The sequence below is a fragment of the Numenius arquata genome, chromosome Z (genome assembly GCF_964106895.1).
Source record: "Numenius arquata chromosome Z, bNumArq3.hap1.1, whole genome shotgun sequence".
NCBI lineage: Eukaryota > Metazoa > Chordata > Aves > Charadriiformes > Scolopacidae > Numenius > Numenius arquata.
Genome location: NC_133616.1, coordinates 39,936,536 through 40,008,624, shown reverse-complemented (window position 1 = coordinate 40,008,624; position 72,089 = coordinate 39,936,536). Strand labels below are relative to the sequence as shown.

At 39.8% G+C, this 72,089-nt stretch overlaps 2 protein-coding genes across 3 annotated transcripts in view; one reads left to right on the top strand and one right to left on the bottom strand.

The window, feature by feature from the left end:
* The first annotated feature begins 16,628 nt into the window (after window positions 1–16,628).
* On the top strand, window positions 16,629–44,536 carry GDA (guanine deaminase). Its single transcript, XM_074166135.1, has 14 exons — window positions 16,629–16,870; window positions 22,190–22,278; window positions 23,965–24,136; window positions 26,680–26,767; window positions 28,019–28,124; window positions 31,016–31,043; window positions 32,454–32,561; window positions 33,612–33,719; window positions 35,854–35,951; window positions 36,765–36,832; window positions 37,300–37,446; window positions 41,793–41,911; window positions 43,038–43,065; window positions 44,466–44,536. Exons 1-14 carry the CDS (start codon window positions 16,748–16,750, stop codon window positions 44,534–44,536), a joined length of 1,353 nt encoding a protein of 450 aa, XP_074022236.1. The 5' UTR covers window positions 16,629–16,747.
* Window positions 44,537–67,193: 22,657 nt separating this feature from the next.
* Window positions 67,194–72,089, bottom strand: part of ZFAND5 (zinc finger AN1-type containing 5) — a 17,552-nt gene continuing 12,656 nt past the window's right edge. The window contains exons 5-6 of one of the 2 annotated variants that reach the window (XM_074165958.1): window positions 69,429–69,554; window positions 67,194–69,171 (exon numbers count right to left, since the gene is read on the bottom strand). In XM_074165958.1, coding sequence (XP_074022059.1) covers window positions 69,023–69,171; window positions 69,429–69,554 — 275 coding nt within the window. In that variant the 3' untranslated portion in view covers window positions 67,194–69,022. The remainder of the gene's footprint in view (window positions 69,172–69,428; window positions 69,555–72,089) is intronic. The other variant, XM_074165957.1, reaches the window with a different exon arrangement.

The window sequence follows — 72,089 nt, the reverse complement described above, 5'->3', positions numbered from 1 at the left end:
AGCCGGCTTAACATGAGCCAGCAGTGTGCCCAGGTGGCCAAGAAGGCCAACGGCATCCTGCCCTGTATCAGGAATAGCGTGGCCAGCAGGAGTAGGGAAGTGATGGTGCCTCTGTACTCAGTGCTGGTGAGGCCTCACCTGGAGTGCTGTGTTCAGTTCTGGGCCCCTCACTACAGGAAGGACATTGAGCTGCTGGAGTGTGTCCAGAGGAGAGCCACCAAGCTGGTGAGAGGTCTAGAGAACAAGTCATATGAGGAGAGGCTGAGGGAACTGGGCATGTTTAGTTTGGAGAAGAGGAGGCTGAGGGGAGACCTCATTGGCCTCTACAACTACCTGACAGGAGGTTGTAGGGAGGTGGGTGTTGGCCTCTTCTCCAAAGTAAATAATGACAGGACCAGAGGAAATGGTCTAAAATTGTGGCAGGGGAGGTTTAGATTAGATATTAGGAAGAATTACTTTACTGAGAGAGTGGTCAGGCACTGGAACAGCCTGTCCAGGGAGGCGGTGGAGTCGCCATCCCTGGAGGTATTTAAGAAACGTGTAGACATTGCACTTCAGGGCATGTTTTAGTCCCTGAGATTGTTGGGTTGTGTCTGTTTGTGTGTGGGTGTGGGGTGTGGTGGGCTTGTTTTTTTTTTTTTTTTTTTTTTTTTTTTTTTGTGGTTGGACTCAGTGACCTCAAAGATCCCTTCCAACCATGAAGATTCTGTGATTCTGCAAATTTGACTAGTTAATGTCAGCTTTTGTTCAGTCATCATTGTCATGGAGACCCACACTGCTGGTCAAACAAAATGCCTTAATGTCCACTCTGATTCTATGTTTGTTTATTGTGTTAGCAGTTGTAACTATTTGTCCTTCTGGCTGTTAAACAAATAAAAGGAGGACCTGGTTATGTGCCTTCGGCCCCTGAACAAACCAGAACGACAAAACAGATGGAAAACCCATTGCACATCTGCAGCCACAGCACTGTGGGCAGCAGCATATTACAGCATATTACAGCACAATCTTTGAAAGCATGACCTGAAAGTATGCCTTTTTCATGCTTACAAGCCTTATCTGTTTTCATCTAGCCTCACTGCTTTAGTAAGTAAAGTAACAAACTTAGAAAAAAAATATTTTTTCTTCCAGAATGTCGAAGTCATTTACTTAATAAAAATTTGCGAAAAATAAATATTGCCTATGAACAAAAGCTAAGATGAATAAATGCACCATGCACATAGGCAGTGCTGAGCTACTACTGTTGTTTTACAATTCACAAATGTCTTTCTTGACCACAGGACCAGCAGCAATGAAAGTTCCCCTACTCTGCCCTTTACTGTAGCCTCCCAAGTGCTGACAGTATATGGCATCCATAATCATGGATGCTGGGGCCAAAAATCCCCTTCCTGCTCTACACTATGTTTCCTTTAAGGAATAATATATGCTATTAAAAGCCTAGAATTACAGAGACTTTGTATCCTGATACCATGTTTTGGAAGCATTCATCTCTCTATTACCATTCCTTTCGTAGAAATTAAAGCAAATAAAAAGTGTTTGAGTTTTTATAGAAATGTTTAAATTTGGAAACTGGTAGAAAGCAAGCAGTAATAATAGCAGGGACACTTAACTACAGTTTTAGTGTTGCATGAAGAGAAAGAAAAAAAAAGATAAATAATTTATAATTGATCTTTAACAAGAATCAATCTGATTTCAAAACTGCTGGTGCATGGAAAGAATATATCTGTATCTGAAGAATTTTACTTCATCCATAAAGTAAGAGACCTTGCTGATCTGATCTATGAGATGTCCATGAATACCTTTTGACTAGAAATCAGAATAAAAATCCTTCCCATTAGAGGAATGAGTATCCGGAATGGCTGCCAATTCACAAGAGTCAGGACAGAAATCTTACCTAGTTTTAAGATGGAAATTGATATTGCATGAATTTATGGGACTACATGAGATCGTATCCTTTGGCTGATCTCAGTGACTGAGGAGGTCCACTATATTACCATATATATAATAAGTCTTTAAATTATTATAGAATTCAGTCTAGGATGACATTAGCTGTAGATATATTAGGAAGAAGCTTAAGGTTCTTTAGGCTTCTCCTAAAGAAAGGAGCAGGTTCTGGAGCCATTTTTCCTGAAGTCATGTTCTTTGAAGCAAGCAATACTACTAAATATAAGAATGAGGAAAGAGTAAGCCATTGGTACTGGCTAGTCATGGCTCCATTGAAATGCCTACTGCCTCAGCACCAGTAAACACTGCACTGAGCTGATTTCATGCCAGCACCAAATGCTGTTATTGCCTTATTGTGTCTCTCCTGGATTGTATGTGTTGCTGCAGGAGAAAGAGTCTCAGTAAAACTCTTAATCCAAGGAATTTATGTTGTGCAGAAATAAATGAGGCATTCTGCTGAAGTAAACACATATTGAGTTATATAATATTTACTCCTGCAGTGAAATGCTTAGACTTTTATTATAGGTTCAATGGTTGAAAAGTCAGAGCCAATGACAACTTCTTGTAACACCCAAGACTAGCTGGAAGATAACCTGACTCCTTTTTTTTTTTTTTTTTTCCCAACAGGAATGTTTTTTTGCTTCTTTTATTCTTTTGTATGCAGGCTGTGCTATGTGGGCTGCTGAAATACTTGCATAATGTATGAATGCTTAAGGTTCATATTATGCAGAATGTCTCTTTTGCTACCTTCTACTGAGTTTCCGTGGATACAATGAATGATCATTCTATGAAATAGTCAATATGTACCAGCCTAGTAGCAGCAGTAGCCACACTCATTTCCATATAGTTACAGATAGTAAAAGGCAAAGTGCTTTCCCACTATTTCTTTATATTGAATAAGAGCTGCAAAGTCATGATTCAATAAAACACATTGGTTTGTTAAGGAAGAAAAACATCCTAAAGGAAAAAACCATAATGATACTTTAGACTCTTGAATATACACGCATCCTTTCAGTGAGCCTTCAGGATGATTGACTGGAAATACAAGGCCTCATTTTCAACTAGTTGTAATCAGCTCAGCTCCATTAAGCACCGATCTTTGAGACAAGGTGGCCTGTGAGTGTCACACAACACTGAGGGTCTTTGCAAGGAAGATTCAGTATAGCCATGAAAATTATCTTTTTATGAGCTGATATAGGACATAAAAGAAGGACTAACCTTTACCATTACTAAGAACTGGAATTAAAATGTAATCATACACTTCTTGAAGAAGTGTATATAACAAAAAACATACCTAAAATTAAGTTATTGTGAAGTAGAAGGATGGTAAGGAAGCACTCATGACGTACTCAGTAATTCTAGGAAGATTCCCTATTGCAAAAAGCAGTCCCTAATCTTTCAAGGACTGTCTTTCAAATACAAAATCAGTCAGTTGCTCAAACATCTACCTATGCATATATAGAAGGGAGATAGGAAAAAACAAAGAAGCAGTTTTATCCAGTGTCCCAAGAGATAAAGAAGGGAATCATATTAAGGAAAACTTCCCTTCCCTTTCCTCAAGGACACCAGGCTGATTTTTTTCCAGAAAAACACAGCCAACTTGTTTATTTGGTCCTTTTTCATTGTGCTATTCATTGTACTAGTCACAAAACTTATAAATGCAGTCTTAATCAAACAACCCTTATTATTGCAGCTGCAGAGATTTATGATTTGGGTGCATAGCAGGTGAGAGTTGCATTACAACTTTCGCTTGTGGAACTTCTAGTGGGAAATAAGGCATTTAGCTTGCATGTGAAAGAGGTGAATAGCTTTTTCTCTTCTCCATTATCTTCTTGTCCTAAAATTATTGAAAACCAAGAATCTTAATCTAAAGTTCATGTAACCACAGATTGTTGTAATTAGGGCCTTGAAATGACTTAGGGAACAGGCATATGATCTGAAGCCAGATCTTGACATGGCAGAAATTGCTGTAGCTTTTGAGTCCAAGGGAACAGTGATTACGAAAGAACAACTTATTAGCTCAAAGAACTAGCTGAAAGAACAACTAATTGTGGAGGACACTCTATTATAAGGGCCAGGGTGACCTCAGTTTTGTCTTCCTACATAGTCCTTGAACTCACTTCCAGAGGTAAACTAAACTTTCCAGTTCTTAAGTAGAAAACTTATAAGCCCTTTAACAAAATGCTTTAGTGGCAGGAGTCACAGGGCTAGAATAGTAAGCTGTTTCACATCCTCCATATTGAAACCACCTCTCTGTAACTTTTTATACCTCAGTTGGCAGTCTGTTAGGCAGAAAGCTATTAAAACTCTTTCTGTTTTTGGAGGTGAAAGCAAGCACCCAATAGAGATTGGACAGGGACAACGAAAAGAATTGCTGCAAATTAAAAAATGTAATTTCAGAAGTTTAAACCAGAAAATAGGAAAAAAAAAATCAGGCCAAAAAGCACCAGAATTGTACGTGCAATTTGAGTACCCCCTGTGAAATTACATATTTTGTTAGCAGACAGACTTTCACTGTGACAGCATATAAAGTGTTATCACTCTTAAAAAACCTCAAGACTGTATTTCATCTGGTGCATCTGAGCATGATTTAAAGGAATGAGTTATGCACAGAGTGGGTGGCTGCATGTGGGAAGTGAATGAAAGTGTTTGGCGGTGAGGAGTTAACGAATACTTGTGAGCGCTGCTATTTTTGTTTAAGGCACGTGAACTGAGGTTGCTGTTAGTGTTAGTACAATCTTCAACTGATCAGTTGTTTAATCTTTAACCACTACAGGTTATTTAAAAAGGTATCTGCTCAATCTCAAAACTAGGTAAACTAAGTTGCCTAGAAAGTGAAGTACAAGTCTGCTTTTCTGGTTAACTCTGTCACTGTACAAAGTTGTTTCACAATATAAACATTCCTTATGAATCTTCTGCCTGGAGAAATAAATGGGTCCCTATCAGTAATAAAAAAAAGATTTAATCACACAAAATCTTGTATTTCTACTTTACTTTACTGCCGAAAGCATAGACAAACATAGCCCCCAGTTTTGTTTTGTGATTAAAAACATCCTCAGCTGAGTACTTCTTCTTTTGTAGTTTGGCTATGGCAATGTAGCCTGGCTTTTTCAGTTCAAACTTCACTGTTCAGATGTACACTGAATGATACAAATTAGGCTCCCTGTGCCAGTCCGTTATAGTTTGCTACTTTTTTACAGATCATTTTTGCAGTACATAGCTGATATAAGATCAGGAGGTATGGTAGCAATCATTTCAAAATCACTACCCATTGTTTCAGTTTAGCCAGCTCCAGCATGCTTCAGGATTCCCAAATGTACAACAGGCATGCTTTGAGGTCAAAGTCTAAGGAGGATCACCACTCTCATCAAGTGATCAATAGGGGTAGCTGAGAGGTTCATGAAAATCTCCAGTCAGAAACTTGCTTGGGTATTTTACATTTCTGCATTATTTCTCTGGTGTGACACACCAAATCTGGCATCACTGCAGCATGGTAATTCCTGCTAGGGTTTGCTAGCACATGGCTCTGGAATAGCCCCAACACATATTCTCAGGGTCCCCTGACACACTGGCTGTGCTGTGCAAACACCTCTGAAATCTACTACGTGTTGCCTGGAAGACCATAATTTACCACACATCTCTTTATCACCGACCACCAACTAGGTGATCAGCAGCTGCTTGGTATTCTCCCTGGATGTTGGCAATCCACTTCTGCATGGTGAAGATAGCCCTCCTTCTCACGAACTGTTGCTGCAATACTGGAGTCCAGTTATATTACAGTTTCAAAATCTCTCCAACTTTATCCTGTAATACATCTACCCAGCACCTCCCCTGAAGAATGAGACACACACATGACCCCTGATCTAGCAGCCTTGGGAGGCATATATTGCTGCAAGAACAGCTATGAGCTCTTCGTGTCACTCTCCGGCTTTTTAGCAGGTGATGTTTTACCTAAATCTCTTGAAAAAAACAGCTGAAAGGCAAAAAGTAGAGAGAAACATTTTCTCTAACATCTATTTTGAGAAGAAAACTAGAAATTAGTGCTGATACTGTGGGAGTTACAGAACTTCTCCTGGGAATGTATGGGAGTTGCTTTTCTTCTCCGTCCGCCCAGCAGGTCTTTCTGCCAGTATCTGCCTTGGGAGCTGTAGGGTAGGAATACATCAAAACTAGCGTGGCTGTAGAGTCAAAGAGTAGAAGTCCTCTTTCTCAAATGACACAGCCAGGGCAGAAATAGTACTTTTGGCTGTTATTCCAGGCATCCATTTCTCTTGCACTGACTAGGCAGTAGAATAAAACTGCCCTTCCCCCAGAAGATGAAGCACTCACAAAGAATCTGTTGTAGGTGCTTTGGTTGTTTTTCTGCAACTCTGACTGTGTGGAAGACTGAGAAACAGGAACCTGTTCGATTTGCATAAACTAATTGCCTTTTACAAAGTCTTAGATATTTTCTTTTTATTATCTAATCCAAAAAACTACAAAAATACAGCAGTTTAACACTTAAACTGTGTGAATGAGTGACTTACCAGGTACCAAGGCTCTCAAAGGAGTCAAGCCACTTTGCCTGCCACAGTGTACTATTTAAGGCATCATACTTCCACAGCAAAAGGGCCTGTGAGTCACGATAGTACTTCTGAATCACAAAAACAATCTTGCTTGTGCCATGGATGAAAAAATAGCTTAGTTGTGAATGCTAGCAGGTGGCAAATAATTAGATGCATGTGTGTATGTGAGTAGACGTCCAAAACTGAACTTTCATACTCCCAAGTAGACGCCTGCTACTTGTTAGTTGCAACTGGCATGGCGACAGTTGCAAATATTGATAACATCTGGTCTAAGCACAGGTGGCAGGTCCTGAATCCTCCATTTGAGGAAGGGACATGAGACACCACTTAAGAGGCTGATCACACATCCTGCTTCTGCACATGGACTATTCAGGTTGGGAAAGCTGGGGCCTAGAAAGGAGCAGGTGAAGATCATGGACGAAGGAAACATCCTGGAAGAGTGGGAACATCCTAGAGATCAGAGAGCTGAGTGGAGATGAGTGTCAGGGGATGCCCAGCAGCCTTAGTCAGTAACACCCAAGAGAGGTAACTGCCAGCAGCATCACAGGAGGAACCTACATGACTTTCTCCCCAACCATACTGGATCAGCAGTGATCTCCATGCTGGGGACAGAGGTCAAGAGCTTGGGAACTTAATGCTAGGGGAAGTGAGGGACTCAGCATATAAAGAAGCCTTAATCTTGTTGGCTCTTAAACAAACCCCAGTACCCAGATTCTTGATGGCTGTCATTCAATCTGCCTCATCTGTGACAGCTTGACAGGTTGCCTCATACATTTTTCTCATTCTGAAAGCATTTCAGAGCTGACATTTACTAACGTGTGCCAGATGATGCACACAGATGCTTTGGAGTGGAGATCCCACTGTTCTTTTCCACTAGCATTGAAAGAAGTGATGAAAAAAAAAAAAAGCGCAGAAAGCAACTACCTTAGTGTTTTTGATTGGGTTTTTTTTGGTTGGAAATAAGAGTTTTCTGCTACAGTGAAGTGATAAAATGAAAAAAAAAAAAAAAGCAATTCTGTTTTCAAAATATTGAAAATTCAGAAAAAAATTGACACTGAATGTTTATTAGATATATTTTATCAGATAAAACACAAGACAGGGTACCATACATGGTCTGCTGTTGACCACCCCATCAACTCATATGAAGAAGCAGACAGATCTCTAGGCGTACTATAAATGTGGAATTATATTATGGTGTGTCTCTATGAGACCTGTGCAGATACCCCTGCTTGGCTCTACATGAGTCATTTGGAAGAAAATACAACATTGTCATTGTAAAGTTTGCAAAAGACGTGGAGGTAGGGAGAGCAGTAAATAATAGAGAGTCCAGTTCTGTGATCTGGACAGCTTAACCGCATTGATTCAAAGGCACCATCCCTGGAAGTGTTCAAAAGACAGGTTGACGTGGTGCTGGGAGACATGGTTTAGTGATGGTGTTGCATTTTGTTGTTTTGTGGGTGTTTATTTTTGTCAGTTAGGTTGATGGTTGGACAAGATGATCTTGAAGGTCCCTTCCAACCTAGAAGAATCTGTGATTCTGTGATTCTGTGAAATAGTACATGTTTCAGCAAAACAAAATATAAGGTGTATGCTTAGGAATAAAGAATATAGAATGTATTCATTCAGCAGCTAACTGTGCCATAGGATTGACTGTGATTGATAATCAAGAAAATGTGACTTCTCAGTGCAGCAGCACAAGCAAAATGGAAAATATGCTAGTTTCAGATGTATAAATAGGGACGTTACATAACCTCTGCATTTGGTATTAGCATGATTGCTTCTGGCATATCGTGTCCAGTTCTCAATGTCCATGAAAGACACTGAAATTAGACAGGATTGAGAAAAGAGCCACAAAGAACATTTAAGGTTGGGGAAATGAGCTACACATTGAAAGACAAAAAGCACAATCTATTTAGGTTGTCAAAGAGAGAGTGAAGGGATCTGCTTGATTGTAATGAAAGTGCAGCTTTCATAAGGGGTTTTTCTACTCAATATAAAAACATTTTGTGTCTAGAAATTCAAGGTAAACAAATTCAAATTACAAATAAGATTTGTAATCTTCCTTTTTTTTTTGCCAGGAAAGATAATTATCAATAAAAATAAATTGGGATATCTTATTAAAGGCCATAACGAATTCTCCATTACTGGCAAATTATGTATCAAGATCTTCTTAGAGATATACCCAAACATGCATAAACCCAGACATTGCCAATCGTGCGAATTACACAAATGATCAGGCTACAGGATCACAACTGCCCCTTCTTTTTAATAAAAATTTCACTGTGTGTATGGGTGAACAGCCATGGAACACATCATAGTTTAACACCTTCTACTATAGTGTTACAGCTTCAAATCTGAAAGAAAAAGGAAATATCTTACTATCATTAATGTGAAAAGTTGAAAAACACTTTTTTTTTTTTTAATGGTAATTTTACTTAAAGTTTTAAGGAAGACTGAAGAAAACAAACCACAGAAATCCTTGAATGCTGCAAGGCAACAAATACGTCTGAAAACAAACCTGCATCTGCAGCAGAAATAAATAGGAGTCACATAAAAACAGAACAGAAAAAGAGCTATTAGTTGTGATCCTAGTCAAAAAAAGGAGATGAAGAAAAAGAGAATGACTAACATGATGAAACAATGTTCTTGGGCAATATCTGGCTAAAAAGGAGAACTGATACAGTGCCTCCTACCACTAACATGTGGCCTCTACAACATGTCTCCATGTCATGGCATTCTGCTTTGTGGTGGTATGCTGTCTGTGCACGTGTTCATAATGCTCCAGTCAGTATTGTTTCTGCACAGCTTTTGCAGGTGCATTTCCAACAGGACAATTTGGTATTTGTTTTGGGAAAAGCTTTGTGATGCTTTGTGTGATGGTTTTTTCCTTCTGGAGGTGTCAACAACAGTACGGAGTGTGCGACTGTGTTTCCCAGATGTCAAATTGGGTTTCAAGAGAAATAGCACACTATAAAATTGTGAACACTGTTATTACCTTTGAAAAAAGAAGACTGGCACCTTCAGAAGCAGGCAGATATTTGGAATCACAGATTGGTTTGGGTTTTTTTGACCTTTAAAGTCCATCTACCCAACCCCCCTGTCATGGGCAGGGACATCTTTCACTAGATCGGATTGCTCAAAGCCCTGTCCAACCTGACCTTGAAGATTTCCAGTGATGGGACATCCACAGCTTCTCTGGGCAACTTGTTCCAGTGCCTCGTCACCCCCACAGTAAATAATTTCTTTCTTATGTCCAACCTCAATCTTGCTTCTTCCAGTTTAAAACTGTTATCCCTTGTCCTATCACTAAAGGGCCTAGCAAAAAGTCTTTCTCTGTACTTCTTGCAAGAAATAATTCTATAAGATACATATAAGAAAGAATAGATAGTATGCACCATGTGTCCACACCTAGTCAGCGGTTCCCAGATTAATATGTTTGGAGCTGATAAGTGAAACCAGATTTCTGTAGAAACATCCCAGACTGCCTAGTCTTTATTGACAGAAGGCTGTGCATATGAAAAAAGCAAACTACTGAAGGACCTTACAGACACTTTGCAGGCAGAGACATCTATCTGGCTTCCTGCATGCAATGTCATCATGGTTTCCTCCAACCAAGAGAGAAACCACGCCAAGCACACAAGCGGTGCAAACAAGTGGACAGTGCGTAACTGTAAATGTAGACACAAGGCAAATCTGCACCAAAAAAACAATAAAAATCCTGTCTAGGAAATTTGCATGTCCAGCAGAGTAAATTGCTATCATAAATGCATTTACTGGGTGACAATATGGCATGCACATGTAATACTTTGAAATTATACCACTGAGTGCTTCAGAGTCAGCAAGCAAGATAAAGTAGTAATTTTATGAGGAAGACTCACACTATTGAAAAGCCTCTGGAAAACACAAGAAAAATGTAGACAAAAACTAGGACTAAGGAAATGGATATAGGAAAAATTATGGCCCGTCAACATCTGTTCTTTTGCAGCCTTAGGAAATTATATTTTTTGATGTGTCCACATAGGCCCTACAGAGGATATTGACAAGTACTCCAGGTTATAGGGCTTCTTAGCCAGTAGGTAGCACCCCGTAAAAGCCCATAAAAGGAAAGGGGTGAGGTTGGGAAGCGTTTGTGAAACAACGAATATTTTGATCGACCTTTAAATGACAAAAATTCCACTTTTTCCCACTTGTCATATGTCTCTGCCTTTTTGGAAGGTAAGGGGGCTTTTATCAACTTCTCAGATTGAACCTGGGTAAACAATACTGACATGCACATCTACGTAATATTTATCATTGATAAGTTCCTTCCTTTCTCCCCCCACTTCCTCCTTCCCTCGCTTCCCTCTCCCTCTTCTTCTCTAAGAGGAATTATTGAGAAGTTGGAAATGTTGCATACCTCAAATAGGACACTGCCACTTTTAGAAGGCTTAGAAATCCTGTTTTGGATGGAAAGAGGAAACTTTCCGTCAACAGGTCATAGAAATAAATTCCTTTTCAATTCCAGATCTAGTAATCCATAAAAATATGTACTTGTGAATAATTAAGCTAGTTCATTTAATGCATACCAGTATTACCATCTTGTTTGATTTTTTTTTTTTTAAATCTCACAGTATATATATGTTTATGTTTTAATATCTTCTGGGACAAAGTGATGGAATAATAGTATTGTGATATTATTTTTGTATTTCTAGTAGACTTCCTCCAACCTGGTCACAAAACTTCTCACAATGATCTTACTATTTAATTGGACACTAGCACACATGAATAGGTCCTGCATACAGCTTAGAAATGCTACTGCTTGTTAATACATTGCAATTAGTAAGCTATTTTACAGGAATAGGTTTGGATACACGCATTATTAATTATGTTTATAAGTGAGATTACTCATCATGGTTCAGAGTTGACAAATCACTCAATAAGAAAATGAATTCCAGCACTAAGTGGAAGCACATTGGAAACTGAGGTCACCAGGATTACCCGTCACCACTGTCAGGCAAGGCTAGAGGAGGAAAAAGGAGTCATTTATTCCTCTTTAAAGCAGGAAAGGTGTTCATGTGTGGACAGTTTTAAAGAGGAAATCAATATTAACTGCTCACTTCAACTCCTTATGACAGTTTATTCTTGTCCGCATGTCTTGAGGGTTTTATCTTCTGCTAGCAATGCAAAATTAGGTAAATGTCTAGTCATTGATAACATACAGGTTTTAGGAATGAAAAAGAGATTAGCAAGACAATTTTTAAAAATGGTTAAGTACAGTGTTTTATGATGATATCATGACTAGAAATGCTGTTTTATTACTAGAATAGAACATACTATTTCAGTTGGAAGGGACGTACAGTGATCATCTGATCCAACTGCCTGAGCAATTCAGGGCAGATCAAAAGTTAAAAAAAATTGTTAAAGACAATGTCCAAATGCCTCTTAAAAAATTGAAAAACTTGGGGTATCAACCACTTCTCTAGGAAGCCTGTTCCAGTGTTTGACCATGCTCTCAGTGAAGAAATGCTTCCTAATGTCCAGCGTGAATCTTCCCCGACGCAGCTTTGAATCATTCCCATGTGTCCTATCATTGGATCCCAGGGAGAAGAGCTCAGCACCTTCCTTTCCACTTCGCCTCCTCAGGAAGCTGTAGAGTGCAATGAGGTTGCCCCTCAGCCTCCTTCTCTCCAAACTAGACAAACACAGAGTCCACAGCTACTCCTCATAGGACATTCCTTTCAGCCCTTTCACCACCTTAGTTGCCCTTCTCTGGAGGCATTCAAGGACCTGAACACCCTTCTGAAACTGTGGGGCCCAGAACTGCACACAGTACTCAAGATGAGGCTGTAGAAATGCTGAATGCAGCTGGATAATCCCCTCTTTTGACTGGCTGGTTGTGCTGTGTTTGACACACCCCAGGATGTGGTTTGCCCTCTTGGCTGCCAGGGCACACTGCTGACTGTCATTGAGTTTAATGTTAACCAGCACCCCCAGGCCCTTTTCTGCAGGGCTGCTCTCCAGCCACTTGTCTCCCAATTTAGACTTGTGCCCAGCATTACTCTGTCCTAGGTGGAGAATCCAACATCTGGACCCCCATTTATCACAGCCCAATCCACCCCATTTCACCCCATTTATCACAGCCCAATGCATCAACTTGTCTAGATCCCTCTGCAAGGCCTATTGTACTTCAAAAGCCTTTGTAGACTTGGGAATCAAAGGCTGCCAGCTCTGTCCGAGACCTGCAGAGTGAACGCCCATGGCAGTAAATGAAATAGATCTTGTACGTACGGTCATTGCTTCTTCCCCTTTGTGGGTGGGGTAATTTTCAGTTTTAGATGGAGTTTGAAAAATGAAGTTGATGTTGATGTTGATTATATAAAAGTTTCAGGGAAAATTAGGTGGTTGAAGTAGCCTGTGCTGGATTAACCCAATTTAATTTCACACTTAAGAGTAAATATGCTTCACTTTCTTTCTTTTTCTGTATAAACCCAAGTATTTGCTGCATACTCATCTCTTTCTTTTACAGACAAAAATCACTCAATAGGAGATAAATCAATTATATTTTGTCTCTCCATTGACTTAGTTGCTACGTTACAAATTATATACAGGGTACATTTTGACCATAAAATGCAATAAGAACATTCACTTCTATAGCAGACCAATAATTATTGTACTCCGATGCTCAGGCTCCACAGACAGTTACCTCAGCACAGTCCTGATGATAGGAGCTTCTGTTTGGCGGCATGCACCCCATCAACTATCTTTTGAAAGCAGGGGGAGGCACAAGTTCCTTTTTCTGATACTTCTCAGATGTTGCAGGATCATCTTAGGTGTTCTGAAACTTTGAAACAAGGCACTGAATTCTTGTTTTGTATAGTGTGCTAAGTGAAACAAAAGATCAGAAAGCAAAAGTGTGAATGAGGATGAAGACAATCTAATCCTGCTAACATCTGTCCCTGTACGTTGGCAGATTATTCTTCTAGTTCTGAAGTTGGTTGGCTTCCGGACTCAGCCTAAAGACTCATTTTTATAACTGACCAGAAGACAATTATTTAGAAGACAAAGAGAGTCTGAAAAGCTGCTGAATGGTGAGACAGACTTTTTTTTAACAGCAGTAGATCAAAGTACAGTAATTATGTGCTTTAATGCAAATGGTATGAAGGTATGAATGGTATGAAGGTATTTAATCCAGGTATGAAGGTTTCAAGCAGTTTCTAAAGCTAAGATTTATTTTAAAATGTGTTTCAAACAAAACCTTGTGTAATTTGTAAGAAGCTAAATCTCTCTCCTCAACCATTTTGCAAAAAGGAACAAGTTATTTCAATTACTTTTAAAGTTAATTAGTATATGACAGTCACAACAGAGCACTACATTTCTGTCCAAGGAGCTAAAGTGCCTAGCCCACTGCATCCCCGCAAACCTAAAAGTACGTCAGGGTAATCCTCTTGTAATATCTTGGAAGAATGACTCATTTTTTCACAGCTGGCCAAGGTCTCATCTTGAGCTATGTCAATATCTAGGGCATGCATGTGTAACTTGCAAACTAAATAAAAAAAAAAGTCTGGGAAGAGGGAAGGGTGTTAACAATTGTTCAACCAGCCCTCTTCAGGGGCTCCCATGCTCTCCCACGTGGCAGCTGGAAAAAGCAGAAGAGACCTCTAGTTCTTTTAAAAGTGAAATCATAAAACTTTAGAGTGTTTGGAACCCAGTTATGGCAATAAAATTATCATTAACAGTGTTTGCTATTGACATTTCTCCCTAAAATTGCTAAAGGAAGAAACTGTCAGTGTTTTTGGTTTCTTCTCAGGCGTAAATCCTGTCTGGTCACTGAAACCAGTGTACTACATATCACTCTTTATGTAAGGTAGCTGGAGGAAATCCCTGAGATTTTTCATGGAAATCCAGGGCTGAAGCAGTCTCAGATTCTCAGGAGCAGCCCACATGCCCACTAAATGCAACCAAAGCATTTCTCAGGAACAGTGAGCTCTACTGTATATTACTTTGGACAGCAGTGTACGTCTGTCTGGGTCGCAGCCAGCAGAAGAGCTCAGGATTTGAAGCTAAAGGCTGCGTGTAGCCTGATGTGAGTTAAGTGAAGTGCCCATAGATACCTAGGGCAGCATACCGGAGGACAGCACACAGTGGCACCCAGCTACCTTGAAAAATTGGGCTAGCTGCTGCCACAGGAGCAGAGGCGAGTTGTATGGAGCAGTAGCTATTGCTGGGAAAAGTTGTTTTCACACTTCTGTTCACAGTAGGAGCAAGTGAGCTTACCTCTGCAGGGCTTGGTCTAAGTTCACCCTGTTTCTCAGCTCTACTCCCTCTGTTATTCAGTGGCAAAACCAGCCTAGCTCTCATTCCTTGTCCTTCGTACAGCCAAAGACAATTTTCCTTGCCTGGGGTCACAGCTTGGAATACAGCTCATTTCAGCTGCAGCCTTAATAAACACAGCAGTATCACCCTCAGAAACGTCTTTGCAAGAGGGCTTTTGCAAGTGCTAACTTAAAAGACTTTTGGAGCTGTTTTTCTAAATTTATTACTCTGCTGTTCAGGGAAGCAAAAAGTATTACAGTGTTGTAAGACAACTGAATTGTGTGAGAGAGTCTCATGCCAGTTTCTTCTCCGAACTAGATTAACCTGCAAGACCAATTTGTGGTTTTTTTTGTTTGCTAGCGTCTCGTGTCAAAGAGATTAGAAATACAATAAAAACCCATGTCATCTCATTGGGAGTCATATTAAACTACAAGACCTCTCACAAGAAATTACCAACATCAGCTTGTAAGAGTCACTTTCACATGTCCATTTTATTTTGGATGCTCTTTATGGCCTGACTAAACTGATAGGAAAGTCAAGGTAAGATAAAGTCAGTAAATCCACTATTTTTTAAACTTGCTTCGCAGTAACCTAAAGCATTTGTATGCAAAGAAGGCAAGAAAAAGGCTGGTGACGTGCCCATAGCAGACCAAAATCAAATCCACTCTGTGCTTTCCCAATGTGTTTTTCTCTCCTCCCACCATTTATCTCGAGAGCTTGTAGGAAAGATAATCTGCTATGCATTTGCATAGTGTCAGCACAGTTGGAAGTGCAAAGGTCTTTTAATGATAAACTATGTAACGACAAACTTTGCAATCCAGCTTTGAGAATAACAACGTGAGTGCCCTTGGTGCCAAATTCATTCATAGCTTAAGAACCTGACTTCAAATGGAAATTCAGAGGACACTCATCGTGTTATCCTTGGTGTACATCATTCTGGCGCCATCAAGTCTTATCCCGATATTCTCAATAGCAATCCTCTTAGCATGTGCTCGTGATGTACTTTGACTTAGGTTGTTGGAGCAGAATATGATTCTGGAAGTGCAGTTCTCTGGGTTAAAAAAAATTAATTTTTCTCCACCTTTTGTCTTCCTAAGGCTCTTTTTTTTTTTTTTTTTTGGTAGACCATCTCCACTGAACAAGGCATTTGGCTGCCTACTTCTGGTATTCCTGATACCTCAGCTGGCATCTACTTTCTACTCTTATACCCTACAAACATGCAGTACAGTGGCCAAGGACTGAGGAGACAGCCTGAGAGATTAATATTGGAGCACCGAGTACAACAGAATAGGTGAAACAAAGCAGTAACTGCCGCCTCAAAATAGGTGCTTAAAGTTTATAATATTTTAAAATTAGGTCTATTCTTCTGAAAACATCCAATAAATTTCCTAGTGCTCCAGGCACATAGCAACAGGTTACAATTTGCCTGCAACTTGGGGCAGAGGAAGCTTACGAACTCAACCTTTTGAAAACGAAACTTCTGAAAGTGGTTACAACCTTCAGGTTGGTTGCAAAAGTTAATTGCTGGACACTTGTAAACAGAGACACCTTGTCTGAAGCAAGTGGGAATCCCAAACCCACCAGGCGTTGCTCCAAGCTTTTGCGCCTCTTACACGGCGGAGCACCCATCCCCGCCGAGGGTCTGGGGGGCGTCCGGCGGTGGGAGCCGCTGAGGGTCTGAGGTGGCGAGGGGCCGCCATCCCTCGCACCTCCCCGCCGCCCGCGGTCACTCCCGCCTCCCGTCCGGGATGCAGAAGGAGGCGGCCCGACCTTCCGCCCTCCCTCCGCCGAAACCACTCCCCCAAGAAAAAGTCACCAGGGGGTGGGGAAATGGTGACAGCTCCAGGAAGCCGCCGTCGGCACCGGGGGACACCGAGGTGCGGCAGACTGCTGGGAGGCAGCTTCCAACCGCCTCCGCCACGGCGAAGCCAGCTCCGTCGGCGGCCGCCATGGGCTCCCCGCAGCGCCCGCCGCTCGCCCACGTCTTCAGGGGGACCTTCGTGCACTCCAGCGCTTCTGCGCCCATGGAGATCCTCCACGGACACCTGCTGGGGGTGGACGATAACGGGACGGTGAGCGCGGGGGGTGAGGGAAGGGGTGTTGCGGGGGCGGCCGGGGCGGGCGTGGGACCCCGCTCCGCCGGGGCAGTGGTCTTCAAGTGTCCCGCTCTCACCTGGTGTCCCCCTGTCTTGGGCTGAAAATGCCCCTTTTGGGTCCCGAGTGCCTTTCCGGGGGTGGTGAGGGTCAGGGCCGTCTCCGCCGGTCTGTAGGGAGAAAGTGGAAAATTTTGGCGCTGGAAGTAGTCGGCGTGTGTCGGCAAGAGGAGAGAGCCGCGGAGATGGGATTTCATGCCTGCAGGAGCTGGAGGTAACCGGGATGGTGCATTACCTCCTTGGCACGAGTCTGCAGGTAGCCTAAATCTGTTGTTGAAGTGTGCTCAATGTTTCCAAAGCAGCAGTGCGCCTGGACCAGGCATTCTTCCAGATTCTCTCAGTTTTCTTTCAGTTTCACAAGCCGGTTTGTCATTCTCTAAGTATCAAATAATGATCGTGAGTAATTTCAGTGTGCCCTCTGTACTCATGCACAGCCTTCTAAGTGAGGCTTTTTTTTTTTTTTTTTTTCCATTGTCACAAGAAAAACCATGGCATATACCCACAAAGAGTTAGGAAGATGTTGACGTTGGGCATGTTAGTGGTACAAGCCAAGTTTAAAACAAATGTTACACTTACTGATAATGCAAGATCGATTCTGGCAGGAAAGCTGTATCACTCTCTTAGCAGCATCACAGGTGAAACTCAGTTGCACAGTGCATGTTGTGTAGATACAGTGGTATTTTCTTATAGACTCCATAATATATTTAGGTATCTTATATATGATTTAAAAAAGGTCATTTTCTTTTTGCTGCTAAATAACAGCTTTCAGTGTGTCAGGCTTCAATAGCCTTTGAAATCTGTGCAAAACACTCTTTGAGCCCTTATAGTGTTTATTTTCTCTGTTTCTACTGGTCTGTGAGGGCCTGTTTAAAGACAGCTCTCTTACAGCTCTTGAGGAGTGTTGTGCAAGGCATAGCAAAGTCTATGAGATGTACAGGAGGGGAATAAAAACTTGCATAACTATGTATTGGCTGGTGTCAACTAAAAACAATAGAGCTGAATAAAAAAAGAGCTCGGTTTGTGTAACTCAGGTGCAGGAGGGAGAAACTCATATGCCATCCTGCTCTCTCTGCTGGCGGTTTCTGGGAAAGGGTCCCTACTCAGCATCCTTAGGAAATCAAGACCTTTAAGTGATTTTCTTGAAGAACAGATGCCTTAGTAAGCTATACCTAGGGATCTGTGCTCTCTGTCGCTCTTCCCTTCTGCTAGTGAACAGGAATTCACTCAATGTTGTTTTTTTGCATAAATTGGCACATTCCCATGCAGTTGTTTTAAAAAAAAAAAAATTTCCAGTAAAACACTGTTGTCCAAAAATAAAATACCCATCAGACTGCAGTGACAAGGATTTTAATTTTCTTATCTTTTTAATACAAATTCTTGGCATTTTATTATTCTAGGATCTGATACGATGAGTTTTAGTACCCTTTAGCCTATTACTCATAATTTAACCTCATGCAAAACTTCCACTGGAATCATGGAAGAGTTGGCTTTTCAAGGAGGACATGGTGGTTAGAAAATTGCTTACCTTTGTTGTCCAATTTACACCAAAACTGTTTCATTATTACTCCCAAAGAAGTAAGTTTAACTAAATAGCTGTCATTCTTTTGCCTCATGTTGCTGACTCCATCATGGAAGGATCTTGCATGGTCTGTGATGGGTGAACAGATCAGCTTTTGTGAACAGCCAGGTCCTGTTCTCCAGAATGAGTCCCTGCCTGTCCTCTGAAGGACAGGAGCGTACAACCAGTGTGACAGAAGCACTGTCCAAACCCCCGCTGCATGTGGAGTTACTTGGCTGGTAAAGCCCACGGATGAAATGTCAGCTCTCTGTGCTTTGCCTGTAGAAGAAAAGGGAGCTTTAGCAAGGAAAACTCTGCTGTCAGGTTTGATGTCCCAAGTTATCTTTAATTTAGCAAAATAAGGGCTGTGTTTAACTGAGTGGTTTGCAGAGCAGTGGGATGCCAGTCTTGAGGAATGGCAAATACAAAGAGTAGTATTCCTCAGGGTAAAGAAAATAGAGACAGGTGCAAAATGTGACTTTAAATGTTGGTGTAATTAACTTAGCTGAGTAGAATATTAAGTAAATAGAACAAATATTAAGCTAAAAGCTCCTGTTGAAGGCATGAAAAGAGCGAGAGTTGTGGAATAAGAATTAATATTATTAAGTACTGCCAAACATAAGTGTTTGATTTAAGCCAGCTGGGATAGCAAGTGATGTGTGTTAAGCTGTACAAGGAGGAAGGTACCAACGCACCAACATCCATCTAGAATTCATTGCTTAGACTTTCTCAGTAGGCTGGGCTGTTAGTTCAGGAGCTGAGTCTAGTAAGTGCTCCTGCCTCTCATCTAGCCTCGCATTCCAGTTTTGGCAACTAGGCAAGCATTTGGTATCATGTCTCTAATTGCAAAAGTCAGATAATCATTGTGCGAACAAGGAGGGAAGAGAAGCGTTTGGAGGGGAAAGAAGGATGGACCCCTTAATTATGTTCATCTATGAATGTCATAGCCAGAAAAGAAGTAACACAGGTGCTGTTGGATCAAAAAAAGCCCTGAGTTTCTTCAGCCAGTACCGTTTGCTTTCCATTCTTTTGGTAGCAAAGTTATCTGCACTGTAGTGCTTGGAGGCAGTCAGGGTTTACTGTGTCTGGGTTGATGCATAGTTTAGTGGACCAACTATGCATTGATGGAGGAGCTTTGGGCATCTCTCGAAATAACAAAAGGCCTCAGCTAGGCATTAGAGTAGGGAGGTAGCAGCTCTTCATCTTTGGATCCTTAGCCTCATCACGAGTGACACATCAGAACTGATCGAAGTGTCTGGGCACTGGTGTTTGCAACCATTGATCTGCCCTTTTGTGATACATGTTTCCCAAAGTGCTGGTTATCTTCCTTGACTTCTTTCTTCACAAGCTGAAGGTCTTCGTCTTGCCTGTGCACTTCTTTTGACTCTGTACTGACTCTGCCATACAGTTTTGCCTTGCTGTTACAGCGTTAAGGTCCAGAACTAATTTAATGGACCAGTGCAAGCGAATGTCCAAGCCTGGGACCTCAAAGACCTTAAACATTCAGTGTTAGAAAGGTGGCCAGAGCAAATGCATCTTGAAGCAATGGGAAATATCTCTTAGGTTACCAAGGAGTTCTGCTGGGAAGTTTGAAAAGAGTGTATAGATGTCTTGCTGATTCATCCATAGCTGCATTCAAAAATAATTAGAATCATAGAATCATAGGATGTGTTGGGTAGAATCATAGAATCATAGAATGTGTTGGGTTGGAAGGGACTTTTAAAGGTCACCTAGTCCAACACCTCTGCAGTAAGCAGGGACATCTTTAACTGGATCAGATTGACCAGGTATGAGGTGTATGAGGTCATGTGTCCAGCTCCCTTGAAATATATTTTCTTCATTCTTCCATGATTTAAGTGTTTTATTTTTCTGCACCCTAACAGTATATAATAGCCACTTCTTTTCCATGGCAACGCCTGTTTCCAGAATTTGCCATCTGGTATTTCATGTTTTTCTCTCTCTTTCCTTTTCTTTTTTTTTTTTTTTTTTTTTTCAGCAGCTCTAACATTACTCATTCTGCACCATTTTGACTTCAGCATCTGAGTGACATTTTCTTTATTGCTCATCAGAAATTTCAGTAGGTCTGTATTCTAAGCCTTCTGCAGATATAGAGCTAATTAAGCTGGCTGTATTCCTCTTTAGAAGGCGAGAGATGCTGCTTCATGTGAAGTATTAATGGACTACAATATTCTTGCAGCTTTTGCTAGGGTGGTATTTATTTAGATGGTACGATTTTAATAGGGTTTTTTTTCTGACTAAAATTTTAAAACATCTGCTCTTTAGAAAAAGTAAATGCTCTACGTGCATTTAAAAGACTAGGGTGCCAAAAACTTTTTTTCTATAGTTTAGCAGCCTTTGCTTATTTTTCTCTATAGAAAAAACAGAAAATGCAAAAGTAATGTCACACGTAAAAAAATGGGTGTGCAAATAATTGCTAAACAGTGCTCTTTTGATCCTCTTGATCTTCTTCCTAAGTTTCTTCCTATTGTCTTTTTACAGCAACTTGATCTTGCCTTTATGTGTTTTTTTAATTGCTACCTCAGAAACTGCTGTCATGAGGGTGATACAGGCCCTCAGTGTGGGAATCTTCACAGGAGCAGAAGAATGCTGATAGCAGTAAGATTGCTCCCTTGAACTTAGAGGAACAAGCTCTTATACCAAGGGAGTTAGAATACCATGAGTTGATTTCTGGCAGAACCTGTGTTTTGGCAAGAATTCCTGGAAGCCCAGGACAGCCAGTCTTTGGCCAGGGGAGGCAGCAGGGTCCTCTCTGTCAGGTGTTGTGGAAACCCGGATCCCACCTAGACCCTGTAGAGGGCATTGCAGTTCCTGGCCTCCCCTGCTTCTTGTTTCTTGGGGAGTTGTCATGCCGATTATTGTCAGACCAGAGAATTGAAGACCTGAGAATTCAGCTCCCAAGAGTCATGTTGTAGATCAAAATACCATACAATTCAAAGATAAACAGAAAGTGTGCTAAAATTCTAACGTGGCAACAGTAACTCAGCAGCAGTGGAGTTGATGTCCTCCAGGAGTAAAGTGGGTCTGAGTTAGGATCCAGATTGTAGTTTTTTTTAAATAAGCAAAGATCTTAGACATGCTTTTAGTCTGCTCTAGAAAATGAAAACTTTATCCACGTTTTTTCCCTCAATTTCTTTTCTCTTCCTCAACACTTAAAAAAAATAAAAGAACCCAACATTAATGACACAAGCAGAAAATTAGAAAATGCTTAGCTCAGTGCCAATCAGTCCTAGGCAAAGCAATTAATTTGACCCCTCTGGTTTCGAACAATGTAATTACATTCCCATAAGGCTGTCACACACCTCCACAGTGAATGAAATGACTTAACTGTACTGCTAGCATGCTGGTACATTACAGGAATGCCAGTGGACACTGAAGTCTGTGTAGTTCTTGAGAAGTGTGTTACTTGAGAGTTACTTGAAGTGTGTTACTTGAGAAAGAATTAATTGTTTTCTTACAAGTTACAGAAAGGGTGTGGTTATTCACTGGATCATGACTAGGTATTTCAAAATCATGCTTGATAGTCAGGAAGAGCAAGTATTTCAATGCAAACCTATCACCTTTGCAGTGTGTAAAGTCTGTTTTAGATATGCCTCATTTTGCCTTCATGTAAAGCCTGGGATACAGGTTTAAAGTATCTAACTATGTTTTCTTTCTTTTAGATTGTATTTTTGGAAAAAACTGATCAGCAAGAGCAGCTGGCTAAGAAGTGGGGTTTCAAAGCATCCGACATAAGAGAACTGAGTAACCAGTATGTGCTTTGTTTAGATTAATTTCAGCAAATACAGTTTATGCTCTGAATGAAGTAATGTGAGTCTCTGTGAGTAGGTTTTGGCAGGGAGCACATAAAACCCAACCTCATGGGAAAAAGTCCCTTTCAGCTCTGTGAGAGCTCTTAACCCAAGAGCTGTCTGCATCCTGAATGGGAATTGGAGGGTTGGAAGGTCCATGTGCTTTTTGCATTCCTTGGTTTGGGACTGCAGCCATGGCTGAATTGTGCTGGCTGATTTGCACTGCACAGAAAAAATTGCCATATTTAGCTTTCATACATAACTTCTGAGCTTACAGAAGTAAATGGCGTTCTTTCTTGAGATTACATTTTATATTCATTTTGTTAACAGCAGGCTATGCCTGACTAGCTTGAAACTCTACACTTAGTAAATGTAGGTAACACTAACACTGCAGATGTAAAGCTCAATTGTTTAGGCTTTGACATTCTCCTTAATAAAACCTAATAAAATTAGAAGATTTAAATCCTCTAAACACAGAGCCTTGGATTTCTAACCGAATTGCAGCCACAGCATTACTTTTTTCTTCAGCCAATGAAATCTTCCACCTTTCTGGTGAAGAGAAGTAGTTTTTGGATTTCACCTACTATTCTTTGCGTGTAGCAGCACAACTATAAATGACTTCTGGCTTAGAATCTAGAGCTGGAGTGTCATTTTAGTGTTCAGTTGTTAAAAAAATCTGTATGCTTTGTTGGATGGATAATCATACAGAATATATGAATCATCAGATGTTTTCTTCACTTGAAATAGCCTGAGGAAAATGGAAGGTGCTGGAAATATGGATCAGATTGAGAAAGATCTTTCAGCATATCTAGCATGCAGGAAAACAGGAAGAAGGGGAACTACAAAGAGACGAAATCACTGTTCATTCAATAGTCAGGGAGAAGGGCAGAGGAGTGAGAGAAATTTTAAACTGTATGGAATTCCAGCACGAAATAAAATAATTATAGCCACTTCCTGGTAATGTTGATATATTCATCCCTGTTATTGCAGGAATATGACATGACAACAAACAATATTACAGTTCCATTGTAAATATGCCTTTCCTGTCAATATATTGAGCAGAGATTTTCTTCACCAGTGTCTGTGTCTGCATTTGTAGACACAGTTCTTCCATTAAACCTTGAAATTCATTGATTGAATATTTACATATAGACACATATATAATGTAGAGGAAAACTGGAATATAGAAAGTTACAGTCTTCTGAATATAATGGTCTGGCAGCTAGAGGCATTCCAAATATATCCATACTAGGAAGCAAAACTGTGCCTAACCCTTTCCTTCTTCAGGTGGATTCTATGGTGGAATCGTTTTAGTTATTGTGAAGTCAGTTTGGCTTTATTTGTTGGTATTTAGTCTGGGTAAATATTACAGATAACTGGATTCATCATGCTCTTTTTCTCTCAGTTAGCTGTGTATAAGGCCATGTAAAAGTTATTATTCAACTGCTTCATACCGTAACAGGAGTATGGATAGAGATACAGTAGGAGTTGATAGGCTGATGCTGAAAGAGGAAGGTTAATCTGTAATTGCCATTTACTCTGGTGGATTTTGCTCAAATGTACTGCTTAAAGCAAAACTACTTACTGTGGAAAATTTTGGACTGTGTGACATTTTGGACTATTATAATTTTCTTTTCTTTCCCTAGTGAATTCTTCATGCCAGGAATGGTTGATACACACATTCATGCCCCTCAATATTCATTTACTGGCACAAGAGTAGATCTACCTCTTTTGCAGTGGTTGACTACCTACACATTCCCAACAGAAGCCAAATACAAAGACAGTGATTTTGCAGAAGAAGTGTATACCAGGGTTGTTGTAAGTACTGCAAATGTCATTTTATTACTGTGAAATATATGTATGTTTTCAGAAGGTCAGCAGAAATAGTGGAGCATGTTTCAGTGTCATGAAAACCAGATAAAACCAACAGCATAGCCACTGTTCTAATTGCCATCCAAGATTGTCCCCTATCAGTTCCAGTCTTGTTCTGTTGTTGCTGATAAGACAGGTCATTTAATCATTTGGTTAACAACAAACTTGTTTATCGTCTTTTCTGATATCTGAGTACAATGACCAACATTTAAGAGTACTCTCAGAGCTAGGATAGCCAGCAGAAGCTGACAACGTCAATGCAGAAGTAACCAAACATGGTGAAAAAAAATACAGAGGATGTTTCCTTTTTCTTCGGCAAATACTGTGAAAGAGAAGAATGCTTCTCAGTGACAACAAATCTGGGGTGTTTGGAGTAATTAAGGATGATGTTTCTACAGCTGAGGTCCTTGTAGCAGGAATATCTTTCACTGTGGGGGCCTTAGGTGAAATCTGTCAATGGTAGTGTGGCACAAAGAGGGAGACTGTGTTTGAGCTAGACTGGTTCTGAGCAATATAAAGGCTTTCGGGTCAAATTCCACTTGATAAGCAATAATCAGCTAGGTCACATTGCAGAGTACTGATTCTGTCCGATAACTGAAATGTGTCAATGAAATGAAAATATGTGGACTCAAATGTCTTCAACAGATTAAATGATTTGGACAGCATAAGTTGCCTTGCATTTGTCTAATACTGTGACAACATGTGTTGTCAAAATAATAGCATAGTGAATATGAAATAAATAGTTATACTGTCCTTGCCACACAAATTTTACAAAAAAACCCCAACCAACCAAACAAAACTTTCTGCTATCTGCCATAGTAAAAATATGTAGGAGCATCTTGGTCATAAACTCTAGTGACAATCACATGTGCCTTCAGCTACTTAAAACATAGAGGTGATCTCACCTTCCAGCTGTGTGCCTCAACGTACTATTATTGTCTTCACCAGTTGAGACAGGGTGACATCCACACAGCTAAAGCACTCACTGTGCAGGGTGTTTGGAAAAGAACTGCCAGTGAGAGGTGGAAGTTAGTTGTAGGAGCTCCAGCACAATGGTTAGGCTCTCCCCATGTGTATCAAAGAGGACAAGGTCAGGAAAATGTCTTCACCCCCAAATACTGCAGAATACCAGTTGCTCTGCAATGTTTGATGGGGCTGATAATAACATTCAACAGTTAGAAACAGGACTAAACCTACAGGGAGCAGATATTGTTTCATATGTGTCTTTGAACTTTTGGAGTTGTAATGAAAGCATAGCAAATGTTTTCAAATCAAAATTATGTTTCCAATAATCACTTTCTATACCTGGTAAAAGAAACAAATCAGGTGAAATTTGTCAGATTTTAGCTCGAACCTCCTCTGGCCCCTCAAATTTTAGGAAAGTCAATTCTTCATGCTGATGTTTTGAAAACAGAATGGTTTTAGATTTCATTAAACAATGAGGTTAGGAAACCATAAGTAGAGAATTCTGGGGTTTAGAAGCTAAGAAAGACAAAGGTAGTTTGTCTCAGTAATGACATTGTTATTTGTGAGATTCATTTTAGGAACCCTTAAAGACATATTTTTTAATTATTGTCTTTAATTTGCATATTGTATGGAAAAGACAGAGCTTGGCTTCATGTTTGTCAAGTAATTAGCTCTAGCCATTCTCAAAAGTTCCATTGGATGTAGTACCTTCTATCTCATTAAAAAAATAAAATAAAATTCTCAAATTACATTGTAGCCAGAATCCAAAAATGTAATTTAAACCTGTATGTTGGATTGGTAGTCAATATAGTATGCATTAGTCCAAAGATCAAGTGAAGCTGTAAATTTCACTGTAACTTAATTTAACTTTAAATGGCTCTTCATTTACTGTTATGTCCTCCAAATGCAGTATGAACAGGTATTAACCACCCTCTCCTTTCAAATGGTACAATTAAATAAATAATTAAATTATACTCTGAGCAGTTGGTCTTGACTTACTTTTACCTTGAAGTTTGTTACTGTGTACTGAGGGATAACAAAGGGTGTTTTATACATGAAAGCCTGGCTATTTTTCCCAGCAACAACAGGTGGCCAAACAAAAACCACTACTTTTTCCCAAAAGCCTTGCTTTGCTAATGTTAGGTAAACAGTGCTTCACTGTGAAAATTGGAGAGCCTTTCAAAACTAGGAAATAACATATTGCTTGTATAAATTTGTTGCTTGTATTCCAAATACAGTCAGAATTTATTTCCAGTTTGAGTGAAGGAAATATAGACTAGTTTCTATGTGGTTATCCATTGTTAAAATCCTGTATGGATTTAGAAGAGGATTTTTTTATGTATTAACACTCAGACTTAAAAAAGCTATTATGAAATTAAAAATCTATATTTTACCTTCCCACTTCACTGCGCAATTTCACAATAACTAAATGTTCTCGCAGTTTGAAATCAGACTGCCTGTTCTACATTTTGGCAGCTTGACTGTTTTTTTTCCAGACAGTTGAAACTGATTTCTTTTTATAGAGACGAACTCTAAAGAATGGAACGACTACAGCTTGCTACTTTGCAACAATTTACACAGACACTTCTCTTCTTCTTGCTGAAATTATAGGTAAGATTAACTGAGTTTTGAAGGATTTTGTGCAGACGGTGTTGGTTGAAGGAAACAGAGCTTAGGAGGTTTAGGCTAGCTAGGGATCTTTCTACTAATTTGTTTTTTATTTGTTGTATCTGTCATACTGTGTCCCCAAAATCCACCCTAGTTACCCTTGTTCAGTTAACCGCCTCTCTCCTACTGTTGTTTCTGCCAATGTCTTCATTCCCAAATCAGCTGCTGGTTGAGCTTGAATTAGGTCTGCTGGAGTTGCTCTTCAGCTGCAGTTCTCTGCTCTTTCTATCCTTTTGCTATTTGAGGATTAAAGGGCTGAGTGACAAGAGGTGTAGTTAGTGCATTAATTTCCTGATACTCTGGAGTTTCAGTTAAGAATCAACATCAAAAATCTCCACACGCCCTCCAAAACCAGAACAGTGGGAGTTGTGTCAGGATCTCATCCCTCCCTTCTGTTCCTCGTTGCAAATGGCTGATGTTTGAAAGTATTGTGATTCTTGCAGGATTTCTCAAGGCTCAGCCAGCTCCCAAAGCAGAGAAATTTAATGAGAATCTCAGTTTCCATAAAAAATTCCCTAGTCTTTCTGATTTTGTAGGAAAACCTGAAACTTTGAAGCTGTTGTATTCAACAACTCCGTAAAAGTGGACAAAAAAGATCTAATTTAGAAACATATTTAAAAGCTTAGAATTTAATATTATATGCATTCCTTTTAAGTTTTACACATGAGTTCTGAGTCCTGGCATGGATAAATCTCAAGAAAGAGGCTAGAAGTAGCTCTGATAATTTTCTTCTTCCAACTGCACATGGGAAGCGTGTTAGGAACCTGCTTCCTTTCTCTTTAGGAGCCATTTTGTGGCTTTTCTCCACTCAGGGTCATCATCCACTACAGCTACTGTACTTTGAAGCTTATGTTTCTCATCCTCTACTTCACAGTGGTCTTCTTCATATACTACCATTATAAATTCTGGTAGCGGTTAAACTATAGTAATCTAGTCCTCAATTACGGCATTTATAAAGTTGGCTACTAATGTGGAAGAGGACAACTATTTAAATGAGGTTTTTTCTCTTTCATTTTTAGCCTTAAAAGTCACATGGATTGTCTCAACTTAAAGATAAGAAAAGAGCTTAAATTCTGTTCATCTTAATTGAAGCTGACTGGGGTGAAATTTGTTATTTTGATTTCAGTACAGGCGTTGGTAGCAGTTTTTGAGAACCAGTGATTCTGAGTTTTATATTCTTATGCATCTCAACAGATAAATTTGGTCAACGAGCATTTGTTGGAAAAGTCTGCATGGATGTGAATGACAGTGTCCTACAATACAAAGAGATTACTGCTGACTCTGTCCAAGAGACAGAAAGGTAAGGTGATTAAATTGATGTCACAACCTTTAGAAACAAGACCTTTTCATACATCTGAAAAGTGAATGTGGAGCTGACTAAGAACTTACCGGTGTAAATTTATTAGGAAGAGTTTTTTTCTTCTGACAGTATTGTTTCCTACAGTTCTGGCAATTCCTTCATACCCAGTTGCTGCATAGCCCAAGCGGCTTCTCTCTAGCTCTTCCAAAGAAAGGGAGAAGCTACGGCTCTAAGGGTTTGGAGAGAATATGTGTGTGGTGTTGTCTACTTTCTGCCTCCTCTTTTCCCTTCACAGCTCTGTGGAAGGGATGTGACCTGACATGGGTTGGTGGGGTTGCGATCAGTTCCTTTGCCCTCATTAACTTCTGAGCTATTTTGTTCCCCTGTTTAGGATGAAGCTTTATTCAAGTTGCAGGAGTCAGCTTTCATATGCCCCATTTTAAACATGCTGTGGTTCTCCTCTCCAGCATAGCACCAGTGAAATTACTCTAACTTGCAGTTGAGAGAATGAAGGGGAATCAAATCAAAGCAATGTATGTGGCAGAGAGGACCCAGGACTGGAATCTTATGTTTACCTTGTCTTTGCATCCATGCTCAGAAAATACTTAAGCAGACATACAGCTTTTCTCATGGTACTATTTATTTACTTTTATAAATATTTCAAATATCATGCTGAAAGAGAAAATACTTAACAGTAATATAAACATCTTATGGCACTTGTGTGAAGTTGCTGTCTTATTTTTGCAAATTGTGATAGAAGAATGCCAGTAAAAGTTAGAAATGGTCATGGCTTTCTAGTTGTGTTTATATTTAAAGACATTTTTAAAACATGTAGCACTGTACTAACATTTGTTTTCCTTCATGTAAATCCCCAATTTTTATAATACAGCATGAGTCTTGCTGAAATGGGCCTGAAAGTGGCAGAACTTCCAGTTCTGATATTTTTTAAAGCTTCAGAATAATCTTAATAGCTCTCTTTTAAATACCTGTCTTACGCCTCTAACTCACTTCTCATGTGATTGTGCTAGTAACAAATGTTTCTCAGCCTTGGATGAGAGTGTGCAACAGGTACTCCATAGCTGTCTAGAGAAGAGACCTGTGTGCTTGTCAGTGTGAATTGAGTGCTTACCTCATCAGGTCTGAGCCACAGCAATTCAATTGCAGACAGATGAAAAAGCTCTTCCTTTAAGAGGGCAACCTTTTTTTTTTTTTTTTTTTTTTTTTGTTTGGGTTTTTTTGTTGTTGTGTTTTGTTGGGGTTTTTTTGTTTGTTTGTTTGTTTTTGTTTTGTTTTTGTTTTTGTTTTGGGTTTTTGTTTGTTTGTTTGTTTGTTTTAAGAACCTAAGAATGATCTGTCACGCTGCCAGAAAATGTATTACATTTATTTCGGTTCTTTACAGTTTACCTCCAGATATATATGTATTGAATGCATGGAAATAATGTACAATTCCAACTGCTTCATACATTAAATCTAAATTCAAGTCAAGAGTTTGTATCTATCTTTCTCCTGTAAAGAGGGTTGAATAAAAAGTTAGGGAACTGAAATATAGAATACATTATATGCTACTAATAGTAGTAGTCATCTGGAAAGAGGACAACACGCTCAAATCTGTTCTTCTGCTACAGAAGACAGTGGTTGGAACCTGAGCTTCTTTCCTCATAGAGAATTACATAACCCAACAAAGTAGAGGGTATTTCAGTTTTGAAAAAATCCTGACACTGTTCAAAGAATGTGAAAAAGAGTGAAAACAGCCATCCAGAGGTTTTGGATTATCACCCGAGCATTATACTTGAGTTACAGTTTCTACTCTAGTGAATATTTTGTTATTATAGCAGGTGAATCAGTAAGAGGAGAATCAAACAGACAACACCTAATTCACAATGCATTTTGGCTCTCAAAGTTAGACAATGGTGGGCTCAAACTCCTTTGGTCATTGAGAAGTTTGGCTTAGATCTGTCACTTCCAGCGGGTGATCTAGCACCAGCTTCAGTGTTGTGAATCCAGCCTCCAGAGTTATTTTCTTTTTCATCTGAAGATAATTGACAAATTTATTCAATTTTTGTTGTGACCAAAATTACATGTTTTTCTGAATATAAACTATGACATAAAAATTCAGAGAGATCCTGTACAGAACCCATCTCAAACTGGCTTTGGAAATTATTTGCATACACTGTGCATATGAGTTTTCAAAGAATTTCTTTCCTGCAAAGTCAGAGTATGTTTTATTTGCTCATCTGCATTATCCATATTGATTGCTTGGGTTTTTTTTGTAGAAGTCCCTGAGGTGGCTTCTTTTATTTAACAAAGTAGGTAAATCTATACTGTATTTTCCATAAGGTAGATAGTCTATATGCTAACATTAATATAAGCATTTTCCAGAAAATCAAGGGTCCTTTAAGCAAACGGGGACATGTGCAACTACTGTAAGTGAGGTATGAAATGTTGCAGCATCTTTTGAAAACAGGACTTCAAATAATAGAATATATTTAATGCTGTAATTTAAATTCATGGAAAATTTAAGTGGTTTTTTTTTTCTCTAATGTTGCAGTTGTAGCTCATAATTATGTTTTCAGTGAATTTAATGTAACGTGTATTTGGTTTTCAGAGAGACCTCAGAGTAATTACCACATGTCTAATGTTAATTATTGCAGATGAAAAAAATTCTGCATATTCAGGGTCAAATTCACAACTAGCATAATTTGGTGTAACTATCCTGACTTCATTGTGTTGCTTCTTTTTATTTCATCTGAGAATCTGGCCCAACTTTCTGTAAAAAATTAATCTATGTCTGAAATACTTAATAGGGTATCTCAGTAAATATTTTCTATATTTTTCATAATTCATAACAGATGACAGATTTATAACAGATTTTTTTTTCTACCCTTTTTCAGGTTTGTTAAAGAGCTACTGGAAAGGAAAGTAAGTAGAGTTCTCCTTTGTATTCGCTTCTGTATTCAGAAGATGCTGTGTGAATATATGAAATAGTTAATTCCTCTGACAAACTGCTGGCTTATTGAAAAATCAATAAATACACATCTTTCTGTGCAGTATACAGATATCATAAGTCTGAAAAATGTTCTGCTAGTGATGTTGAGAAATGGATTTGTAGCAGTGTAAATTCAGTTTCATGTGGTCGAAGCACAGCAGAGTAATGTTCTGTGCATGTTCTCTATTGACTTAAAAATATTTGGCTTCCTAGAAAGGACAATTTCATGTTAAAGAAGGGTGGAAGTCAGTTGATCACTCTGTGGTATATGAATAGACTAGTAAAAGAAGTTCTCATCAGCAGAAATCGGTGTTTTTACAGTACAGTTACTAATCAATTACCAAATTAGTATTTGGGGTGAGCACATGTCTTCCCGTGTGTTTGTAAATAAATTAGGTTTATAGTCCTGAGATAAAGACAGAGGTTTACACTCCAATATTACAAACAGGTATACTTTTCTTATCAGCATTTTGTTTTCAATGGCTTAATTTGTTGACATTTGTATCTCAAAATATTCAAAGGCAGATGCCTAGAGTTTAATGCCTGAATCATATGTAGTAGAGTAAGTTGGCTAATCTGCAGAAGTCCTGAGCTCTGTGTTTCTGGGGAATGGTATAAGAAACTGCAAACCAAGTTATCACATACGGTCTTCCAGTGATGCCACATGCACAACTATTGCCTGTGACGGAAGGCAGAGTTGTAATACCATTGTATTTTTTAATGACAATTTTAATCGAGATGTGCAAGGTGTAAAGTACACATCTGTAGCCCTAGTCTTGGTGTCTTCTCCACTGTTTCCTACCATGTAGCGTATCTGGTGCTACCCTAATCTTCCTGTCTAGGGGGTATACGGACTGTTCGTTGCTATCATGACTGGAGAAGATTGAACAAGAAAAAGACTTTGGTTTTACAGAACTCTACAGTTTTGCATCGTTATGTCTTTTTCAGTCACAGAAGCGGTACTCAGAAAAACATCTGGTCATTCATCTGACTTATTTCTCATAATGCATACTGGACTGTCAGCAAATATGAGAAAACAACCAGTGCTTCTCCTGAAGTCTGGTAAAAATCTCAGTGACTTGATGAAGGACTTCTAATGAAAGTAACTTCTTTCCTAAGGTTCATTAAAACTGTTTTCAGAAGAAAAAATTGATTCTCTATTTCTGTGGTTAAATTTCTAATAAAAATTAGGAAATGACTATATAGTTTAATTTGAATTGGCAAGGATGCAGGAAGCAGTAAGTGATGGAGACAAAATGTAATTGCTGTGTAAATGCTTGTCTTAATTATGGTTACTGATATATAGATGTAGAATCCCAAGCATGTCTTTTTAATATTTTCAGTATCCAAGGGTACAGCCTATAATAACCCCCCGCTTTGGCCCTTCCTGCACAGAGGATTTGCTGTCTGCACTTGGCGATTTAGCACAGGCTCGTGATCTCCATGTACAGGTAAGATCTGAGAGCTCTGTACAGAATTTAAATAGTTTGGATAGACAGCATACAGACCAGGGAGTTTTCATAATTTCAGCAAAACACTTAAACTGCATTCTTACCTTGGAGCCTGTCTTTTAAATTCCTCTGAAATTATCAACGGTACTCTGAAAGAACATTGTGACCTGCACAGGAAATGAGAAGGCTCATAGCTGGAAGGATGCACAATTTATCAAGTCCCAGTGCATGGTCAGTAGGAGACCAGCAGCCAGTATTTTAGGTTAGAGCAACCCTTGGACTGCTAAAGGTTGCTCTCCCTGGTCCAAGGCTGTTACGTCTGTCTCTCTGCCTTCTGCTGTTTCTGTACAGAGCAGATTTCAGTACAGAAAACAATTACTCATCTTTGTATCTTATTTAACATTGTTAGCATAGCTATAGGATTTCTAGTGTGATGAAGTTTCTGTATTTAAAAAAGACATATTTTAAAGCTGTTGGAACTTTGAGGTGTTTCTTTTTTGATTACACAGTTCTAAGCAAATACTGTTTTAAAGCTATGCTACATTAGGATTTTTTTGCCATTATGAAGTAGGCATTTTGAAAATATGTGCTCCAATGGGAGTACAGGAGGATCAGATTTTTATCCGAGACCAGGAATTATTCAGCCCATCTGAAGATACATGGAGCAGGTAGGTAGCTGTTGCCCTGATCCCAGGGTCCCCTCTGTGGTATCCTGGTTCTCTTTTCTACTTCCCAGTCATATGTATTATTTTGTTTATTATTTTAACATTTACCAAATACCAAGTGGGCCATTATGTCACCAAACTACTGGGATGGACTGTCCAGGCGTACCATCTCATATAACTTTTAAAAGAACAAATGGAGCTACTCTTTTGGGTCCCAGGGACCTCTCCAATGAAAAGAGAATCCCAAGGACGAGATCTAACTGTAGGCTTTACAAATACTAGTTTCTATCATTATATCTTTAGCACCACTGGGTTGCTCAGAAAGTTGTAATGTCAGGTTTAACGCCATTTAAAGCACTCATTGCTCTGTATTTTCTTATTGCAGAGTCACGTAAGTGAGAATGAAGAAGAACTCAAACTTGTGGAGAACATGTTTCCTGCCTACCAGAATTATACTGAATTGTATGACAAAAACAAGCTGCTTACCAGCAAGGTAGCTGCATAAAAACTCCCACAGCGTAGCCTAGATTTATCCCCATAGAGAATATGATGGTTAACTGTAGTTAACTGAAAAGTTTGTATGTTTTGTCAAGGTTAGTGACATCTCGGGGAAAATAAATTTGGTTTTATGTTCTCTGTTACACAGGTGTTGGTCAAGCTACTGGAATTTTAGACAAGCCCACACTTTTCCTAAGCATTTTAGGGGAGATGAGCAATAAACGCATTTTGTGCTGCCTGATCCATTTTCCAATGAAAAAAGAGAACTAGGGTAGTGAGATCAGAAGCAGACTAAGTAGAGCCGGTATTGTAGGAGCTGGTAATTCTCGGGCAGTATCCAATTACCCTTATATTACGATGTTCTTGCACACTGGTTTTGCCTGAAGATTTATTCTATGATATTATGGTAGGACCAACTTCATTTTTTGGCAGTTTCCTACAGAAAAGCAGCTTGTCCTGTTGTGTTCTGTGTGTGAACCTCACATACGTGCAGGTACACTCTACTGTTCTGACTACCCAAAACCACTCTCATCTCATTAGCTTATTTTAGCAAGTATTGAGAGGCACAGTGGCCTGAAGCTTTATGCTGGTGAGATAAATGCAAGCAGATCACATACCAGCCCACACTAAGTACAGGTTGGAGTGCAACGGCTCATCTTATTAGGTAGTGGAGAGCCCATGCAAGAGTGAATATGAACAGCAGAGTACTTAAGTATCAGTCAAATCGATTTAAAATTTTAAGAGAGAATTTTCAGAGGTACAAAGGACAGCTGGGAACTCCTTGGGATTTAGCTACTGAACTCCCATTTGTCTTCAAAAATGTACCCCAGTAAATAATTTATTTATTTACAGTCCTTTTTACCTGAGAAATCAATATGGGCTACTTAAGTATATACACAGTATTAACTTTTGTTCTCTTGCATAGTCCTATGCACACTGATTTGTTGCTTCAGTGTACCAAAGAGAATATTGGTGCTGCAAAAACATAGGTCTTAATTCTGTCAGACTTTGATATGCACAGCACAGAAAATGGCCACTAAAAAATCAGGGTTACCTGTGCTTTCTGGTAACAGGCTTCTGATTGTTTGGGGAAGCATTCTATGAAACACAAACGTAACAAAACCGCAGATGTTCACCCCTCCCAAACCACCAAAACTAAGACACCATTATTTTTTTTTAATGTTTTAAAAATATGTTTTTCAGAGCTGTGGCTGAAATATTTCCTTCTTTTTAAAAGAAGTGCAGATCAGCAGAGATATGGTTCAGCAGCTACCATATGTATGTCCTTAACTTAGAATGTGGCTATTGTCATTGCATTTTCAGTTACATTTGAGCTTGATGAGTAAAGACAGCAAGGGTACAGTGCTATTAGGAGATGCTCAGTGGAAACAGTCCCTGTGCTGTTCTCATTTTTATCAACAGATTGCAAGGCCTAACAGAGCTCTTGCTCTTTTCTTTGAGTGGGCATTTGGCATATAAAGTAATTCCAAGTAGATTTGTCTGGAAATAATTGGTTTATGTGCTATTAAATGACACTATCCTATACTTCTATGTTTTGTGTATGCTGTTTGTAAATTTATTTTTAAAATCAGCTTTGTAGGCCAAGAAAGAAATGTCATTAATCAGTTGCATAACAAATTAGATTATTTCAATTAAGAGATAATTCATATATATGTCTCTACCTGATCCAAACCTTTAGAGAGACAATGGGAAACATGCTAAGAGTACATACATCTTCCACTGTATCTGACGTACTCCTGGCCCCAGTACTTAATCTCTGTGTTAGCTACAAAATATAAGTCATGAGGTTACTATAGTGCTAGGGCAACTGGGGAATTCTTGCTTTTGTTCCTTGAAGCTCTTTGGTCACAGCTGTCACTGCAAGAGTCAACAGCACCCTATCTACTTACATTAATAAATGAAAAAGAGCTGAGAGAGTGATATGTCAGGCATACTGAAGTTAATGTGAGTTTCTTCCGTGTTGATTTCAAGGGTGTCATTCAAGAAGCGCTTTAATTTTCCTTGATGGTAATAGGTGTCCTTTTGGCTATTAAAAGCAGTGCAGCAAAAATCACAGGCACTGAAGTAAATGCAATGTTGACTAAATTGGTGATTTTGTTTTTCTTTAGACAGTGATGGCTCATGCCTGTTATCTTTCTGAAGAAGAGCTGAAACTTTTTAGTCTTCGTGGAGCTGCAATTTCACATTGTCCCAATTCTAATTTTTCGTAAGTTAAAAAAAAAAAGAAAAAAAGAAAAAAAAAAGATTGGTGTACAATTTAATAAAGCTGTTGTTCATATAGTAACCTGAGTGCAGCCTTACAAGGCTATGTGTATGATATCCCATTCTGCCAGAAGTGACATATTAGATTAAGAGTGACAATTATTGCTCCACTTCAGCGTGGTAAACTCTGGACTGACTTGTGATCGTCCAGTACAGTCATCTCTCTCTCTTTCTGTCTCTCTCTCTCTAGATATATGTATAAAACATTATTTTTTTTAAACTTTATTTCTTCTGATTGCTCTACCAATGGCAGATGCAGGCCATCTCCCATCCCCACAAAGCATGCATATGTTTGGGGGAAATGGGAATGGGCTATATAGTCTTCTTTTTATTAAGCAGAAATAAGATACTGTATGGTATCCAGGCAAGATACTGTACTAAAAATTTACAGTCATTTTGCCTTTAGCATAATCAATATCTTGTTTGTGATGACTTACTGCTACTCATGAAATGACCTCATATCTTCTGGAATATACTTTATATCATACTTGGATTTTTTCACAGTTATATTGAGAGCTCATTTTCAGGAGATAACTATAAAACTATGGGAGTTTTTAACTGAGAAAAAATGCCTTTATTTTTAGTGATTAAACCACATCTTTCAAATGTATGAATGCAACTGTTCTATCCCAGTTCAATAAACCCAATCTATTGCATGCGTTCTGAGAGCCTTTGTCATGAAGCCGCTCTGAAGCCTGACTCTTCCTGAACTTTCTCTGCACGTGTCACACAGAACCCATTTCTTTTTCTAATCCAGGTTGCGCAGCGGTGTCTTGAATGTGCAAAAGGTTCTGAAACACAATGTAAAGCTTGGACTTGGCACAGGTCAGTAGTGTTCTGTAAAAACGGTTACTTCTGGAAACCATTGAGATACGCAAAAATATGCCTACTTTTTTGTATTAAAAGTCAGCATGTCTCCAGCTCATGGACCCACTTTTTTCCTCTACTGCTTCTAGAGTAATGAAGTCTAGAGTACTGAAATCTAGAGCAGGCCCAAAAGTATTTAAACAGAAAGCCAAAAATGAATGAAGAGAATTTTGTTCCTGTCATGAGAGTAAACAGGGCTTGAATAACAGCTTTTAAGGTTTCTGTTATTGTGTTATGTTCTATTTACCTGACTTTGTACATGAGAGCACCTTTATTAGTAATTATACATTCAGAGACAGCGTTTGGCAGTAAAACTTTTTGCATTTATGACATCTGCCACTTTGTAACATTTAATTAAATCTCGTAGAAATTTAACCCAGAGAATTATACCCAAAGCTTGTTTCTAACAGCCTGATCTCTTCTAGATGTTGCAGGTGGATATTCAGCTTCTATGCTTGATGCCATCAGGAAAACAATGATGGCATCGAATATCCTTCAGATCAATAAAGTGAATGAAACAGGACTAACTCTTGAAGAAGCTTTTCAACTAGCCACTCTAGGAGGAAGCCAAGGTAAGAAGAAATTTCTTCAGGGTGTACACAGAGAATTACAGCTCTTTTTGATGTTATCTCTCCCTGTCTTTAAATGGTGGCTGAATTCATAGATTTTCTGGTGCCAGAGTGAAGTCTAAAATGGTGTCTGCTGGGCTGAGATATCCTTTGGTCTCTCGTACCCATACCAGGCTCATCACAGAAGAGTATTCCTATTGATATTGAGAGTTTAATAATAGAATCTTAATGATTTTTCAGGGTTGCACATTTTCTTTGCAAAGTTCCTCAGACTTCTTAGTCATTAGTGCTTGTATGTTTGTCACACCAATTGGAAAGACTTTGTTTTCTCAGCAACCAGCATTTAGAGAAAAAGCTGTGCAATTACTATAAAATCATGCATCCTGATTGTCATCAGTTTCTAATTTTGTTTCTGCTTTTTGAACTCTCAGTGAAGCAGTTTGTCACTACCTTTCCAGCAAATGAAAACATCACAAAAATCACTCCTCAGTCAGAGAAAAACATAGAGTTTAAACAGGTTATGCACCATGGTTGTTTAAGACACAGTTACATCTGCAAAATACACTGATACGGTGTATCGGTTATTTTGGTTCACTGGCATGTTTTGTCATGATCAGTATGCACACGCTGATTTATACAATTAACAAAGTTTTCTTGGAACTTTTATGATTTAGCAGAGAGCAAATCTACACATAAGTAAAAATTTATTACTATTTCAGTTAGCAGAATTGAGCTCACTACCTGCTGAAGATGTGGTAGTGTAACATTTTAGTAGTTGTCAGAAAGACCCATTGGGAACTATTAATGGAAGTTTGAAAGTTGTAATGAAAATATCATCAAACAGGCCTTCTCAGGACTGTATTTGAATTTCTGGAGGGAAATGGGGAATGAATGGGGAATTTCTGGAGGGAAATTGGGAGCAAGCGGGGAAATAGAGAAGGCAGAAAATGGGCAGGGGACCAAAAAGAAGAGGTCTTCTCTCTCACAATACATACTCTTCTCATAAAAGCTTAGAATAATTAGCTGAAATACAGACAGGAAAACTTATAAAAATCCTAAACTTATGTTTGGTTCCCCTTCCTAGCTACTCTTGGTTTTTTTGCCTGAGTTCTTAGGCTTGCTTACTGTCGTGGTTTCGGCCGGATTTACCCAAACCAGCCCGACAGATGGCCCTTCCCACCCCCCGAAAAAAAAAAAAAAAAGAGAGGAGAGGAAGAGATAAGGAGATTTAGAAGTGTAGAAGTTCGATAGAGGGGTGGGGGGGTGCGGGCGGCGGAGTCACTTTTCCGCCGGCTGGGGAGTGACCGGGGACGGGCCGGGCCGGGGCGCGGCTTGGGCCGGGGCCGGAGCCGGTGGAGGTGCGGGCCTGGCCGGTGCCGGAGCCGGTCGGGGGGCAACCGGTGCTGCTGGGGCCGGTGCCGGCGTGGCCTTGGCCGGTGCCGGCGTGGCCTTGGCCGGTGCCGCTGGCTTGGCTTGGGCCGCGGGCAGGGCTTGGGCTGGAGCCGGAGCCGGGGCTGGTCTGCACTGAGACTCTCGCTGGGGCTGGGGCAGCACCCGTGTGTGTCCCTGCTGTGACTGTCGCTGGGGCTGGGGCAGCACCCGTGTGTGTCCCTGCTGTGACTGTCGCTGGGGCAGCACCCGTGTGTGTCCCTGCTGTGACTGTCGCTGGGGCAGCACCCGTGTGTGTCCCTGCTGTGACTGTCGCTGGGGCTGGGGCAGCACCCGTGTGTGTCCCTGCTGTGACTGTCGCTGGGGCCGTTGTCTGAGTTCCTGCTATCCCTGATTCCACCCGTGTCTGAGTAGCAATATTGTGTGTCACATAATGCTCACCCTGATCCTCCTCGTATCTAATAATAATTAACACCTGCAGCACATTCAGTACCATATGCATCAAAATCAGGATCACATGACAGAGACAATCATTCTCTAGACAGCCCAAAGGTTTTTCACCCCTTAATTCCGTTGATAGCACCTTGAGATAATCACTAACAGGCAAACTAAACTTTCCCCAGGTAAAATCAAAAGTGTAATTAACAACAGGATCCATCATATGATGCCTGAGACATGCGGATATCCTAACAATCACAGATCTCATACACCTGAACACTAGCCCACACCAACGAAGCACACCTGGGCCACCGCATCCAAACAGAACAAATACAAACCAATCTCAATACAAAAAATCAATATACTCGACCAGTTAAACACCACTACATCAATTGACTTCATACAAAGCTTTCTAAAAATACCATATAAAATATTCTGTAGGAATGACATGATGTAAGCTGTCAGTTCTCCCTGAGCAGGCTGGAAATCAAACTATTCAGGTAATCTTATCAGAGCTTGGGTCATGCCACAATTGTGCCCCATGTTGGGCGCCAATAAATCTGTCGTGGTTTTGGCTGGATTTACCAAAACCAGCCCGACAGATGGCCCTTCCACCCCCTCCCCTCCAAAAAAAGAGAGGAGAGGAAGAGATAAGGAGATCTAGAAGTTTAGAATGAACTAAACTACTTTAATGAAGAATTAATATTAAAATAAAGAGGAGGAAAAATAATTAAATAGATACAGTATATACAAAACCGTGTCAAGCTCCCAGGATGACAGTCAGGTCACTGGCAGGCACTGGGGAAGTCCCAGACTGGACTCAGCAATGGATGGGAACTGGATTCCAGCTCTGGAGTCAGGAACACACCAACTGGGATCAAAGGCAGATGAACAGACAGAGTCCTCTTCAGACGTCGGCCGTTGCAGAAAGAGAGTTGACCCTTTGATCCCTCAGCTTTTATACTGAGCATGGGGCAGATGGGATGGAATACCCCAGTTGGTGAGTTTTGGATCACCTGTCCTGTCCACTCCTCCCCACAGATGTGACCCCTCTACGTTTTTCCATTTCTGACTCTCTAAGGGGCAAATAACGAAATTTGCTGACCTTGGTTGTTATAGCAATAAGTATAAGCAAGGGCCTCCCTGCATACCATTCCTTGGCATGGAGCACAAACATTGGTCTTATCATTCTGAGAACGAGCAGTTTCCTCCACAATATGCCATTAATTTCAGAGAGCTAGAGGAGGCCTAGCTAGGACGTAAAATTACAGAACAGAAAATTGGTTCGGTTTTACTTCAAACCTGGACACTCAGTAATGTCTTTATTGTACATATTGTATATATTGAACTGTTTTATCCTTACTGAATCAGTTTCAAGGATAGAATATAAATTACCGTACAACCTTCCAGTAACCTGGACAAGTACAATTTGCGGAAATTTAAGTGAGAGGTTCTTCATTGCAGTCATTTGCTTTGCTGAGACTCCTAAACACTTGTCACCCTCTTGTGTTCAATCTGAAAATTGCATTCTGATCACAAACCCGAAGGAATATGAGATCATTTTAGTTGAAACTGATAGGTAGCCAAAATATTTCACCATTTGGAGAAGTTTAAACATCTTTAAGATATTGTGAAGTTCCTGCCATGCACAAACATCACTGAAGGCTAAAGTTCCTTTGTCAGACAGGAGCACTCTGAAAACAAGTGAATGAATTATTTGTAGATATTATCCCCTTTGATAACTTAGTTCAACTCCAGAGTACTGGAAAAGTTGATTTAATACACAGATACTTTGTACAACTTAGAACTATCTTAAATCATTTCCAAGGAGACACAGAGGCCTCTCTTTAGGTATTCTAAGCATTTGCAAGCACCCAGTTGGTGAAGATGAACTGTAGATTTTCAGTGCTTGTGGACCTGAGAACCAGAGGTTATAATGAAGCTTTGAAATAACAAAGCTAAATAATAGACGACAAGACAAGCCTTACAGGTGGGTATGAGACCTTCATATCTGGCTTTGATTTTTTTTCCACACTGTATTGTTCTTTATTCCTGCTAATTACCCTTAGTTATCCATTGTCCTCTTTGCACACCTTTTATTATATACTTTACGGTTTCTCTGACTTCATTTCATTACCCCTTTTGGAGCTTTAACGTTTTTGCAATGTCCACTTTAAACAGTTAGTGGCCTATACATAAGATCTGCAATGACACAAAATCAAGAGAGAACATTCAAAGAACAAAAATCAAAGGAGGATTTCAAACTGTTTTCCAGATTTCTTTTACCTTTAACAGCTGCCCTTCAGAAATTCATCAAAATATACATGTTTTTACTGAGAAGTTGGTTCAGAACTCAGATGCTATAATGCTCACTGTTGAATTTCCTTTCATATTTTTTTACGTAATCATCTAAATCCTTGTCGTTTTTCTTATGAACATCTCAAGTAAGTTACCAAGTGCTTCCACATGGTGGATAGTGGCTTCCTTTGAAGAGATGTTTGTGACCTTATTTTCTTCCTCAGCTCTAGGACTAGACGACGTGATTGGAAACTTCGAGGTCGGCAAAGAATTTGATGCGCTGCTAATCAACACAAAGGCTTCAGACAGCCCTTTTGACTTATTCTCTGCTGATAATTTTGAGGTAATCAGAACAGGATTAATGACACAAAAAAATACTGGAAATTATATGGGGAAGGTCCATGATACAGCCAGAATAAGTCTTTTGAAAGTTATTCCAGTAGCAGGAATTGGGGGTGCTACACCACTGCTGTCTGTGTTTCAGCCCAAGAGGTTTGGTGGTTGGGTTTTTGTAGAATCTTGCTGTCCTTAGCAACTGGCCCCTGTCCCCATGAGCAAAAATGCATGTAACATTTTTAATGCATGTTTTTTTAGCCCAAGCTGACAATTAGAGTTATCTATTTGCAGTGACTAATGGCAGCTAAGAAAAAACAATTCAGTTTTTGTTAACACTTCGATTTCAAATTCAAAAATGGCAACTGGTTCCCAGATAAAGGCTAGGTTGCCGTGACTGCACTGCTATTGTAAATTTAAGCAAGATCACAAGACAGCTAACTTGAGTTGAAAGCACAGTTTTCATGCACACATATGAGCAATATTAGCATTATGCACACCTTCTCGTACAAAAAAGTTTCATGATTAAAAAAGGTAATGAGCAACAGTTACTTGAATTTACTGATGATGCCAGCCTGTCTGTCACCATCTCTACTCTGAATGTCACCATTTACTTAGAAATGCGGGTATAAGCAGTGAGGTGATTGTTCCTTAATCTGTTTCAAACACAATAATCTAGATTAGATTGAATTCTTTAATTTTTAAATCTTCTTCCTAATTCAAATAATTCTGGAAAAAAATATTTTCCAGTTTAAGTCTAAATCTTTTTAGCTAAATTAGCAGTTCTTAGGACTTTAAAAATGCTTACAATTTTGTCTGATTTTTCAATAAGTAAATGAATTTGAGCACTCTAAAAATGAGGAAGGGGAAGTATTGTGTTTTAGATATATATTTGTTTGTACTGTCAAACTTGTGCAGTTTTCTTCCTGAGACATACAGCCTACTTACTGAAAGTTATTTATGAGAAAACATGCAAATTAAGTTTTGATTTTGCTGTTAGTAGGAATATTTGGGAAACCTATTTTTATCAAGTCTTTCAGGCTTCAAATAATTATGATCTGAATTATGATAATTATTATAATTCAAATAATTAAGATACTGCTTTCTAAATTTTATTTTCTCCCATTTTTTTATAGGACACTCTGCAGAAGTTCCTGTATCTAGGTATGTTCTGATTCTCAGCCCACATAAAATTCTTTTGCTGTTTCATACATCAAAAGTTGCCTAAATTTATGTGGAGGTTAATAATAATTTTATTTATACATAATTAGATATACACTTGTTTACAATAGTTAAATATATTTATTTACATTGTTTATAAACATGAGTATGTCACTATTTATTAATGTTACTATTTATTTACATTCATTAAATATACACTTACTTGCCTTTATTAATATATATTTATAAATACTAACTAATAATTTAGCAACTTAACTTTTATTCTTTAGGACATAGTTATATAGTCAGTTTAACACAGAATCACGGAATTGCCTAGGTTGGAAGGGACTTTTCAGATGATCTAGTCCAACCATCAATCTAACACTGACAAAAACCATCACTAAACCATATCTCTAAGCTCTATGTCTACCTGTCTTTTAAATACTGCCAGGGATGGTGACTCAACCACTTCCCTAGGCAGCCGATTCCAATGCTTAATAACCCTTTCAGTGTAAAAATTTTTCCTAATATCCAATCTGAACCTCCCCTGGCGCAGCTTAAGGCCATTTCCTCTTGTCCTATCGCCTGTGATTTGGGAGAAGAGACTGACCCCCACCTCTCTACAGCCTCCTTTCAGGCAGTTGTAGACAGCGATGATTAGATGCACCAAGTTTGTCAGATTTATTACCACACCTATCTTTAGCTACAATATGAGCTGAATCATATTTCACAGTAAGGTAACACTGACATGCTGGTCACCATTTCAGAACCAGTTTGGCTCAGAGGGGCTTCTGCAGAGCAGTTGCCGCTATGCTTTTTTCACTCTCAAACAAAAAGCACAGCCTTTAAAAAAACACAAAACCAAAGCCCAGCGCAAACCATGCTACCCCAATAAGAGAATAGATACTCTTTATAGGGCATCGTCTGGACCAAGAGCTGTGCTGCACCTTATGTTGTTGCGTAGAGGTAACTGGTGTTATTTCTGGCTATGTTTGTGTCATTCTTTAATTAGGCTTTTGCCTTTTTGAGATGCTGGCTGAGGCAAACAAGCTTTACGGCTGCTTGGTACAAGAGTTAGTTCAGGCACTGTACAACAATGTGTTTTCTGTACAGATGTATAGTATTTTCAGGGTTTGCACCTACTAAGAATATAGAAAACCCATGACACTATTGCAGCAGCTGAATGCTAGGTTTATTTCTTAAAAAAAAAAGCATGGGTATTTTAAGCATCCATTGCTCTTTGTTGTAGCCCTATTTCTCTCCAAATAAACTTTCTCAGTCCCAGGAAACAGTCACTGCAAATCATGTGTTCCAAAAATTATTTTGTGGATTGCATAATTTTCACTAATTGAATCAATGCATAGATTTATGTGCAAATCTCTGTTTTGACTATGTTATTTCAGGTGATGATCGGAATATTTCTGAAGTGTATGTGGCTGGAAAGCAAGTGGTTCCTTTTTCAAGTTCAGTATAAATCTATTTCCCTTTTGCAAAATGCTCCGCTAATCATTCTGCATCTGATTTGGAAGATTGATTGAACACAGTGCCTGATCATCAGGAATGACACCTCATTTTTGTTTAATGTTTTAAAACTTGCAAACATAGGAGATTTTGTTAGACAGGTCAAGAATTACTTTACCAAAATTGTCACAGTTCTAGAGCAATCAGATGTTTAAATTCCTCTGTAAAAATAGCATGTGTGCATTGATAAAGGGTTAATTAAAGAGGACGCCTACAGTTCCTTTTAATAATAGTATAGGAAGCATTATGAAAGCAATGAGACTCTTATTATCTATAATGCGTCTGAATTTTAAAAAAAGCCAGTGCTAGTAAATTGATTTTGCAGATAACGAGTATCACAAAAGAATTCAATTTCTGTAATATTATCACCAAGTGTGGAAAAATCAGTGATGTTTTAGGGCATTTAGAACCTTTTTCAGTTTTCTTTCGGAGCTTATTTTTTAAAAGTCATTATTTCATTTAAAGCATTATTTTTTTAAGAGAAATTAGATAAGAAGTGTGTATTTATAAATAAATAAGGGTCCTTATTATCAAAGACTTCAGATTTGTCATTTGTAGTCAGACAGAAGTGAACTGGTGGAAGAACTGAATAAGAAATGGGGTGTTAGTCACAGGGAGATGGGCTGGGAGAGCAGATGGGCTGCATTGTTCTGTGATGCGGTCAGCTGAAACTGCGTTTCTGCAGATTTTTGTTCTCAAGTCTAGAAGTGGTCAGCCTCATCTTCCACCCACTCCGTTGAATTACCTTCAGCTGAGCAACAGCTGAATTGAAGTTGTGTTAAATTAGAATCAGGCACTAAGATATCTGAGCAGACTACTCAGTGACAAACAAATGCAGGAGGTTTTTCTGGGCTATAGGGAGTGCTTCATCTAGCTCAGCCTCCAGCAGAACCTTCCCAAGCTCATTTGCTCCTGACTCTTCAGACAGGATGATAGGATGTCCCTTCTCCTTTCTGTAGGGATGTGAATGGGTTTAAAAAAAATCCAAGAGAAATGGGCCATCTGTGTTGATTGCCACCTTTGACTTGAGGTGGAAGTATCACTGGAAAAAGCAGCTCAGCTTTAACGTGGTCTTTTGTATCTTTCAATGTGGCAACCAAAATTGCAGCCCTGTACAATTTCAGGTGAAAAAATGTGCTCTTTTTCTTTTGGACATCTGTGTGACTTCCTTTCTTAAAAAATTAATTTCCCTACTTTTTATCAGAGACCCTTTTTTTTTTTTTTTTTTTTTTTTGTGAGATTAGTTTGAGGAAGGGGTTGTATCTTGTTTCTTTATTATGTTTTTGCAACACAAAGGATAGAAGCTTTAATTTCAGTGTCAATAGAGACAACATTGTATTGAGTTACTATAGATGTGTTGAGTAGGGTTTTAAGGCCTGCTTCAAACTCCTTTGACTTCACTGAGCTTTGTTTCACACTCTCATCTCCTTGCCTGGTGATATAAAGGCACAGGACTTCCCTCTGGTTGCAAAACAAGGGAGGTCACTGCGCCAAAGTCTCACTTCATGTCTACTTCTGAGAAGGTGTGCTGCCCGACATCACTGACAACCTTCTGCTTTTAAAAGCATTTTTAGATCTTATGTACCCTTATGGTTGCACCTACATGAGACAGCATAATATTAAGTGAAAGTGTAAAAGCTAGCTTGCGCACTTAAAGCAGTACAGTATTGTCAGTGGGGTTTTTTTTTTTTTTAATGAAGCTGAAGCTGAGTAGCCCTTCTGAGCAGCAGGGGATATTGGCTCGCACTGGAGTGCAGCTATGTGGCTTGCTCATGGAGAGCTAGCTCAGGTATCTTCACAGGCCACCACACTGTGCCGTCTGCTTGCAGAGGTACAGCCCTCCTATCCATTTATGTTCAGTGATTCCTAAGGCTTTAGGAGTCAAGATTTAAGGATTAAGATTTCCACATTCCATCAGGGTGTTTTCTTAACCATTTTGTTTTTCCTGTGTCCCAATCACCTACACAGTAGCACACTTGCTTGGCAAATACAATCTTCAGCTCTTTAATGTGGTTTCCTGATTCAGGGAAAATTTTTCCTCATGAATTTTGACATGAATTTAATTGACCAAATTTCATGTTCCAAAACCAAAGATCTGTGAAACACCTGTTTTAATCCTCCCAGTTACTGTTTGAAACTATTTTTAGGGAGTTGCATGATTTTCAGCTTTGGCTTTCCTGCAAGAATGTTTTCTGGGGTGGAGAAAGACTACGCAGCCTTGTGTGCAATGTATGTGTTTGCTCTACTTCTTCTTCACTTCCAGAGCTATGAATTAAATCAGCGCTTCTATTTTAGTGGTAGTCTGAACTGTCTCTGACTTCATTGTTTTCCCACTATTTTGTAGTGTTGTTAAGAATGGATTTAAGCATTCCTTCTGAAAAGATTTACGTGTTGCATATTTGCAAACTGGGAATACAGAAAAACCTTAACGAGTTCAACATCATACTTCTGGCCCAGTTACAAAGGGACTCCCTAGGATAACTGCTGCCAATGAGCTTTGTATATGAACATTGGCTGCATCACGAGCAGTTTGATTCTTGCTAAATTCAGGCACAACGTAGGAACTCGGCCTTTTGATTATAGCTTCACTAGTGTCTAGTACTCAGCCACTACCCAGACTTAGAAACAGAGAATCAACTTTTTAAGAATCTCAGCTGGAGAAGGAGCTCTGCCGGAGGAGCTCTGCTGGTGGGTAGTGCTGTGCGCTGCCTGCACCACCCTGCAGCACCCCAGACTGGGAGGAGCGAGGACCAAGATAAGTAGTATTACAGTAAATGCTGAGATGCTTAGGGGTAACGGAAAGAAACCTGAATTTGATGTGAGAGGAAGTCCGTGGAGAAATTAATATAAAAATAAACTGGTAGGTACTTTCAACAGCAGCATCTTAAATAGAATTGAATGCAAAAGGATTGTAATGTCAGAAAAAAAAAGTGGAAGTGCAGTCCTCTGAGGTAGTCCCAAAAGCTTGTTTGGTGGAAGATGGCTTAAACACAAAAATTTTAAGTTTTTAGGAGATGTAGAGGATATAGTAGCCACAATTCTCTGAAGCAATTTTGGGAAAGTCCCTGAGGATCCCATTGGGAAGTTTCAATCCTTGGGACTCTCTGGCTATGTGTAGATTGCCAAGATACTTGGTGTAGTAGGGGAGGATCAGTCAATGAAAGCTGAGACTCGTACTTCTACACTATACGTGGCTTAAGACTACATACAGTCTTTTTCCTTAGATAAATGTTCCCACTGCATATGCAGTTTGAGCCAGGCCAGATAATTGGTTCGGACTCGTAATATCTCTGTTAGAGGCTGGAGTATATTTGGCATGCAGCTGGGCCTGCAGTGTGATTTCCTCCAAAATAAACTTAATCCTTGTATATCAAAACCACCTTGCAAACTGAATCAAGGTTCAATAAGGGAGGATGATTGGGAATTTACTTCGGAACAGCACCACTGTCGCAAACCAAAATGCTAATGAAGGCTAGGACTGGGACTATTCCCCCTCCGTCCTCATTGTCACAGAACTTAGTGGCTGAAGAAAAATTAAAGCAACCTCCTTCCCTCTTCTTCCCTCCTCAAAAAACAAAAAACAAAAACAAACAAACAACCAAACAACAAACAAAAAGCAAACATAAAAGTTAGGCAACCAGACACTACGGGGAGATGAGTAAGTGGAAGAAAAGAAAGGGATAATCTTCAGTCAGTATCAATTGACACAGTGCTACTGACCTAAGACAAAACCTCTGGAAAAATGTACATGCAGTTCTTTCCAGATGTCACTCCGCATTAGTTCTCTTGCCAGATTGTGGATGGGATCTTTGTTCCTTAATGTGTCTTTGTGTTCAATGTTAGCACACCATTCAGACAAAGGAAAAAAAAAAAAAAGGTAGTTTGTGGAAAGCTTGCTTGTTGGAATAATATGCTTAATGTGTTCTATGTTCAGATGAGCACTTATTTATTATAAATGGAATGTATTTGAATTACTGTTATATGTTGATCTCATTGTGTCACTTTAGGTTTTGATTATTAATGAAATGCTAGTAAGTATCGCCTATGCATTATGCAGCGTTATTTGAATTATTCATGTGTGGCAAGTGGAGTTCTGCACTTTAAATTGTTGCCTTGGCCTAATGTTTATATTTATTCTGTGGTTTTTGTGCAATCAGAAAGCTTTGTAGGAGAAAAAAATGTGTATTTGTTCAATGAACTGAACATTTTCAGTATTGTAAGTGGACTTCCTGTTAGAAAAAGAAACATTAAAATGACCCTGTTTAAAAGTCTACCTGATTATACACTCATGAAAGAAAAAATTATAAGGGTTTTATGAAAGCTGACATGAATAGTAACGTTTTAATTTTAAAATATTCACAAAAGAAATAGATTTTTTTTTTTTATTTTAATCATGATTATGCAATGCAAATTAGCAAAAGGTAATAATTCTTGCTAAATACATACTGTTCTACTGAGCAAAGGAGAATGTAACTGTTCTTGATTATACGTTTAAAAAGAATACGCGTGAAAAATATAAATAATAAAAATAAAAATAATACATCTTGAAAAATAAAAAGCCCAAGTTCTTTTAAAGAATATCCCAGTTTTAAAAGGAAAAGATATTGACAACATTGCTCAGACAAGCTGTTTAAACATGTTGTTTTAAGCATTTCCAGGAACAATCCATAACAGATGATAAGGCAGACAGCTTTTAAAATACTGGATTTGTATGAATAAATGGACTGCCTTATCTGCAGTCCTGTATGCAGCAGTGGTCAACTCATCTCTAAAGCAATAGTGTACATGTAGAAGGTATTTTTAAAAAAAGCCAAGGGATTTTGAAAATTTGAGAAAGGACTGGGGAAAAAAAAAGAATTTGAGAAGAGATTTGAAAAGGGTGGTAGCAGAATACAAAATAATGCAAAGTAGAAAGAAGCTAGATCACAGGAACTCATAAAAGTAAGATCACTTTAGTGAAGTTTTATTTGGAAAACACTCAGAAAAGATACCTTTTCAGGCAATGTTCTCTTAAATCATGGGCTTTGCTTCTTCTGACAGTCACTGAGGGCCAAGAACTGAGCAGATTTACTTACATGCTTAATAATACAAGCCCAAATAATTGTAGCTAATTGTAGCATAAATATATAACACTTTTCAACCTCTCAACCTCTACTTCAAGTTTTAAATCAAAATTACCTGTAACAACTCCAGAAGAAATACAATGCAAAGGCATGTTATGCTTTACCTCCATGTGTCCTATGAAATATTTGGCATTGGCCAGGTCAGAGATTGAACTAGTCTGGTCCTGGGGAAGAATCTCTGCTCCTGCATGCCGCAAATATCATCCCCTGTTATGTGCCTGGTGGTGCAGTGATGACTGAGTCCGAGACAGGCAGACAAGTATCTGGTGTGACTAGAATAAGTGAGAATAAGCTGTTTTAAAAATCAGGTTGTTTTGAAGTTGTGCACACTGCGGAGAGCACAGCACGTTTTAAATTACATGAGGTTATACCTAGTACTGAATTTCTAGGTACTAGGAACCTTGGCTTAAAGTTGTTTTTTTTTTTTAAGCACTTGTACTCTATGTGCAACAGCTCATGCTTCTCTTGACAGAGAAGCCAGCAAATGACATCTAGAAGGCTCTCGCTACCAAAACCAACAACAAAAGCAACAAAAACAATTCTTGGGAAGTCAAAGGGACATCAGCAACACCAACAACAATCTGTTGTGTAAAGTTAATAGGACTGTTATTTTTTCTCAAAAGGCTGAGCAATGTTTTTGGAGGGCAGTTTCCTGGAAATTTCAGTGGAAATTCTTTCTTGGAAAATGCCCTGAATCAGAGTGTGTGCCAACCAATGAGGTCCCCTGTGGCTTCTACAGAGGCAGTCACTTCTGTGGACTGAATGCAATAGTCATGCCTAGACTCACTCTTTTCTTCCCTGGTCAGGACTCAGACACGCGTATTCGCTTCAATTCTGGCTTTAGTTTGTGGTTTTTTGTACACTTGGGTTTAGTTTGAAAATAACTATGCTGAATGAGTGGAGTTGAGAGAAGAATAAGTCTTAAAGGCAACCTTACACCCCCCTGCCTAATGCTTCATCTCAAAAGTTTTGTCCCACCAGGTAAATATTATTATATTTGCACAGCTCTTAGACTCAGTGGTTTGGCTTAACGACTTGAGTGAGCCAGTAACAATTAAACCCAGCCAAGACCAGGACATAAACTGAGCAGCTGACAAAAACATAAAAATGTTTTACCTTGATCTACATTTAAGTCACCAAAGGCTTTGCTTAGCCAAGTGCTCCTAGGCACATTTAGGTACAAGAACTCCCTGGAGATAAGCCTTCAGTAGAAGGGACCAGTGTTAGGGACAACAGAAGGTTTTGATCTTTGTGTCCTGTCTGGCCTTGTGGCTTCAGAGCGGGGTTGTGTGTTCCTTTAACAGCTTTTGCTGATTAAGCTTTTAAAAAGCAGTTGCACAAACTCCTTAGCTGAGGAAGTTTGCAGACTTTGCTTCAAGAAGGAACCTTCTTTCCCTAAAGGAGAGTTCACATCTCACTGTAGCAAGCTTTTCTGATTCTGATCCTTGGTTTTGTCTGCTTATTGCCTGTTGTGCGTAGGCTCTGTTTTTTTCGTTTGTGAAAAATGCCTAACTGGAGTTAATGTTGTTGAATATATCTTTCCTGTTGTACTTGTATAGTTTCAAGAAAGAGCAATGTATTAGGAAAAATGGTATATGCGATTTCCTCTGTTCTGCTTGGTTTTGATCATGCTAAATGGGAAGTCATGTACTGTTGAAACAAAATAAAGAGGCCTTGTGTTTACACCAACCCTCATGTCTTTCTGTGTTTGACTTTGGAGGAGAGAGAGAAAGGTGGCAAGCTGACTAATGAAGATTTACAGTGAGGATCGTAATACGCAGCAAAGTGTTGGAGGTGCACAGAACTTACCTGTTCCCTGGGAAACTCAGGCACACCCATCATAGGGGTTTGCAAACTCTTCTTAGTATGCATAACTTTATTTTAGAGGATCTGTTTCCAGTTTCAAAACTCTTACAGCTTTTGATGCATCTTTATTACCAAATTTATTGGCTTGTGAAATCAAAGCCAATGCTTCAGTATCCTTTTTATTATTTTGTGTATGAGTAGAATATCCTGAAATGCTTTCTTCTTGTACTTGGCAGCAAGTACACAGAGTCACATCTCCTTTAATGTGTTTTGCTTCACTTTCTTACTTTTCAAAGCTTAGGCATAAAAATGTCCCCAGTCTAAGCAGCTCTGAAACTCACCAGAAGTGGATTTCCTTAAAACAACAACTACCATAGGAGAATCAGTATTTACACACTGAGGAATTGTATGCTGAAATTTTGAAAATTATGTGCAAGTTATTACCAGTTTACGCAATATTATGTGCACAAGAAATAAAGCTGTTCCATATTTCCATCAACCAATTTATCAGGAGGTCAAGCAGATTACAGAGAAAAGACAAATGAACGAAATCTTCTTCATAGCCTACTTTCTTAATAGAAGTGCCCAACAGAAGGGCTTTCAGCATAGGAATTACAGAATCACAGAACGACTGCTACTAATATTTTATTTTGGAAAACAGTAGTAAGAAATGCTTTTGTGACATTTTGCTAGAGTACTATGTTGAGACTTACCTGTTTAAAGCAGTATAAAACATAGACGTGAGCACAGTGGTTACGGTATAGAAGTTTTGTGAAAATTTGAGAGCCTTTGGGTGTGTTGTCAGTAAATCTCAGGCTACAATTATGTGTTTCACTGCAATGGGTTGATGCAGGCACAGTGTGCACAAGTGAACACAGAATTTGCGAGCTTAAAAAAGAGCCACTGAATAATCATGAGTAATCATTACCAGTTACATTTTCATCAGTCTTCTCCAATGGCAATTAAGAAGAATACAAAGACCCTTCTTGGTTTGGGATCAGTTGCTGAATCATTTATAACTGAGCTTAATAGGTTTATAGTTCATGAATTAAGACCATAGTTAAAATGCAAAATGAAGGTTTGCCCTATGCTTGTACTATGTAATTAGGTGTCTTCCAAATTAATGAGCTTATGTCTGCATTCTTGCATTAATTCTCATTCAAACTGTCCTTTAGGAGTTAACCTAAATATATGGCCAGAAGTGCCATGAAATCTAGATGAAATACAATCGGTGCCTCTTCCCTTTTCCTAGAGGTACCATCTCAAAATATAAAAGGTATTTTGCTTTTTAGAACCTGGAAGTATTAAAAAGGAGGGTAAAGTTTAATCTCAGGCCCCATTTGAACAAATCTCAACCTCCCAGCACACTGGTGAACATTCACAGCTGTGAGAAACCCAACTCCTCTGATAATTCATACAGAATATCAATTCCAGCTAGCTGTGGGCCCTGATAATGCTTGTTGTATTAACTCAGTGGAGTAAAAATCGTTCCTTGAGCTTTTATTTTTGAGGAGTCACCATTGTAGTGTTTTTATGGCTTGTGAAACAGCAAACAGATGTGCCAAATGAGAACAGTGCTGTCTTGCAGCACACTCCAGCCAGCGCTGAGCAATCCTCCTTACAGCAGCTGAGGGGCTACATGTGTTGGGGGTATTTCCAGCATTGTTATATGAAGATTCACATGCTCTGAGGGATTATTGAGGGAAAAGAGAAGAGTTTTAATTGTGTACCGAAGATGCTGTTACAGAAAGAGAGATTCACAGATTTTTAAACCTAAAATGTGCGCTGGCAGCCCAGAAAGCCAACCGCATCCTGGGCTGCATCAAAAGAAGCATGGCCAGCAGGTCCAGGGAGGTGATTCTGCCCCTCCACTCTGGTGAGACTCCACCTGGAGTACTGTGTCCAGCTTTGGAGTCCCCAACATAAAAAGGACATGGACCTGTTAGAATGGGTCCAGCAGAGGGCAACAAAGATGATCAGAGGACTAGAGCACCTCTCCTGTGAGGACAGGCTGAGAGAGTTGGGGTTGTTCAGCCTGGAGAAGAGAAGGCACTGGGGAGACCTTATAGTAGCCTTTCAGCACCTAAGGGGGCCTACAGGAGAGATGGGGAGCAATAGGATGAGGGGTAATGGTTTTAAACTGGAAGAGGGTAGATTTAGACTTGCTATCAGGAAGAAATTCTCCAGTGTGAGGGTGGTGAGGCACTGGAACAGGTTACACAGAGAAGCTGTGGATGCCCCATCCCTGGAGGTTTTCAAGACCAGGCTGGATGGGGCTTTGAGCAACCTGGTCTAGTGGGAGGTGTCCCTGCCCATGGCAGGGAGGTTGGAACCTGATGATGCTTAAGGTCCCTTCCAACCCGAACCATTCTATGGTTCTATGATCTCTGAGCAACCAAGTGAGATAAGTGAGAGCTGAGAGATCTCAGCTGAGATCTCAGCTGAGAGATCATGAGAGCAGTGGTTTTCTGTATCCCTGTGTAAGTCTGGAATAATTTTTCTGGGATGCTGAGAAACAGCTGCTCCTATAATTAGTTCATGAAGTATCACTTCTATGGTATCCACTAAATACATCTTAGGCTGTCATCAGCAGAAAGTTGCTGCAAGCTCCTGATTGTTTAGTGGCCTCTGCTAACCGAAATGCAATTGAATAAAAGGAAAAACTATGTTAAAAAAAAAATAAAAAGAAGAAAGCAAGTAAAATGTCACTCATTGCCAATAGAATTGATTTTCTCCTGAGAAATGTTATCTGTAAATCCTACTGGACATACTAGGCTGTTGTGGGACTAACTAGGCATTGAGGCAGCTTGAAGAACTTTTGTTCCTACACAGTACCTCTTCTGTGAATCCACAGAGGACTTAAGCTGTCACACTAATGACCTTCCATCTTCAGACAAAAAAAACCCCACCCCTTCTTCATTTACTTAAAATAATCAATTTGGAAAAAACTACAGCAAAGGGAATTGGGTCAGGAGCCCCAGAGCTGTTGACAGCGTTGTGTTCTTGATGTGGAGAGCAGATACATCCTCAGTGGCACATCAGCCACTGCTCGCCGCATCCGTCCTCCTGCAGGGATAACTGCGGTCTCCCTTATGCAAAGATGTAAAAGGGACTGAGCTGGGTTGGACCAAAGGTTTATCTAGCACAACTGTCCTGTTTCTAGTAAGGTTGATAAACGTGAACGTGCAGGCGGACAGCAGGACACAGCACAAGCTTTCCCTCATAGCATCCCTCGCTTTCAGCAAGTAAGTCCAAGAAATTTAAAGTCAGTAGGGAAATTTGGTTTAGCACCTTAGTTTGTCTAATCTGTTTCTGAAACATTTACATTTTTGCTTTCTGTAACATCCACTGACTGTAACATTATGTGTCGAGTGGCACAATCATTTCTTCTGGTGGTTTTGGTTTTTTTCAAACTGGCTGCATAAACACACCCCTGCTTCCCAGATTACAAGCTACAGTAAATAATATAGTGTCACCTTTTCCATTAATCAGTGTCCTTAAAATTAATTCCAAGGACAAGTAGGAATGTTTTGTGTTTCTTATAATTTTGACTCGGATTTATCAAAAGGGTGTTTTCATGTATTTATTTTGCAATTTGGTTTGACAGAGAAAGCTTAGGACTGGGCTGCAAATTACATGTGAAGAAGACTGGGCTGGTTTCACAAAAAGCATGGAGCAATGGTGAGTCTCACCTATCCCCCAGACAAAACAGACCATTTCATAGACCTGGAAGTAGGAGAACATTTTGTACATGTTAAGCCAGGGCCAAACAGCCTGGGATTTGCCTACCACGGAAATGTCTGGTCTCTCTGTTCCAAGGACCATAGATATGTTGAGCTGGGCATTGCTGAAGGACAGTGTCAGATTCAGGGTTGGCCAGACTTTAGAAAAAATATTGTACAGCTAATGTCCTTCTCTTGATCCAGACTGATTAACAGTATCAAGTGTCTATGGTTTCTTCCTCCCTGTACAAATACTCTGTGTGGCATGAGAGCTGCTATGAAGAAGAGAGCAGTAACTGTATGCCAAGGGAGAGGAGAGAGAGGCAAGAGGAAGGTATTTCCTTCCTCCACACTGGCGCTCACTTATGTAAAATCTAATTCTTAAAAGAGGTCCTTTCTGACAGAAAAGGAGTACGATAAGAACACGGTTGTTTCTCCTTCCTAATAAGGACATGAGAGGAACAGGAACCACAGCTGGCAGCAGTGTCACCTTTCACAACTCTTTTCAGAGATGTTTTATGAGTTCCTGCTGATGTGCAGCCTGTGAGCACTGTCAAGACATTATGTTCTGGGACAAGTTTAAAACTCTGCATCAAACTACAGACATAGTTGAGCTCTGACCCTAGCAAATTCAAAGTTAAAATAGCTTGATTGCAAATAACACAAAGTGCACGAAGTGCAAAATATCCCTTTAGATCGTTATTCATACTTCAGTTATTCACATGAGCACTCAGAACTATTACCTTTTTTTTTTCTAAATTTTCCTGCAAGTACAATTAGGTAAACATTCAGACACCGCAGTGAGAAATGTAGAACAGATGGATGAACTGCATAATATTATTATATAGCAAGGATAAGCCTTTGTAACTTGTTTTGTAAACCCAAGATTACCATACAGAGTTGGGGTTATTCATCCTGGAGAAGAGAAAGCTCTGGGGAGACCTTATAGTGGCCTACCGGTATCTAGAGGGGGACTACAAGAAAGCTGGAGAGGGACTTTTTACAAGGGCATGTAGTGATAGGACGAGGGGTAATGGCTTCAAACTGGAAGAGTGTGGATATAGATTAGGTATCAGGAACCGATTTTTCACTATGAGACCCCACCTGGAGTACTGCGTCCAGCTTTGGAGTCCTCAATATAAGAAGGATGTGGACCTCTTGGAATGTGTCCAGCGGAGTGCCACCAAGATGATCAGAGGGCTGGAGCACCTCTCCTGTGAGGACAGGCTGAGAGAGTTGGGGTTGTTCAGCCTGGAGAAGAGAAGGCACTGGGGAGACCTTATAGTAGCCTTTCAGCACCTAAAGGGGGCCTACAGGAGAGATGGGGAGGGACTCTTTATCAATGAGTGGAGTGATAGGATGAGGGGTAATGGTTTTAAACTGGAAGAGGGTAGATTTAGACTAGCTATCAGGAAGAAATTCTTCAGTGTGAGGGTGGTGAGGCACTGGAACAGGTTACCCAGAGAAGTTGTGGATGCCCCATCCCTGGACGTTTTCAAGACCAGGCTGGATGGGGCTTTGAGCAACCTGAACCATTCTATGATTCTATGCAACATCGACATTCTAATAGATGCAAAGACCATGTAAATTTCAACTGTCCTTCCCTTGTGGAAGAAGGTTACAAAACGAAGGTCGTAGAGATTACAAAGAGTTACTTTGTAATAACCATGGCAGCCCTTTAATAAGACTTACTCGTCCTTTTACACTAGAGGACAAGAAAATGAGCAAGGCCCCGTTGGTTTTTCTGCCTTTGGCATAGCCCAGGAAAGACAAGCTGGACGCTGCTGCTTCTCTGCCAAGAGAGGGGTTATAGTGATAGTTTCCCTTAGCCTCGAGGATTCACCTGCCAGCTCTGCTCCCCTCTGGAGAAAAGAAAGCCACCACTGACTGCTTGCAAAGGTCTAAGCAACCTGCTCTGATAGGCAGTGAAAGATTGCCTCATATTGGTCCCCTCTGTAATGTTTGTGCTGCTTTGTGAGAGTTAAACCTTTCTGCAGTCATAATTTTACGAGCTATTTCCAGCCTCAGCAGCACGGGAAGATATTTATAAAGAGGACTGTTTCCTGTTCAGCAAAGCATGCTGCACCCTACTTACTAATATCACCTCAATAATTGCTTTGGGTGGTTCTGTTATTTAGCCAGGCTTCTGAAGTGTTAATTGTGTATGTGATAGTAGTGCTAAATGCACTGAACTGCCTTTTGAATTTGCTGAGAGAGTGACTCACTGCGTTCACTAAATCTCTGCATGTTTAACTCCAAAATGTGGGGGCTGAGCTAATGGATTTCAAAGGGGTATTTAATAAGCAGATTCCTCCACTGCCCACACAAATGCAGGCTAATAATCAGATAAAATTAAGTATCAGCATGATTTGTGTGGTGTCTCTCACTGGCATAAATAGCTCCCGCACGCCCCTCTGCATTTCCCTTGGTCCATTTACAGTGCAGAAGGTGATCACTTTCAGGGAACTGTGGCCATTTCAATACTAAAATAACAGTTGAACATGACACCAGTTAAAATATTTGTACACTGTCCTTCGAGACTCCTATTTTAACATTTTGTCATATTATCATAAAAATACAACAAATGCTCTTATTTATTGTTGTTTGCATGTCAGATCTCCTAAACATGACATGAAATTCCTGGTTTCAAACTTCTATAAAATCATAAAGCAGACGGGAAAATAAGTACTCCTCCCTTTGCCTGCCAGGAAATAATTTCCTTTGCTTTTTTTTTTTTTTTTTTTTTTTGTGGTGTTCCCCTTGCCGTTTGCATGGGTGGCCAGGAAAACCTTCACTGTAAAATCTCACAGGTCAGGTCAGATATAGGCAAAGTTCATGTGGAGATCTTATAGAGGGCAATCGCATATTGCAGAAATTCTACCTTCATTGCTTTTAACAGAAAAACATCACTCTGAAAATCAAAAAAGGGATCTGAGACACAACACTCCCTGGCTGGAGTGACCCACATGACAGATTGCAAGGCTTTGGTGGCACATTTGTGCCTTGCCTCTGAGCACAGGTAAAAGCAAGGTCAGCATCCCTTGGGGAAATTCGGTCTTCCCTGGCACTTGCAGTGACTGTGGGGGTATGAGGCTGCTTGTGCTGGAGCAATGCTGGTGGAGGGGATGCTGTCTTGCCCCCATGCAGTCTCAGTTCCACCTCGCCAACTTCAAGCATTTTCTCCATCCTGGGGACCAGCAGAGGCAGCACGGTGGGTATAAATGCTCACTCCCTCCATGGTGCACCTGCCAGAGGCTGGGTTGGTCAGTCTAGGCAAGGCCTGGCACCTGACTGCTTCCACATGCTGCTGAAACTCTACATCCAGCATCTCAGTGGTGGTGTGGCATAGACAGCCCGTGGGGCACCCTGAAGAACCCTGCCCTTTGGATAGCCTTTGGGGCTACTCAAAGTCCCTCCGAGCTCTGGTGCTCAGCAGGGTACAATTGAACAAGACTGATTTCACAGTGCTGGAGCTCAGCACTACCAGCACAGATAAAATAAATGCACCTGCCCAAAATATTTACTTTGCCCTGAAACCCTGTTCTGGGACTAGCTGGTGTGCCTGGTGATTTTTTTAACTAAACAAATGGGGTGGCTTTGTCTTTTGTTTGTAGCCTTGGGAAAAAGGAACCTTATATTGAAATTCCTTGTACATACACAAGGGGGAGGAAAGAAAAAGCTATTATTCAGATGCTGAGTCACTGAAGGGAGAGGCTTGCTGTGGCTGGAGGCGGCATTGCTGGGACAGGATGGGATGGGCTGGGGGTGGTATGGCAGCGTGTCTGGCTAGGACTGCCACAGCCCTGCCAGCCGGCCTGGGACTGCCGGAGGAGCACAGGCAGCCCCTGTGGAGAATGGCAGCTAGGACTCCTGCTTGCATGGGGATGGCAGTGTCAGGGCTCAATCTGCAGCAGGTAGACTCTGCTGGGCTGTCCTGGCCACCCTTTCTCTCCAGCAGATTTTGTGAAGTAACCGGGACCTCTGGGCATCAATTTCGAATGTCAGCGGGGAGGCAAGGCACCGGGAGACCGTGGTTAGCCACAGATTATTTTAAGCTGAATCAGACTCCTGAGCTGGTTGTGTTATTACCTTTGTGGGCTGAGAACGGCTCTTCCCTTGAAGTAGGAAGCAAAAAAGTTATACACTAGGTTTGTGCCTGTAATCCTGCATACACGAAAGGTTTTACAAAAGCAAAAGCATGCATCTGATCTCTGAAAAATGCAGGGCTTCACTTGCCTACATGCAGCACTCAGACAACCCATGTGGGAGAGCGAGGGGCAGGGATTTTCAGATCCAGCGCTCATCTAGAACAGAGCTGTGCAGCCATGAGGTGTGTTTGAACAACAGACTTTTAAAAAAAAACCACAATGAGCAGGTTTGGGAAAACACATGGATTTCATACAATCCCTTTGACTGTACTCCACCTAACTAAATTATAGTTGGTTAAAAAAATAAACAGAAATCAGCAAGTTAACTGATGCTAGTAAAAGATGCCCTAAAAAAGGGCATAGTTGGCATAAAAAAGTGGAAGTTACCCTCACTGCTCAGCACTTGCAGTCAATAGTGACATTCTTGTGTCAGCTTTTCTTTAAAAAAGCAGCCCAAACCAGCATACTACTTACACTCAGAAGCAGGTTGTGCATATATTAACTTTCTCCAGTACTAATAAGCTCTGCAAAGATATGCTCTTGGCAAAACCTTTTACTGCAATTAGTTAAAAAATAACACACCCCTCCCCACAGCAGCTTTTCAAATTATGTGAACTGCTTTAAGAAAATCACAGACAGCTTTGCTTCAAACTGTTAAAGTGCTGCCAGGAGGAGAGGAGGATGAAATGAAAGAGGAAAGCAAAGGTCAGCAGAAGCTGCTGTAGGAGTTAGTTACAGAGTAAGGGTGTTTCGGAGGTCTGGGAGCAGAAGTGTAACAGAGTAAGGGTATTGCCTATTGCGGCCTTTATTGTTTGGCGTGGGTGTGACACAGTTGTTTCCTGAGCTGAAGTGCCAGCAATTGAAAATTTTTAATAGCCTGATCGAGGACAAAGTGTAGTGGTGGGCAGATTTTAGCCTCCATAGCAGCATATGCGAGTACATAGATATTTTGTGTTGGTGTTTGCTGTAAGGTAAAAACAGGAATGGTTACCTCTAGGCTTCATCTGCTTTTTCCTGCCAGCACACCGTGATGAGATGGATGTGTGGCTTGTGTAATGCCTCCTCAGGCCCCATCCAAAGGGCTGCTGCACCTTCCCTGGCACTTCCTGCCCTCCGGGAGTAGGAGAAGCTGTTGCCACCCCAGAGACTGGGTGGGGAAGCAGGGATGTGGCAGAGGAACCCTTGAAGAAGCAAGGAGAGCTGGATCTGGAACCTGGCACTGTCACTGCTGCTCTATGCAGCCAGGGACAGTTTAGGACATGGATGATGTACTCCTCATGCTGAAAGATGGGTTTGGTCTGCACTTGGGGCACCACCAGATGTTGTACCTCTGTTCCTGGCAGTGTAACTTAGACAAAAAAAATCAGGAAGCAATGGCATGTGTGAAGGTGGAGGGGGTGAAAAACGAGGGCCATAGGAGAGTCAAGCAGCTGGTGGCAGTAGCCTGGTAATATGGCTCAGCTGAAGCCAGGACCACAGGGCTGTGCCCTTGCTGACACCTTCCACACTTCATCCTCCCCTCTGTGCACTGGGGACAGCAACCCATGCCCACCATCGTGAAGGGCTCTGGGAAACAAAGAGTAAGAGGGATGTAAAAGTCCTAATGTTATTATTCACTGATATAACCTTTGGTGTCTAGCAGCTATTTGCAGATGAGTGTTAAATGCTTCTGTTTACCAAGGGCTGGTCAACACTGAGAAATGACTCTCTGCTGACCTGTGATTCACCCTCACCATATGACAAACCGTTAAACACAACAACCTCTGCTTACGTGAAATGCTGAGCAAATTAACTTGTACCTCGAGGCTATTTCCTAACATAATATGATTTCTAAACTCTGGCTTAGAAAATCTTGCTGAGGAGCCAGTGAACTATTCCCACTGTTGGCCCTGTATTCATTTCCAGGTGCTTACATGTAAGAGACTAAGTTACTAATATCAGTAAAAATATCACCTTAAATCAAATGTAAATCCATTTCTGCAACCTGCAGTTTAAGGGCTCAGATTCAGCTAGCAAATCTTGAAGCCATGATGGCAAATGCATCACTGCTACACTGCTAAATGCCTGAAGCTACCTGCCAATTTGTCTCAGCGCCAAGAGTAGACACTGCAATTCCTCAGCAGCCTGTACAAATCCATGTGTGGTTGTCTCAGCTCTCCTGCTTGTCTCTGCCTCCTCCTTGCACTAAATCTTGTACTTGCTGAACTTTCCATGAGCTGTTGAGGTGACTGAACTGGCAGCGAAACATCCAAGTCTTTGGTTCTGCAAGGTCAGTCAGAAGGTTAGCTTCTAGTAGAAATACACAAATCTGGATGGGTATTATCCATCAGAGGAGTCCAATATAGCAATCAAGGGAACCAGCTCAGTCTCACTCTGAAGACTGTAACCAGACTGAAAGGGATCAAGATTTTTCCAGGGTCATAAACCTACTTTCCCTTCACAAATCCCATGCTACTTAAAATACAGCTAAGGAAAATCTACTTTAGCCTAATCCTGTTTGAATCTACTCTGACCTGGTCTCCCAGAAGCATTATCAAAGTCAAATGGTCCTGTGCCCAAACGGTTTCACAGGCTCCCTTGGGAACTCAGAGCATATTCATCACATGCCCAACTTCTTTCTGACCTACTAAAGTAAACTTCAATCAAATCTACATTAAAAAGGCTGTCTGCTCAAGGAAAATCCTCATCAGCAAATGAGGCAGGGTGGGTGGGTTTTAAACAATATAAATATAAATGTACACTATGGTAAAGAGTAGATAAAACAGGAATGAGGAACAGTGAATTAAATTGCTTTTCTTTTTCTCAGATTTGTACCACAAGCTTGGTGATACTACAAGTGAAGATTCACAGTGGAACTCCATCCTGTCTTGCAAAATCACCCATCAGGCAAAAATGTTCGAGGGGGGCACTGTAGGTCTCTGAAGATGAAAGGTCTGAGCTGGAGGGAGGAGTTCTCCACCTACATGTTTGCCATGCAGTAGCTTGTCAAACACCTTGTGCTTCTAACACCTCTCTCACAAGAGAGTCCACCAACAAGCAGGTAAACATCACAAAAAAATAAATGCTTTCAGCAAACAAAATACATTAACTACATGTAAAGACCACTGTCAATGAAATCTGAAGATAAAATCAACCAATGAAGAGAAGTCCAAATACACATCTCTAAATATGCCCAGATAGCATTTAATCACACCTTTCAGATTCTGGCTAAAGGGACTGAGATACCCGTGGTTGCAGTGGGGAAATGAAGCTGAAAGAAAAGTTCTGCTGTGAGCAGGGCCTCATACTGAATCATGGCTTCAGTTTATCCTTTTGGTTGCATTGCCTCCATTTATATTGATTTCATTATTGTACCATCACAAGATGCTACAGGAAGAATCTACAAACACATGAAACAGGAAGAGCAGGTTAAAAGTGAATTACCGCCAATGGTGCTCACAGCCCTATCAAAACAACCAAAAAAACCTAACAAAACCCCCGAGCAAAGCATTCTAAAACTTGATTTTTCCCTAACAGCAAACCAAATCATGGTGAGGCCGGCTGGCTGTGGGTCTGGAGGAGAGTAAAACCAACTCAGATGCAGCTGCATTTTAAAGTAGCTTAGCAAGGAAGCGCTGGGCAGCCAAGGTGTCTTCAGCCCAGTTGGGTAAGTACTTTTTTTAGGTAAGTACGTGCTATTACGCAGTGACTTTTAACTCTTTCCTTCGATTTAAACATTTTTTGTGAGCAACACAGCCTTGGTGGCTCATTTAGCAAACACGACCCTGGTCTATCATTAGGAAAGGTTGTCTTATGTTGATATTCGAGCTGGTCTTATACAGAAATGGTCACTTTATAACTAAAGTTCACGACATTGCAAAAATCAGGCTCATGTTCAGTTGAATCCTTTGAGATATGGAATGTTAACTGGAAGAAAAATGAAAAAGATTAAGGCACTTCATATTTCAAATATAAAATTCCTTGATACATACACAACCTCCTATACATATTTTAAAAATAATACATGCACAATTGAAAAAGGAAACAAAAGCAAGAACTTGCTTCACAGTCACAGTAACATAAATGAGATGTCGTCGACTGTGTATGGATTAAGGATGGCATCACACTGCAATGTTAGTCATTCAGCATTAGAGGCAACCTGACGGGAACTCAGGAGGAGGCGGGGGGCTCTGGAAATGCCTTCACTTGGCACAAGCTGTGGGTAAACTTTCTGTGAAATGCCTGCAGAGAGGGAGGCACTTCACCCTCCAACCCTGTCAGGTACCCATAGGGTCAGTTAAGTGCAAGACTTAACCTGCCTTGGGTCAGGACTAAGGACACATGCATGCTTGTACTCAGGGGCAAGAGTAGATAAAATGATAGGATTTATTTTTTATTTTCTCTCCATAAGAAATAAACCTCAGTTTGTGATAACTGGGCTTATTGCTACTTGGGCGTAAATGCTGTTAACTGGTTGTAGATACAGGGAGAAAAAAGCTAGGCCACAAGGAGGTTTAGTAAGGGTACAGATATCTTAGTTAGGGGGTTTGAGCCAAAGTAACATTCACATGAGAAACCCAACTTCCAACATTCTTACAATACTGGCCATGGAGAGAAACACACACTGAAATGAAATTAGCATTAAAAAAATAATCTGCCATCTACATCTTACCATTTAGTACAAAAGGCAAGAGTGAGACACAGCTTCTTCAGGAATCTGAGACTAGTCATTTCAATAATCAACATTTTTGTTTTTTTTTAATGGTACAGATTTGTATCTACACAAATAAGCAATCAAGCTACAGTGTTTTGGGTTGCCACTGTAGGTGTTGATTCCTACATTTATTTCAGTACCGCCATCTTTATCAGTTTTACGCCTCTATTTTCATTTCATTTAAATCACAGGCTGCTGATACTCTGCTATTTTGCATCCCACATGCTAAGACTTGCTGCTTCTGCTGAATTATATGAGTCAGAAATCTGGTCCTTGGTTCAGCTTCATTGTGCTGATGAAAGGGTTTCTGTATTTTCTTCAGTCTAGTAAAAAAACCCAATAACCCAACCCTGTTTTTTCTTTGCTCGTCACTAAATTACTACTACAATAGCCAATTTAAAGACTGAAGCACATTCTGCTGAAGTGTTTACAGTAGATTAAGGAGTAACTCAGGACTGTGAAATGGCATTTGAAACTCTGTTCTCTTAGATATTGACCTGACTGTGGTTGTAACTGATGCTCACTGCACTCACAAAAAGAACTTTCCTCCTGGACTATGTTTTAACATTTCCACAGGTAGCCACTCGTTATATTTCCAGCTCAGGTTTTCTAACTGTTCCCCTCAGTTAACTGTTTGGATGTTATTTATTACTTCCAAGAGCATCCAGGTACTTTCAGGTGTACCACCAGAGCCCTTTGCGTCTCCTGAATCAGACAATAGTCCATCAAGTTTCATTGTGAAAAAGATCAAGGCAGCCAGTAATAGGTCATTTTTGAGAAAATGCATTTTCATTGTTCGGTTGGCTGAGAAATTAATAAATTAAACACAAAAATCACACACCTATACAGAGAGGAAAGTTCCTTTTCTTACTGAATCATTACTACTTAACACACCTGGATACCCAAATCAAACCAATTTCCTTATTTGCTGTGCATTTCCTCCTTCAAGCATACCCATCAGGTGATACTGTAGAACACGTGAGAATACCAAGAAACTGACATGCATTTTGACTCATTATACGCAAGTTAAATCCTTAATAAGTATCCTTTGAGTGACTGAGACACAACAAATACAAGCAAGTATCCAAGACGTGCCCTTGCACTTGTGAATAATGACCTTCCAAAACACATTGCAGAGTAACCCATGATCAGAAGCACATGGCTGAGTACCAGGAAGATACTCAGGGCTTCTGGACCCCATGGCATCTGTATGCACCACAATCACCCAAGTCACATGGCAGCTCACCAGCCTTAAAGCAACAGGCTGGAAACACCACAGGAAGCTCATCACTATACTCCAAATTTCAGGTTTAAGAGTAACAGCTGTCAGTGAGTTTGTACAGAATGCGGTGGAACATAGTACTGCGCAGCCATAGCACCAGCAAGGCAAGTATTTCACAGATTGAAGATTACCAAACAGTTTTTCGTCACCAGCTGCTTTTATTTACTCATTTGTTTGTCTGTTCCTTTTTGTTCCCTAACTAAAAAAAAGTCCTCATCGTCTGGTAACCTTGTTTGGGACAGAGGAAGACTTCCTGGAACAGTGTGTTTATGCATCAGTTAAGCACATCTCAGTCCAACAGCCCAACGTTAAATGAGGATCAAGGTCACGTGAAGTGATCACATTTCTTTCTTGGAAGAAGGGTATGCTATTCATAGCTGTTTCTTACTTTAAACTGACACGAGAGCAGCTTTATGAATGGCTTGTGTTTAGATATTAGAGAGGACGGACTCTTTTTCTCAAAGCATTTTAATACCACTGTATTAAAACTGTGTCTGACAGTGCTGTGGGAGTTAGCCATTTACTTTAGGAATATATACACCAGTCTCCAAGTTGGGTGGTGGGGAGTGAGATCTGAAAGACCTTGCACCTACATTATTACTCTTTGCCAAGGAAGGTGCCACAGCATTTGCACCGCAGTTTAAATCACTGCTTCTCCACACACTCTGTCAATACCCGCTCCTTTTAAACCACCTTCCCCTTCTTTAAGTCTTTAGTGAGCCTCAACAGAATTAGGGCTCCTGAATGATTACAGACACTGTATAAATTATTAAAGGGGAGCTTCCAGACTTACTTTTGAGTACAGGCTCATAGCCCACTTTTGTGCAATTTACATATGACACAGTTCATGATTTCACAGGACAATGAGGAATTTTTTCACTCCATATTTTCCTCCACAGATCTACTGAGATCAATTATTTCCACAAGTGTTCTTAAGTACAGCCTTTTTTTTCAGATGAAAATGCAGACAGTAAGATTGAGATCATCATAATCGGAAAATACCAGTATCAGTACTATTACCTGTCCTAAAACACTCTAGCCACAACAGTATCGAAAATGACAATTCTCCTCAAACATCCAGTTGCAGGGTGCTCCCAGGTTAAAAAGAAAAAGAGAGGAAAAAAAGAGAAAAGCATTTTATGCTGCAGTGGAGTAGCTGATTTTGTTTTAATACAAAAAGGTAGAAAAATGATAATTTTGGTGCTTTAGAGTAGTTCCATGATTAAGTCATAAAATCCATCCTGGAAAATGAAGTCCCAGAGTATGCCTTTGTTCCCTTATTGGAAATACATACAGTGGCTGCAGTGGTGACTTATCACATGAGTATCAGCTGACTGGTGGAATGCACATTATCTATTTCTGATACAAGCAATTTTTATGCATTATCCAGCAGTGAAGATGTCTTCCTCCAACGCAACCTGTGCTGTGTGTTCTGTCCTCGTCCTTTGCACCAGGAAGGATAAATCTGGCATATTTAACATCTGTATTTGGATGCTGACCCTGACAATAACTCTGCCCAGGTCTGCTGGTGAGATGTGGACAGAATGGCGCAGTCAGTGTAACGGCTCTGTGAGGCTCTATTAGAAAAGATCCACTGGAAGTAAGTTTGTAGGCAAAAAAAACCCAACCAAACAAAAAAAAAAAAAACAAAAACACAAAACAAACCACCTTTGAAGTTCACTGTTAATGCTTTCCTTTGCTCCATTTAAGCACATTGTTGTTCGCTGGCATTTGTGTTGAGCCATCAAGTAGTTATCTGCATTCCAGTTGCTCATGCAAATTATCTTAAAAGAAGTTGGTAAATCCAAATAAGAAATAAGGACATAGGCAGGCGTAAGCATAAAGACAACATCAATAGGAACTTAGATCTTTGCACCTCAACCTCTACAAGGTCACCTTCTGTTTACAGCAATAACTAAACCCAATGAACTATCACAAAAGGAAGTATTTCCTTCTGTACATGATTTTTATTATTTACATAATACAATACAGCATAGATGCTGGGTAGCATGATTATGTGCAATACATAAATATGAACTATCTGTACATGTTTGCATATCTAATAACTCAGAAAAACAAAGTTAGAAGCAAAAACCTGATACTTTTAATAGTGAAGTAAAAACTAAGACTGAACACTGCAATAAAAATCTGAAGTTCAGGAGTAGCGTCTTGTGTACATAAGTAACTATTTACAGATGAGAACAGGCATTACCACAACACTAGTCTAAACTGTACTTGTTTATATAAAAAACACAAGTTTCATACATCACAAAAACCCTTCCATTATAACACAGAAGTGATATTACCAGACAAGCATCAGTGAAGCATACTGCCTTTTCTAGAGTTGTTATTGTACAATGCTGTAGATAATGCAGCCCATGCAATACACCCAAGAACACTAGTCCTACACCCAAGTACAATTAAAAATGATAAAGCAGCCCTCCAAGAGTGGTTCCAGCTACCACTTAAGTCTACAGCAGCCATGTTGGGTATGGTTTTCCATGCAGAACAGTGCAATTGTTAAATTTAAAACTAGAAAAAAATAACTCCTAATATTCTTTTGAACTCAGAACACACAGAACGTAAGTAGTATATGAATAATAAACTGTTCTAATACTTCAGTAACTTACTCATCAGACGTGTTGCTTGATAGAGTTGCTGTGGTATGTCTAAAAACATATGTAACTTTTTTTTTATGTAAACCAATCTTACAATATTGTGCTACATGACATTTTTAGCTATGCAAGGAAAAGCAGACAACTCTGTTGCAGGCCGGTTCATAAGTTCCTAGCAGGACATTCCCTTCAGGAACCCATTTTAAAGAATCACACAGAATGTCAGGGGTTGGAAGAGACCTCTGGAGATACTCTAGTCCAACCCCCCTGCCCAAGCAGGTTCACCAAAAGCAGGTTGGACAGGAACGCATCCAGGCAGGTTCTGAATGTCTCCTGAGATGGAGACTCCACCACCTCCCTGGGCAGCCTGTTCCAGTGCTCTGTTACCCTCAAAGTAAAGAAGTTTTTTCTCATTTTCGTGATTCTAAAGCTAATATAATCTTTTCCAAAATGGTTTTCTTCTCATACATATCTGATTTTTTCCATTTTTCTCAGTGCAATTGATAAGTAACTTTCTTAAATATGGCACCAACATTCACCTTACTGGGATGGTGGACTCCTCTACATAACTTACACTCTGCTGGAAAACAATGGAGTGTGGAAACTAAAATTAGAATGACATTTTAAATGATAGAAGTAGACTGCCAACCTTTTTGATGTATCCTTCTCCAAAACAGGCACATAACACTAGCCAAAGACTATATATCTCAAACATATCTCAAAAGGCAGATCTGCTGCAAACATGCAGATAGCATACATCTGTTTGGCACATGTGAACTAGAGAGTCTGTCCTCTGTGCATGTGAATTCCTACGCAGGTTTCTGATCATCCAATTATATTCTGGGGAGGGCATGTATATTTTCAAGGGCTGTATCTATTCGATTCTGCCTGTAACAAACACCCAAACATTCTGAAATATCATTAAGACAGACAAGACTAAAAGTAAAACTTTGGAGAACAAAGGAAAATGGCCATGCACCTGCTCTTTTGTGTTTTCCTAGGATATATTAAAAACAATAAGTCAGTCAGTCTGTTCACAAGCAGGTTAACCTATATTCTCTGGATTTTTTCAGCCACCACAACTGGATTCTCTTTCCTGATTTTTGCTGCAGCTTCTGCTTTGTAATCATACGGGCAGTTATGCTTGTCAGAGTACCGGTGAAGTCCACAAAATAAGTTTCCGCATCGGCAGTCAAATCCTGTACATAGAAAAAGAAGCAACATCACTAGGAAGCTTCGTATTTAATTAAGTTATAAATTAAGGGCTTAGTCACTACAAAGGCGGTACGCTCACCTACTCTGACATACAAAGTAAGAAAAATGAACAGCTGTATTAAGTTGTTTGGATTCTGAAAAATCAACTAAGTTTAATGGTACAGATATTTCATCAAGTTTAATTTAGCAAGAGACAACTAATCATACAGATCTGTTCAAAACTGATGAAGTGTTCTCATACCTGTAAGGCCAACCTTCTTTCTGCACATGAAACATCTGTTCTTCTTTGGTTTGGGCAGCTCAGGAGTTCTCTCTTCACTCTGCGAAGTACTAGGCTGAGAAACTGATGGGCTTGGTTGAGTAACAACTGTCAAAGCAAGCAAAGGAAATAAAGGTTAAATGTCCTTTTCTTGATTTCACTAGCATGCATGTATTCCATAAAGACTAATTCCCTTATTAAGATCCTGATGTTTGATGTCTGTAGTACTACACAGACTACTCTACAAAAAATGCAAATCAGGAATAGGGATTTTTAGGTACTCTATTCTTCCCTTTTGGGTCTACACAAGACAATCAGATTTTCCCCACAGTTCCACCAGCCAGAAAATATGAAGTACTTATTCATTACACCTATACAGGAGTATACAGGTATTAAGGGCTTGGAACGCAGTCCAGAAGTTCCATACACACATTTAATATTTTAAAAAGTCGTATGATCAAGTAACATTTAATCTAAAAAAATAACAATATTGTCACAGCTAAAGTTGCTGAACAGAGGGGATACCTGTGGAGAATAACTAATAGGAACATATTTTAGAAACAAATGAAATTCAGTCATGTGTTACTATCATCGTACTATGTTACTTTGCCACTACACTTGTGAAGTCAGATGCCTAAAACAGTTCACCAAGACAGCAGCTAGCAAGCCACTGATTCTGTGACAGATCCAGAACACAGCTACAAAACGCACAAACTTCAAAAGAGCCTTCACATTTTCAACACTTTCAGTAAAGAACAAAGTGCAGATTTACACTGAATATCTGTATTTTTGTATTGTATTCAGCTTTAGTGTTCAAGTAGGTATAGTCAAAATGAGTCATTTTTTAATTGCCTCTGTCATGAACACCTTCAGACAAACTTCAGTCACATTTAACTTAAGTTCTCTGAAGGATAAAAATTTGTCCTTTTGTGAACTTCTGTGAATCTGTTAATTTTGTTTAAAAAAGTTTTTCCAATCAAACAACCTTTGTTTGGTGGTTTTTTGGGTTTTTTGTTTGTTTGTTTTTCATATCCTCTTTATTTCCAAACTGGAAGGGAAGAAAGCTGAGAGGTGTCTTTGTACACAGCTTTAACACCTGCTCCTGGTACAGTTTTCCTGAACTCTCCCAGCTGTATGATGACATCTTTTGTTGTAAAATAGAACAAACTACAAAATGCATTTCAGAATAAATGCTTAGAACTTATTTGTAATCAACTTTATGCACAAAAATCAGGTTTGTTAGTTGAGATTCTTTTGGATCAGTAAGTGTTGTATTTCGTGAAAAGTGTGTTTTTTCCAGACATGAAGAAATAGTTATGTTGGCTGTTTTTCTCCTTACTCTTCATACTTGTTTTTTAAAAATTATGTTTGCATTGACCTGTTCATGGGTATTTTAAAAACCAGTTCATTATTGCCACTAATACCTAGAAAGCCTCACAATTCACTGTAAAACAAGACAGCCCCCAGTCAGGACTTCATAATCCAAAACAAGATTTAAAAGTGACAAGCTCTCAGAGGTAACAAGGCACCTTCAGTTCCCATCACCAAAAAACTTCATGCAGTAAAACAATGGCTGCTACAATTTTCTTATACTTTGCTTATACATTATAGCAACAGGCCTAACTAAGGCCACTTACTGCCTTTAATTTTTGTCACCTTGCATAGACCTTTTTCTAAAAAAATTTGGGAAGTTCAATGTCAATGCTATTTTGCCAAGTCTGAGGTATAAGAAAACTATTACAGCACTAGCACTACAATCACTACTTCTGTTGGTACTTTTTGGAGTAATTTCTGCTGCTGCTCGTTTTTTTTGAGAAAACAGTTGTCTTGATGATTAACGTTTTCTAGATGAACAGATATGATCCTCTATATTTGTCTTTAAATCTCAAGGAAAGCAGTGTTCGGTATCACTTATCTATTTGAGAGCCTGTGACCAAAAACCACGTTAAAAACCAGCGTTATCACAGTGTAAACCTGTTGGATACTATGCACCTTGGCTAACACCCATCAGCTACAGCCTTAAAAAAAAATGACCTCTCCAAAAGCACGGTCAAACTCTTTTTGCATGTGTTATATTGCTCATTCATTTAAAAATGAAATACTAATTGTATGCCATGGCAGATGAGAAAGAGGAACCAGAAACACTCGCACTCTTTGCCATTTGGTGTATAGTTAGCCAGGGGGAAGCTTCATCAGCATCAGAACCAACTTATACATATAAGCCCTGGGAGCACGTATGCTGTTTCAATCAGATGCAAAAGAAAACGCAGAAGGGAAAAATCAACAGTGACCTAAATAGTTAAAGTCACCCACAACATGCATTAAGAGAAAATCAAAGCAGTAAGAGGAGCAACGTTTATCACTGCTAACAGGGAAGAAACAGTGGCAACAGCAACTTCCCAGGAATCACCAAGGCGAAGAGATAGCCTAGTAGATCAATCTACCACGAAACAAAGACACTGAGAACAAATCCATCTAAGAGAAAGCGCTCCCAACTACTACAGGTATAATTCCTTCTTTGCATGAATAAACTGTGACAACTGGCAGCTCAGGAACTGGAAAATGATGAAAGTCATCCTCAGAAACTATGGAGGCACATGCTGAACAGGATCCTTCCCCCTCAACTAAAACATGTTCCAAGAA

Bases quoted from the DNA above. Each gene is read 5' to 3' on its own strand.
- GDA (XM_074166135.1), top strand. From the start codon at position 16,748: ATGGGCTCCCCGCAGCGCCCGCCGCTCGCCCACGTCTTCAGGGGGACC. The intron at 33,720-35,853 runs GTAGCTGCATAA...GTTTTTCTTTAG, and splicing joins ACAAGCTGCTTACCAGCAAG to ACAGTGATGGCTCATGCCTG. The intron at 36,833-37,299 runs GTCAGTAGTGTT...GATCTCTTCTAG, and splicing joins AAAGCTTGGACTTGGCACAG to ATGTTGCAGGTGGATATTCA.